Genomic DNA, 60,948 nt, shown 5'->3' with positions numbered 1-60,948 from the left:
ACTGGTGGAATTTGAGAAGAAGTTTGAAAAAGGCATTGTTCAGGAAAACCATGATTGCACAATCATGTTACAAAATGGCCGCCATTGCTGCCATGTCAAAGTTTTTACGAGGCCGAAAAAATAACAACACTATGTTGGCTCGCCTTCCTTGACATCCTCACCCATTTCCAGCTCAATGGCACCAATGGAACTGGAGAAGAAGTTTAAAATGTGTTTTTCAAGATGGCGGCCATGGCGGCCATCTTTGATTTCAGACCAATCCAAAAACTAACAACACTTGGTCGGGATCATCTCAGGAACATTTCAGGCAAGTGTCAGCCCAACAGCACTGGTGGAACTTGAGAAGACGTTTTAAATGTGTTTTTCAAGATGGCGGCTATGGCGGCCATCTTGGATTTCGGACCGACCCGAAAAATAACAACACTTGGTCGGGATCATATCAGGATCATTTCAGGCAAGTTTCAGGCAAGTTTCAGCTCAATTGCACTGGTGGAACGTTAGAAGAAGTTTAAAATGTGTTTTCAAAATGGCAGCTATGGCGGCCATCTTGGATTTCGGACCGACCCGAAAAATAACAACACATGGTCAGGACCATCTCAGGATCATTTCTGGCAAGTATCAGTTTAATCCCACTGGTGGAACTTGAGAAGAAGATTGAAATGTGAAAAGTTTACGGACGGCGCACGGCGGACGGCGGACGACGACGGACGAAGCACGATGGCTATAGGTCATACTGACCCTTCGGGTCAGATGACCTAAAAATAATTGTTTCTTTAAAAAAAAAATAGTCGTGGGACGGGTCATACTCCGGAGAGGCTATTTTTTTTTAATCTGACAATTATTTTTTGTGACGTAGGTCCGCACCTACCTCATGCGGAGTAAGCTAAGTTGTCATTTATTACTGGGGCAATGTTGATCCTGTAATTAACCAAATTATATAAAATATCTTTTTACACTTTATGGGATGTTGTATACTGTATACAAGAATCTTATATACTTTTTGTAATAATTAAGATATCGAATAAAAAAAAGCATGTGATATATCTTTCATAAGATATCTTATATAGATGCAAGTTAACTTTTAAAATTTGGTTAATTAATGGATCGAAATTGGTCCATGAATAAACAACAATTTGACCTGCCATGATCGCCATAAAACAACGTAGAATGCCGTGCTGTTTTCGTCTGAATGGTCTGGACTGGACTGGTTGGACCGGTTGGACATGAGTTGCTAGTTTAATGGAAGATTTTATATTTCTTCCAGCCGAAGGCTAAATGTATCAATGTCTGAAGGTCGGTTTAAGGTATCGTCTGAATTGTTGCATTAAAACAATGACTGGGCGAACGGGTTAGGTCCTCTTGTTAAACGGCCAACCTGTATAGATCGGGAATATTGAATTATACACCTGGTCAAGCTACCCTTACCAAATAAATATCCCGTCGCGGCATGCAGAGACTCGGCGTTACTTCCTACGGGAAGGACGCCGATGCTTTAGACAAAGTGTTTTTTCAGTTGTTATATGGAAACATTCGGATTTTTTTTTACATTCTGGGTAAAAGCTGAAGTTTAATTTGTCTTTGGTGAACTATTACTGATTTGATATTTTTGCTGATTTTATACTGAGATCGCTCTGTAAATGGTACTATACAGAGAAACTACATCGTCGGATACCCACGATCTATAATCTCAATTATCTATACAAATCTGAAAAACGTAAAAAGTTAATCAATATGAAAAAAATACAAAGTCTAACTAATATTGCTTTACTACTTTACGGTGAAAAAGTATTAATTTCAGATTCTGTAAGTATTTAAATGTTGATAATCAGATATATATTTACACCATAAATGAAAAATGATACCAGGCTGAATTTGCTGAAATAATATAAAAGAATGTAAATTAAATAATCGCATTAGAGTATTTTTTTTCAGATATTTATACTAAATCTGAAAACAAGCACAAATTAAATCAATATGGCACGTTTTTACAGAAAATATGATTCAAAAGTATCCAACGATACAATTGTTTTACAATTCAAGATTCAGTAAGTACATATGTATGCCAAGATGTTGATAATTCAAATATCAAAGCAAAATATGATGATTTGCCAAAGTGTGCTTCAGTTTTATACACTATTATACACAACGATGCAGTATGTCATTCTGATGATTTTTGTGTCTTTAATTTTTCGGTAACATTTGCCGTTAAGGCGCTACGCCATTTTGAATATTTCTATTGTTCTTTTTTGTATCAAGACCATTCACATTTTAAGTTTCTTCTCAAATTCAACCAGTGCGATTTAGCACAGACTTTGACAACATGACTATGAGATTGTACTGACCAAGTTTTGATTTCATGGGGTCGGTTCAAAATCCAATATGGCCGCCATGACGTCATGTATTGAAAAGTTTGAAATGCCCATAATTCAAAAAGTATTCATTTTACAGAGGTCATGTATTGTTATGTTATTTGTAGATAATGCCTGGCTCTATCTTTTACTTACCAAAAGTTTTAAGGTCAGAGGTCAAATAAAAGAGTTCGCTATGGGGTCAAATTAGTCTATTTTTAGAAAATCTTCATTTTTCAATCTTTTTCCAAATAATTTCTCAGTATGATACAGCATGTTATTCTGATGATTTTGATGTTTTTAGTGTTTCGGTAACATTTGCCATTAACGCGGTACGCCATTTTGAATTAATCTGGCATCTGAGATATAACGTTTCAACAAGTATCTTTTTGTTTTATTTGTATCAATTTATACAAACGGATTGGGCAAAGGCTTTCAAACTTATATGAAGCCACAGGCGCGAGTCGAATTTTATTTTTTGGTGATGGGTCTGAGGGCCGCCAAGGCATTTTTAAGGCTTTACAAACTTTTTCCTCCTCCGAAAAGGGGGGGGGGGGGGGGGGGGACCCAAGCATCCCCAGCACCCTAAGGAACCCCCCCCCCCCCCCTCCCGGATCCGCTAGTGTGTGTAGACTTTCTCTAGTTCGTCTTATATAAAGACATGGGGATTTGATATAGATGACATACGATACTATTGCTTAGGATTGCTTGGAAGTTCTAGTTATCGAATTCTTGTATACATTATTATCTCGATCTTCATGGGAGAAATACGAAAGTTTGGTGATTACATGCAAATCGATGATATAGTTATATTGAATAAGTTGACGATTGGCGGGAATCAAATTCGAATTCAAAATTTAACCCCCTTCCATATCGGAAGTCAAATTAAATGTTCTCACCTAAAGCAGAGACTTATATATAACATGTAATATATAAGTCTTTGCCTTATTAAGCCATTCAAAGTTCGGGTGACCCGAGTTTCCTCTGATCAACCACGTGATCTATCCGTAGCACCAGGCACTAGACATTCGATAGACAGGTGGTTAACCGCTCCATTGATCCATCACTTCAACGGTTAATCTGACATGAACAAACACAATCACAAATGTTATATTAGCTGTGATAAAATAACCATTCAAATCTGATGTTGTGAAACGGTTGTGTAATTATACGTACGGTTCCGAGGATAGTTATCCTCCGGAAGGCCTCGTACCTTTACATTGCACATGTTAAACCCTGCACCTATCAGTTACATGTAGACCTCAGAGCAAGACAGACTATATTATTGTCATTGCTGTTCTGTCTGATAACTCACCCTTTTCGTATCACAACACTCGATTTCACAACAGTAACATTGATTCTTTCTCAACATATTTTGGGGATACGTATCCTTAAAAAAAAAATCAGTATCTTTGCGACATTATACCGGAAGTTAATTGTACGCTTTTCGGTAGCTGTTTTGCTAAACACGTGTTGAAAGTGTATAACGTTTAATACATTTCTGAACACTTTTGACATAATTAACTATGGGAAGGAAAAGGGACCTGACCAATGTGGTTAAGTCAGGGCCTGGGAAAAAAACAAAGAAGCAGAAACCACCACAGGTTCCAAATTCTGTAAAGAATGAAGATGCTGGTAAGTTCAAAACAGACGTAAATGTGTGGGAATCAGGATACCAAGCACATACACTGCACATTTGAAGCATATACGCAAAACAGTCTTGTTGTGTATAATTTACTGTAAAGTATATATAGCTCATGTGTAATCTAGTGTAATATCTGTGTGTCAAAAAAATTGGACATGCCCTACAACAGTCAACCTACTAGCCCGAGTTTTCTCTGGCCCTGTCACCATGTCTGGTGTAGGGCCAGAGCGCACTACTATATGAAAACGTGGAATTATCCGACACCGTTTGGTGTCGCTAAGAATCTGGTGTAAATACAATAAAATCGGGAGTGACATAACACCTACCTTACATATATTAGCAATAACAGGCTATTTTTTTAAATTATAGGAAACATTTCATGTTATACATTGTTGGAAAGGTCTTTACAAATAGAGTTAAATGGTGAAAAAATGAAGACTCTACCTTCAAAATTGACAGAGTTATGGCACTTTGAAATGTAGGAAAAACAACTTGATTCTGCCATCAAAGGATACTTTCCTATTTCTTCAAAAAATAAGGCAACTATCTTCAGGAAGATGTGTTTATTGTTATATTTCAAGTCAATATAATTGTAACGAGAAATATCTTTAAACAAGAGGCCCAAAGGGCCTTCACGGTCACCTGAGATTTGAAATATTTCGGCCAACTAAATTGACCCTTTTTGGCCCCACCCATCAGTCCTAATGGGGTCAGTCTATGAAGAGTATTTGATTCTAATATATAGTAGATAAGAAGATTTTTGAAATTTCAGTCAATTTGACCCTTTTTGGCCCCGCCCACCAGCCCCTGAGGGTCAACTAGGGCCAACATGTACATAACATCAAACTGTAATCCCATGATGATAATTTGAACCAAGTTAGAATGAATTCCAATACAAATCCAACAAATAATAGTCAAAAATGTGATTTCCCTATATAAACTATAGTAAAGTTTACCCCCTTCCCAGGGGCAAACGTGAGACCCCAGGGTCATGAAATTCACAATTTTGGTAAAGCACCTTAAGACCCTTCCATCTATGAAGAGTATTTGATTCTACCATATCTGAGAGTAGAGAAGAAGATTTTTGAAGTTTTAGTCAATTTGACCCTTTTTGGCCCCACCCCTCAGGCCCCTGGGGGCTGGGGACCATATAATTCACAATTTTGGTTGACCTTCAGCCATAGAAACTTTCTGCCAAATTTCATTGAATTTTGTTAAGTGGTTTTGGAGAAGAAGTCGAAAATGTAAAAAGTTTACGGACGCACGACGGACGACGACGGACAAAAGGCGATTAGAATAGATCACTTGAGACTTCGTCTCAGGTGACTTAAAAAGATAAACGACATAGTTTTAATGCTGGTGGTTTTCATGTAAAACTGATGGTGAAATAAATTTACGAACTAAAGTGTTTTAGCACGAATAACTAAATCATATCAGTTTGAATCATTTTTGGTAATAATAAGACTGCATTTGAATAAGGAATATAATTTATAATATCTATAATTTATAATTATGAAAATGGAAATATATTTGATTATTGATTTCTTTGTGAAAAAAATGAGTCAAGTGCAATCTGAATCTACATTTAAATTAAAGAACATACTTTTATATTATTACCGTCCATTAAAACTAGTGATCTCCACTCAAATTGACGACTTTTTCGTGTAAAAACGCTTGATTAATAGGCCTACTGTACGTTATTATATTCCATAAGTAGTAAACTACGACTACTAGATTAGAGTTATCCCCCTTCGAAAATCATGGCGCATTACATTTCAGTGTGGAATACTCATCTTCTTTGACCCTGCGCACGGTTGCGCTTCATTCTAAAGTTTTGACAGTTATGTTTTCTGAAAGAAAAGTGCCCTAGGTTTCATAATATCACTGTCAAGGGGGTGTCACAAATGGTAAGTAAGGAAATATTAACGATTTTATCGGTACCTCGTCACTCCGCTCCAGTTTCTGTTGCCAAACTATTTTCTTTTCTGGTTTACCACATGTTTCGATATTGCTTTGCATTCCTATTAGTCAAAACACACAATTGATTTCGATTCACACGTGTCTTTATATATATTTTAGGCGTCTTTTGCTGTCACATCGCTACCAAAATGGCAGCGATGACGCCATTTTTACGCTGAGGGAGGCTATGAATAAAGGCGTTTTTGCTGAAGAAAACATCGATAAACGTAATAATCATATGAAAGACAAGTAGAACATACTTCATTGTGATTACTGTGTAGTGAAAATAGAAAGACCAGACAATTATAGCTGGTAAACATGGAATTCAACATTGACCTATTTAACACGGGGCAGAATGGGAAAGTGCCGTAACTTGCGTATGCCTGTCATTGCTACATATATGGATAAATGAGATATTTATTTACCCCAGAACACCCATTTAGTCCCATCTAGGTGTTTTATTCCGTCCGTATAGACCCTCGCTTTACTCTAGTCAAAATTTCGTACTTGACTCGATGCCATATTCCTAATTACCCTAATCAGTACGCGATGGAGCGAAAACGAAAAAATACAACATTTATTTGTATATATATTTTACCCCTTATAATTTATAAGTAATGAATTTTTGAATTTAATATAACAGGTTTTGGGGAATAATAAGCTTAGTTATCTAAATTTAAACTATGCAAGAAGAAAAACACAATAAATCATATGTGGTCTTTTCAGACCATTGCGTTCCGATTCGGGTGGTTAGTCGTACTGTCACTTACAAAATGACGGGTCAACAGTACAAAATTTTGACTAGCATAAAGCGATGGTCTATACAGACGGAATAAAACACCTAGATGGGACTAAATGGGTGTCATTTATCCATATATGTAAGGTAGGTGTTATGTCACTCCCGATTTTTAGGTCATCTGACCCGAAGGGTCAGGATGACCTATAGTCATCATGCTTCGTCCGTCGTCCATAGCCGCCATCTTGAAAAACACATTTTAAACTTCTTCTCAAGTTCCACCAGTGCTATTGAGCTGAAACTTGCCTGAAATGATCCTGATATGATCCCGACCAAGTGTTGTTATTTTTCGGGTCGGTCCAAAATCCAAGATGGCCGCCATAGCCGCCATCTTGAAAAACACATTTTAAACTTCTTCTCAAGTTCCACCAGTGCTGTTGGGCTGAAACTTGCCAGAAATGATCCTGAGATTATCCCGACCAAGTGTTGTTATTTTTCGGGTCGGTCCAAAATTCAAGATGGCCGCCATAGCCGCCATCTTGAAAAACATATTTTAAACTTCTTCTCAAGTTCCACAATTGCTATTGAGCTGAAACTTGCCTGAAATGATCCTGATATGATCGTGACCAAGTGTTGTTATTTTTCGGGTTGGTCCGAAATCCAAGATGGCCGCCATAGGCGCCATCTTGAAAAGCACATTTTAAACTTTTCTCAAGTTCCAGCAGTGCTATTGAGCTGAAACTTGCCTGAAATGATCCTGATATGATCGTGACCAAGTGTTGTTATTTTTCGGGTTGGTCCGAAATCCAAGATGGCCGCCATAGGCGCCATCTTGAAAAGCACATTTTAAACTTTTCTCAAGTTCCAGAAGTGCTGTTGGGCTGAAACTTGCCTGAAATTTTCCTGAGATGATCCCGACCAAGTGTTGTTATTTTTTAGATTGGTCTGAAATGCAAGATGGCCGCCATATCCGCCATCTTAAAAAACACATTTTAAACTTCTTCTCCAGTTCCACTGGTGCCATTGAGCTCGAAATTGGTGAGGATGTTAAGGAAGGAGTGCCAACAAAGTGTTGTTATTTTTTCGGCCTTGTAAAAACTTTGGCATGGCAGTAATGGCGGCCATTTTGTAACATGATTGCGCAATCATGGTTTTCCTGAACAACACCTATTTCAAACTTCTTCTCAAATTCCACCGGTGGGATTCAGCTCTAGCTAACTTACCAGAAATGATCCTTAGATGGTCCAGACCAAGTGTTATTATTAATTGGGTCGGTCAGATATCCAAGATGGCCACCATGGCCAACAGTGCCACTATATACTTGCTACAGAGAATGCATACTACAATAATATAAGGGTTTTAATTTAGAGTCAGATGACCGTTAAGGCCCCTGGGCCTCTTGTATTGTATTTACACCAGATTCTTAGCGACACCAAACGGTGTCGGATAATTCCACGTTTTCATATAGTAGTGCGCTCTGGCCCTACACCAGATATGGTGACAGGGCCAGAGAAAACTCGGGCTATCAACCTACCAGAGATAATCATATAACGTTACATACCTCCACTTGCCCAGATCGATCCTAAGGCTTATATATAGCCGAAAGATTGTGGTCTACTCACCAGTGGTATGGTCTACAGAAACTAAGCAACACTGCAAGTATTAGTAATTAGTTACATATGTAATATGAGAGGGAAAATGCACGGCCAGACTGGGGTTCGAACCCAGGACCTCTAAACACTAGCGGGATGCTCTACCAATTGAGCTACCTGGTCACAGACGATCAACCCAGTCCAGTTCTGCTACACATGCATTAACAGCCCAAACATTTAGTATATGAACAGTTTTATAATCTGTGATGAAAGTGAAAATGTACTATCCTTAGTACATATGTAAAAGTGGAGAGTATAGGTCACCTTACTAAGCTCAGACAAGCGATTGGATGCTTGTCTTTGAGTTTGAAGGTTGCTATAGTTCGAATCTCAGCACGGGCAGGGTATTTTTCATGACTCCTTCCTATTCAGATTTGGTGCTGTTGACCACTCCAAGTGAAAGCTATAGGAGATTGAGATGCTTCCTTGGAGCTGTAGAAGCTTGGTTGTAGTTAGCTTTTGGGGCCAAGATTTTGTGAAGGAGGGGTTGTAATTATGTGGAGAGTGTACTGTATAGGTCACCTTACTAGGTCAGACTAGTTGGAATTTTCAGTTAGCCAAGTGGTAGAATGTTTGCCTGCACATGCAGGGTTATTCATATTTTTCACTACTCCTTCCTATTACATATACATGTATATGTGATGTCCTTTATTTTCAGACGATTCAGAAAAGAAGTTGTCAAGCAGGCAGAAACAGCGGTATGTAATAATTTGTATCACAAATAAGTTTTGATGGGCAATAAAGTGTAATAATTTCAGGGGTGTAGTATTTCATTTTTCCATATTCTATAATTTTTTTCATGCATTGATCAATTTAAACAATGATAAAGGACCCAGATATGAATTGTTAATTTATTTATCAATATTTTTCACTTCTGATCATTTGCTGGTCATTTTTGTCCGAGATGTGTAATTATTCAACAAAAGCATGTTATTTGTGTTTAATGTATAACTTTGTATTTTGCTATGTTTTGTTGTCAGTTCCTGATTGAAAATTAATTTGAAATGTTTCACAGTGTAAAGAAGAGATTACAGAAACAGCAGGAAAAGATAGAAATAAAGGAAAAGAAAAAAGAAGAAAAATTGCAACAGAAAATAAAAAAGGAAAGCCAGAAGCCTGGAAAGTTTGCAAGGGCTCCAGTTGTCAAGAAGAAAAGGAAGATGGAAGAAAGCGAAAGTGAAAGTGAAGAAGAAAGTGACGATAACGAGGAAGATGATGAAGGTAAAAATTTGTTGTTTTAAAAATGATCAGTTCTTAAATATCTTGTAAATTAACTAGAAAATTAAAGTTTCTGGAAATCACAGTTTTTTTCTAGATCTCGCAGCATCAATAAATGAGGAACAAAGACATGGAATATAAAAATAGCAGATTATCAAAAATTAAGCAGATGTATTTAGGTTTTAGTCATATTTTAAAATAATTCATGTAGATAAAATAAATATTGCCTGTCTATAAGAGTTGATTAGCATTGATACATTCTCCTGGATACCAGGGGGTATGCAGGACTTCCCACTATGTAAGGCAGTAAAATAAGGAAGTGATGGGACAAAACAAGTGGGGATGGTTAATTTGGAGTTTTATTGAAGTTAAAAATGTCAACTGAAGTTTTGTTACTCACAACTTCAATGGGACATTTAAAAAATGAATAAATGATAAAAAACCCCAAACAAAAGTAAAACAAAATAGACAGAAATCTTGATCATGGCTGTTCTAGGAAAACATACATGGGACAGGGGGAAGGCGCTTTGAAATAAGCAGACCCACCTATAGAAGTGATTTAAAATTTTGATGGCCCTCCCACATATTCACTTTTTTTTAACAGTACCCACGTAAAGAAGCAACTTTAATGTAAAAAATGGTACAAACACATCACATACACCCAATAACAGAATCAATTTATTTCAAACCCCACTAACCCATAGCTTTGATTTCAATTTGAACCCACCTCACCACATGTAATTTATGAAAGTGCCTTCCTCCCATCCCATATATGTTTTCCTGGAACAGCCCTCAGTTACAAATACATGTATGTGTTTATCTTTTATGGAAATTTTACAGAAGATAGTGACGAGGAGGAGACAAAGCCTGTCAAAGGATACTCGGATGATAATAAAACCTGGTTGAAGCCGTCATCTAAGCGAGCATTAATGGATTCAGATGAGGTATATCATTCTATTGATTACAGATAGTTTTACTTCCAAAATCTGTAGGATTTACTCAGTATATCCTGAAAGTTGTCATAGTGCACAGTTGCCTAATATTTTGATGATTAGCATGATATACAGATTTAGGCCCAGATATTCAGATTAATATTTTCACTGAAGTTTTGTAATAGCTACCTTACAGGGCTTTTTATCCCTGGTTTGGGACTGGGCCTTTTGTCTCATTTTGGGAAGAAAATGAGTGAATATGAAAAAGTTTTTACAGGAGTGAAATTAATTGTTTTGGAATTTGGCTTAAATTGCAATTCAGAATAGGACCCATTAATGGCACCAAAAAGTCCTGCTTATAAAGATAAACTGGTGAAAATGTTGTTATGATATTTACAATATGAAGCAAATTATTTAAGCATTGAAATTTGTTTGCAAACTGTATGAATCCGCTATGCGGATTCTTACAGAAGTTTGCAAACAAAATTTGTTTCATACCCCGATGAAACTAAAAAAAAAATTGACATCAACGCTTATAATTAATTTTTGAAAATGATTTTCTAATTTAAAACATTGTTTTATGTACAATTATACTGGTTTTAAATGGGATTCTTTTTCTCAAATCAATACGCAACATCAATTGTCGTATTGTGACGTGCACATTTTTCGCGCCATTCTCGGAATTTCTTTCATAGAAGAATGAAAAGAATTTTTCGACCAATCACATTTGAGTATTTACCATGAAAACAAAGAAAAATTAATTATGTAATTTTAACATCAATTTAGAGCTCAATTGATTTGGAGTAAAGTTTGTTCAACCCAATACCATAGGGTCATAAATATAATACTGAGAGTTATGATCTTGATATTGACTAAATGTTTTAACTGTATGCTATTAAATAAAATCTTTTGAAAACTTTGTCATTTGTGATATCTTGTCACCCCAGTCTGCTGGAGGTGACAGCAGGTGACACCAATAGTTACTGTTGTAGCTTTAAACCATTTGTCACTTTTGTCTACTTTCCATACGTTTCTGCTACAATAGTAGCTAGGAACATCTATTGAAACACCAGTAATCACAGAATCCACGGTTGGTATCAAACTTCTTTCTGTTTGACAGTCAGAAGAAGCAGATGAAGATGAAGATGAAAGTGATGGAGTAGCTGGAGATGACTTTGATGATGTAGGATTATCAGATGATGATGAGAGCGAAGATGATAGTGAGGAAAGTGGGGATGAAGATGTAAGTGGAATCAATGTTTCATGTTTGGCAATATCTTACATTTCAGACCTCAGGAGAAAAAATAATGTTTTTTTTAATTAAATTCAATTAAGATTTAATTAAATTCAATTAGAATTCCTAATATTTCAATTTAGGTTATAAATGATTATCTGTGCATACAGTAAACCTTTGTTAAGTCAGATAGCAAATTTAATAGAAATTGTTAAATCTGTTTGAATCATTCATATCTATTCTACAGAAAGTAAATGCAGTTGGAACAAATTTGAGTGTATTATGATGATTTTACACTGACCGGTAATCATTATGAAACATGTTGCATTAATGTTTTTTTTTGTATCATTAAATTTCTCACTTCCTTGACATGTTCGAATGAACCAAAATGTTGATAAAATTGGAATAAATGGAATTGTTAATATCACTAGATAGAAATTCATTGTTCGGGTGAAGACTATCTGATTGAACTAACTGCCAATTCAAATGGACAAGAAATTTTGTATGGAATTATGACAGCTGACTAATATATGTTTTTCAGAAATGGCTAACACAATGCAAACATACAGGATAGTTATTTTTATCAGTATGCATGCATTTTTACCCACATCATGATCAGTTGATAGAAGAGTAAGATTGTTGTGCCATGAATGCCATATACTAATAAAAACCTGAGTTTTGATGTTTGCCGTAGCTAATGGCAATTTTATTCTTATATCATATATGTATTATCTTTTCAGTTATTACCTGTAGAAAAGAAAGCAAAAAAGCTGGAAAAGAAAAGAGAAAAAAATAAGTAAGGACATTAGCATTACAAAACTAAATTGGCGATATCTCCATGAAATTTCCCAGACATTTCGCATCCAAAGATGACACCAACATCATGTAAAATCAACATTCATTTACTAAATTGAAAATCACCATTATTACCAACAAAAGGCACTCGCATCTGTTTAATGTAATCTAAGTTTTTCTTGATAACGGATAAAAATAAGTTTTCAGAGTTAGTAATACTTAAAGCAACCATCGCAACTAATTTTGCGGAAGTAGGATGTGAGATTTAGTTACACTTAAACAACTTAATATGTGTCTTTGTTTATCTCAGAAAACTTGCAGAAGCTGAACTCCAGACCAACATCACAGACATGGAAACGTTCACATTACCAAGCGGTCAAGAGGTGGAAAAAGAAGATATCCTTTGATTATTAAAGCACAATATGGCCATTAAGATTTGATGTTGGTTAACACATATTTTCAAAACTATATTACTCTCTGAATACAGAATTCTGGATCCTTTCTGGACAAGTTTAGAGTTCAGGTCATGATTCAATTTTTTATAATTTACAAATGGAAGTAGTTTGCCATCATTGTTTACTCGTACTGGTATAAACACCCACATATTTCTATCATTGGGAATTCCTATGTGTTTAGTGTGTCGATGGACTATACAGAATTTATATAGGTATAAAATCAGAGGATTCATTATGAAAGTATAAAGGGATAGAAATCGAGAAGTGGTTTTTGATCTGATTGACCCCAGGAAACTCAAATTTGTTTGATCTGTCTAGATTAAGCGCAGTCGTAGTCTACATGAATAATGAATATTAGTATGAAATTTTCATGAAAATTTGGAAAATATTGTGATATTTTTATGAAAATTTATGAAAATTAACAATTTTTTTTGTTTTTTTTTTGTTTTTGAAAATTTGGAAAATGTTCGTGATGTTCAGGAAGGTAAGACACTTTATGGCAGTTGGAAGAAGCCTGTTAAAGCAGGCTGTAAAATGAAGTAAAACCAAAAGGAGTTCCTCATGGTAATTTTATGCTGTAATACTTTTGAATTTGACCTTGACCCCTGAGTACCTGCCCAGGCACCAGATATTACCATGGTGCAACAGAGGATCAAGGAAGTGATTCATGTCCTTGCAGAATTCAAAGATCGCCGTGAGCCTGGAAGGTAGAGTGAAAAAAACCGGAACTTGTATCTCGTAGTAAAAAGTCAATTTATTACATGTATTTACTATGAAATTGCTGACTAAATGATTTATTGTTATTTCTTTAAAATTTGATTTATCAAAATCTGATTTTGAACAGTGGTTGATCTTTTAAAGTACAATGTATATCACTTAACTTGTGAACTTTATGATTACAGGTCCCGCCAGGAATATGTACGACAGCTGAGGTCTGACTTCTGTACCTACTATAGTTATAACGATTATCTTATGGACAAGATTATGACACTGTTTCCTCTAGAGGTTAGTAACACCAAACAGCCTACATCATTTGTTAGTAACATCAGTCACCATTTTTGTTCCAGAAGACAAAAACATTCATCAAATACTTGTTAATCCTAACAATATAATTCAGATTGTGATTTCAGATTTTGATGGCCCTGGGGGGGGGGGTATAGTATTACCCATGTCCGTCCCATCCTGTCCCGATGTAACTAGCTAATATCAGGAACTGCTGAAGTGATCCCCTCCAAACTGTGTTTTGGGGTGTCGAGTGTGGCGATGGGGGCATTTATGTCTTACAGGCATTTTCTAGTTTTAAGTTATTGAATTTCCTTACATAGTAAAGTTTCTCAAACTCAGTAACATGAAATATCTACCCCACAGAAGGTCTAATGGTTCGAACAACAGAAACAACCAAAAAAATTAGTAATTTGATTTAAACTGTACTATATAATAAGCTGCGTTTTCTCCAGCACCCACTTAGTATAAAATATCGTTATTTCTGGAGTCCTCTCATGGGGTATATCAGGGCTTTTTCTCACTGGTTTGGGATGGGGCCTTTTTGTCTCATTTTGGGAAGAAAATTGGTGAATTGGGAAAGAGTTTTTCTGGAGTAAACTGCAAATTTTGGGAATTTGGCTTTAAAATGAAATAATTCCAATTGGGAATGAGGCCCATTAACGGCCCCAAAAAGCCCTCAGAAAAAGCTGAATAGCCCTAATACAAATTATTGTTACACTTGAAAATATCATTTTAAAGTATGTATTAAGTATGGTTTAGGGACAATGTTACAAAATATCGGTAATAAATTATATCATTCATATTAGCAAACTGGGATCTAATTTTCGCACACGTCCAACAATAAATCAATGTGAGATTTGTTCAATGACTTCAATTGACCTGTTCACTTTACCTTTCAGATTCAAGAGTTTCTGGAGGCCAATGAAGTGCCAAGGCCTGTGACTATCAGGACAAACACTCTAAAGACTCGCAGGCGAGATCTTGCACAGGTGATGGGGATCTCAGTGATATTAAAGAATATTTAATTTTAGTTTTGTAGTATAAAGTTTTCATGCCAATGTGGGGAAATTGGAATTTTTGGAACATTGAAGTTTGATTTATCCTCAAATTTGTTGTTCATCAATGAATTGTAATATTTATCTAACAATATGCCCTTGTCTGATGATAAGCCCACCAATGCAAGTCTATTGCAGTTTAGTAAATATGCCAAAATATACTCTCCATGTTTTTTTTCTTTTATCAGATCTGTACCAATTCTACCCAATAGATATGACACCATATAATGGAACAGAATTGAATCTCAAATGAGTTTCAAACTTTCCATGACGGCAGTTTTCTCCACAAAATATATGCTTCAAACATTAAAATGAATTATTTTGCTGTTAAAATATGTAATGGATGTAAATGAAGATTCCCTGTCTCATTTTTAACAAAGCTGCAAATATATGCAAAATGAATGAAGCATCACATGACAGTTCTGCTGTCTTGGAATCAAGTGGTACGATTCAGAAAATGTACCATGGGAAACCTGTTCTGCTGGTATGGCATGTTCCGTTACAGATTCCTGCCAGTACAACTGGTACGAACACAATAAAGGAAGGCATGGTCTTTATTGTCCTGTAATAAACCAACTACCTAATTTGAATGGATGTTTTGTACATGTTAGCCTCCTGGTCTTTTGCAGAATACATGCAGTGACAATAAATGTATTGTTTTTGAATTACAGGCTTTAATCAATAGGGGAGTTAACCTTGATCCCATTGGGAAATGGTCCAAAGTTGGATTGATTGTATTTGACGCACAAGTGCCTCTAGGTAAGAAATCCTGTATAGTAAAATGTAGAAGAAGCATATTTTCATAACAGGTTTGTTAATATATACCTCCCCGACAACAAGGCAACTAGCATTGATCTTATTGTAACGGTTATCATTCTAGATTTCAGGATTTTAATCGGAAATTATTTTTCCAGATTATATTAAACATCTCATGATCTAAGAAATGGATTTATAACCATCCTTTTACTTGGCGAAAAATTGCTTCCAATTAAAAATCTATTAAAAGAAAAAAAAACAGGATGGAGATTTTATTTTGCGTTCATCTGATCTCATTTAAACACCATGAACGGAACATAGTATGTACCCTATACAAATGAGTAAGAAAAGAAAAGGTTTTCAGTATTAAGTACATATATGCTACTTATCAGTAACACAGAATTCTGTAACAATACCCATGATATATGATCTTCTGTGTTTAGGAGCAACCCCAGAATACCTTGCCGGACATTACATCCTCCAGGGAGGATCCAGTTTCCTGCCTGTCATGGCCCTAGCTCCTCAGGAGAATGAGAGGATACTGGATATGGCCTCGGCCCCAGGTGGAAAGACAACCTACATTGGTAAATATGCATATCCCACAGAAGTGGGTGGGAGGGGGGAGGTCCTGTTTGAAAATATTAAACCTTGGAGTCATCTCGTTGAGTAGATATTTGCATGGAATAGCACTAATTGAGTCAGTGATAAAATATTCTACATAAGGGACATCAGGAAACGCAGACAATCCTGATCGCTCATTGGACAAATTAAAGAGTTCTCTTTAAACGCACATAAATATTACACTGAAGTTATTGAATAATCTTATTGATCTAAAGTGAAAACAGTCTATGACAATGATGTAGAAAGACTGAAATGAAACCATAGTAGATTGGTTCAGTTTACATGTAGACTGGATGGTTCAGAATCATTGTGATAATTGTTCTATAAGTATGAAATACAAAAATGTATATGTTATAATATTGGCATTCAATGTCTAATAATCCCCTGATCACAAGCCAAGGTTTCTGAAAAAAAGTTAGATTTTTTTTAGTAATTGTTGGGTAAGTTACTAAACAGCCATGATGTTTGTTAATGATTTTATTTAAAATTATTTTACAGCTGCCTTGATGAAGAATACCGGAACATTATTTGCCAATGATGCTAATGCAGACCGGGCGAAGGCCATCGTAGGCAATATCCACAGAATGGGCATCACCAACACCATTGTGTGTCATCATGATGGACGTGTGTTCCCGAAGGTATCAGTCTTAATAGTCAGTGGTGACAGTAGTCGATAGTAATGTGTTGTTATTGGTAACGGATATATATAAACATCCATGGTAATAAGTTTGTAATAAGCAATGGTAACCATAAGTATTAGAACAGTATAAGGTATTTGCAAAGACTCTATTTTCCACTCTATTTTCGGTTAGAATATTTTTCAAAATATTTATCAAAAAAGTGGTATTTTATTTATTTGAGCTGTTCTTTGTAATTTAACTTCATTCTGGATACAAGGTAAGAAGTATGCAGGATTCAAATACAAAAAGTTGGAGTGAAAATGAGGGAGGCTCCTCATAATACTCAAAATAGGAAAGCATGCATATTGAATGATAACGATCAGGGGTCATGTTGGCGAAGTAGTTAAGGTGTCCTGACACAGGCAGTTGCCTGGTACTGACTGTAGGTCGATGGTTTTTCTCTGGGTACTCCGGCTTTCCTCTACCTCCAAACCTGGCACGTCCTTAAATGGCCCTGGCTGTTAAAAAGTAGTTTAACAAAATAAACCAAAATGAGAAGTTTTTATTGGTGCTGGCTATTATGTCCCAGCCCCATGTTTCCACATGTAAAGACTTAATTTTCTGTTAGATAAGGTCCAATGAAATACATTTAAACGTCGCACATCTAAACTGATCAGTGGACAAGTTATCTAATAAATAGTATGTGGTTATAGGGATGTTCAGATGTTTGATTTCATAAAAACATCTTAAGTTGTTATGTGGGGAAAACAACCAGTGGCTTGGTATGTAATGTTCTGATATTATACACCATTATACAGCACATCCAACCCCTATAATACATATATCCTCGAAAGTTCAAATCGTTCACTAGTAACAGAACTATCAAATGTCTGATAATGAAGTATAAATATGATGATATGAATTTTCAAAGATATATATTATAGGACACATGTACATCCTTTCCATGAAGAAAATGCATAAACTGTCATTGTCACTTAAAAGCTTTGAAAAAAAGTGTTTTCTTTTTCTTTGGACCATTGAAAAGCTTTAAACTTCTCACTGGATTATGCGACCAATATGTAATCAATACTGATGGTTTGTTGTAGATTATGAAGGGGTTTGACCGAGTTCTACTGGACGCACCTTGTAGTGGAACAGGTGTTATCTCCAAGGATGTAGAAGTCAAGATGAACAAGGTAATCTGCAACTGCAGAAAGAACACAGCTTTTTCTTTTTTAATTTATTTTATACAGACATGAAAATATAACTCATAATTACTAGCATGTAAGAATACTAAGAATCTGAAAAAATTAATATTTTATAGAACTCTGTTTAGTAGTAATAATTTGAATTTTATTCAGTATTAATTTCATCTAGAAATATTTGATTTGTGTGCATAATTTGAAAAATATTCTGACATTTCATTACGCAATTACATTATATTAAAAAATATTTCTTAACGAGGTACTAATACAACAGTTGATTACTGCTTATTGGAGTAGATACTCGCCTATAATCGTGATATATTCCCATCCCAGGATGAGAAGGATATCCTACGCTGTGCTCATCTACAGAAAGAACTGCTGTTATCGGCCATTGACTGTTGTGATGCTAATTCAAAGACCGGAGGATACCTGGTCTACTCCACCTGTTCTGTACTGGTATGTAGGCTGTTATATCAGATTATCATACTTTTACCGGTATGTTAAATACAGAAAATATGGCTGTCATACTTTATCCCAAGCTTTTAATTTTTAGCCAGAAAAGTATGAACTAATTATACCAGTCAAGATACCAATGCAAGTTGTGTTGGAGAGAGAAATTATTTTAAGTACCATGTACTTGTTTTCCATCCTGTATTTAAATTGATTTGCTGAATATATCATTACTCTAACTTAATATTGATAAGTTAAAGTATAATGTAAATTGGTTTGACAATTGTGAGAAATCAAATAATTCTAACAATTTTCAGGATTTATTTTATATCAGTTTTGTTCCCAAAACAAATTAAGATTTCAGAAATGTAGATTCAATTAATGTCCAAAGTCCAGGAAAGCATATAAAGAAAATCAATCAATATTTTTGATTAATTGAATTGTCTTACAGACAGAAGAGAATGAGGCGGTTATCGACTACGCATTGAAAAAACGGAATGTGAAGCTTGTCCCAACAGGCCTGGACTTTGGCCGAGAAGGATTTGTAAAGTATGTTCTTTTTAATTTTCTTAAATGTTTTAAACTTCAGGAATTATTTTTTATTTAAAAAATTTGATTTTTTTAGAGAGCTTGCATGCATTACACAATTTGGATTTTAATCATGATATTTTGGATTTAAAAAATTTACATTCAAGATCTTTTTCCTCAATATATATAGCTTGCCTTCGGGGACCATCACTTTTTGTCTAGGGCCCTCCTGACCTAAGGGTTATTCCAATAAAATATCTTCCCAATAGGATGACTCCAGGTTTATCAAACAGGGACCACCCATAGCAGTGATTTAATTCAAACCGTTCCCTATAAAGACACATATTCTCCAGCACACACCATACATAGAATGTCTTTATTTCTGGACTCCTCTTGTCGGATATATGTATTTTAATGGAATAAATTATCTGCAGACATTTCAAATCTATCTGTTAATATCAACTTTTGTTACTATTTCTGGGATACTACAATGCAAAACGATCATGTTAAAAACTTGGTATGCATGACTTCCTTGCCAATACTTGTGCATGCTCAGGTGAATTTGGATTGGAAGCAACAGGTATCTGGTAGCCATATTAGATTTTGCATGTAAAGGTTGGTCAGTGCTGTTTGGGACTAGACCATGATGGCCACAGTCGTTGATTCTGTGATGTATTACTAAAACGACTGGATTCTTCATCGTTGAGAGTAACCTTCTTCGTTGAGAGTTACTTTTCCTTGAGAATTCTTTTTCTCACTAGTAACCAAGCTTAACGGAAAATCAAGTGAAGTTGTGGATCATTTGATGTTCTTGTTTACACATTTTAATAACTCATGCTAGACAACTGTGTCTGGGATATCCAAATAACATACATCAGATGGCTAACAAGATCAGAGAAAAATCATTTACCCCTATGGGAGTGAAACAACATCAACCTGACAGGATATGATTCTTATGTCACCAAACACTCGACAAGCTTCATGTTTGACAGCCTAACAATCCCCATCTCACGTCAAAGCGGGTAGATAATTTTCTTTATCTACTATATCCTACAGTATACCTGTAAGAGTTGTATATGGTATAATCACCGTCTGTATCTATCTGTCGACAGTTTGCAGCAGCATCGCTTCCATCCCAATATGAAGCTAACAAGAAGATTCTACCCCCACACACACAACATGGATGGATTCTTTGTGGCAAAACTCAAGAAATTTTCAAATAAAATCCCAGGTACAGGTAAGTCATGTGAGTTAGCAGACAAATAATTTTTTTATTTCTGAAGAATTCAAATTAGGCTTTAGACATTTTACATTTATTGGTCACACTATATTCAGGAGAAACAGGTTCCTCTGACAGATATGATAGAAGATATGATGAATTTAGTAAGATATTTAGTATCAAAGCACAGTAAAACACTGTAATAGTGATAAACATGGGACCGCGGTGGCCGAGTGGTTAAGGTGTCCCGACACTTTATCACTAGCCCTCCACCTCTGGGTCGCGAGTTTGAAACCCAAGTCGGGCAGTTGTCTGGTACTGACCGTAGGTTGGTGGTTTTTCTCCGGGTTCTCCGGCTTTCCTCCACCTCCAAAACCTGGCACATCCTTAAATGACCCTGGCTGTTAATAGGACGTTAAACAAAACCAAACAAAAGTGATAAACATAATGATAATAATCATATTGAAGGTGAGTAGGAAAACAAATCTCACCACTATTATTCATGTATTTGTTATTCCTGTCATGAATTGTTACACGAAAACATCCGTAGGACATTTAAACTGATGAAAACAAGTATTGCTGATTATCAAGTTAATACTTATAATACATGTACTGCGAATCACTCCTGGTCCACAAAATAAACAAAAATACAAGATTTTCTATACTTTGGAATGCATTATTTTGGCCTTCCTTTACTTGGCTCATTATCCAAGACAACCCTTGTCAGAATCAGAGGTCAGACTTTGGTATTGATGAAATTTTGTCTTCATTCTTACAGGTGCTGCTACAGCTGATGGTGAAGCTGAAGGTGAAAGTTCAAAAGTCATTGATGATAGTTCAAAGAATACGAAACAAAGTGAAAATGTGAAAAACAATTCAGATAGTGACAGTGATGATGAGGAAGAGAAAAGGAAAACGAGTAAAAAGGACAAGTCCAAAAATAAATGGTTAGCAAAAAAGTCAAACAAAAAGCAGTTTAAACCAGGAAAATTCAAGAAATTCAAATCAGTTGGAAAGTAAACAGGTGAAATTTACAACATCACTGGAGTTCGGAATGTCAAGCGTAATGTGTCATGCTGGCAAATGGAACTAATGGGGACAATTCTGCTGTAAAATGTTACATGGAGAGAGATTTCAATTCAAATCTTTTTACCTGTGTCGTTGAAATGTTAATCATAACTTACAGAGCTGGACCAGACATCAATGAAATGGATAATCATTTATTATAGTTGATACATATACATTTAAGAACATTTTTATTGATTATCAAATATGTGCATTTCAAATCCAATGTTGAAATATTTAAGAAATAAAAAAAAAATAAAAAGGTTTTTGTTTATTCTGTTTGATATATGTAACATATATTATGGGTTAATGCAGATACCTCTGCAGAAGATTTTGTACATTCATTTGAAGAATAAAATGAGATTCTTGTAATTGAGTGAAAAGATCACCAACACAACGAAACTCTTTAATATAATATAGGCAGTATTTTTCCATCAAAACTGTTTATTGTTGATTTTTAAAGTGATGGTTCAAGAGTGTATTTACTGTACTTCCTGCTCCTGATTTTTCAGACCATCCAATTTTCACTTGACACGATGTATTGGAAGGGGCCCGTGATTATTTACATTCCTTACTATTACAGAGCTAGCCAGGCAGCTATACTCCTACAACTCCTCTAGATATGGCTTACAGATTTAGACTACTTGAACGTGGAACGTCCATAATTAATTCAATGTGTATAAAAAGATCTCTGGCTCCAAGAACCTAAATAGGAGCAATTTAAAAGATGAAAGCAAAGTGAACAGGCCTCAATAGATACATAGTACCAGTTTGGTGTGAATATTGGAACTAAATCAGCTGAGGGATTTACAAGATATCTTGCACAAAAGCATTATAATATGGAGGGACAGAATCTGCACAGATCGAACACAGGAGATAGCAACAATATATATGGGATAATATTATCAACAAGAAACAAGAGGCCCATGGGCCTTGACGGTCACCAATTTTGGTTGACCTTTAGCCATAGCTTCTTGCCAAATTTGATTCAATTTGGTTCAGCGGTTTTGGAGAAGTCGAAAAGGTAAATTGTTTATGGACATACTACGGACAAAAGGTGATTAGAATAGATCACTTGAGATTTTATCTCGGGTGACCTGAAAATATATAAGAGCACATGTTTATTTTTATTCTTATCCCATATATATCGCTGCTAGCCCCTGTGCACTAAGCGACAATTACTATATACATTGTACTCCTCTTTACTAAGTGGGGGAAACAATTACTTACTGAAGGCATATTTCTAGCTCAATGTGGTGGGGGAAAAAAAAAATTAAAGGTAAATTTTAACCCAATTTTCCACCTCGCACTCGGAGCTACTTTACATTTACCTGAATTCCATGTTTTCATGTATAATGTATAACGTTATCTAGTTAAGGTAATTCCTGTTAGCGTCAAAGAATAATTAAAACACAAATCAACATGTAATATTTTATTTTCAACATTACATTGTATAAATCCTCCGAACACCTGAACATGTAAATCACAAATTTACTCTTTGGCAAAGGTACTTTTAGATCATACAGATTTCACAGCAACGTACAACACATATTCCTATAAATCATGCATATCGATGAGTGGATTGAACCAAGATCTCCCATAGCTATTTCTGATATAAGTTTCCAGGGGAATATTATAATATTACATGACTTTTACTGAATGTTACATTTTTGGTTCAGAATGTTCATCATGTGATCTAACTAGGTTCAGGTACTGAGAATCCCTTCTAGCTGAACAGTAGGGTCGAACTAAGTACCTTCTAGCTGAACAGTAGTGTCGAACAAAGTACCTTCTATCTGAACAGTAGTGTCGAACTAAGTACCTTCTATCTGAACAGTAGTGACGAACTAAGTACCTTCTATCTGAACAGTAGGGTCGAACTAAGTACCTTCTAGCTGAACAGTAGTGTCGAACTAAGTACCTTCTATCTGAACAGTAGTGTCGAACTAAGTACCTTCTATCTGAACAGTAGTGTCAGACTAAGTACCTTCTAGCTGAACAGTAGTGTTGAACTAAGTACCTTCTAGCTGAACAGTAGTGTCAGACTAAGTACCTTCTAGCTGAACAGTAGTGTCAGACTAAGTACCTTCTATCTGAACAGTAGTGTCAGAATAAGTACCTTCTATCTGAACAGTAGTGTCAGACTAAGTACCTTCTATCTGAACAGTAGTGTCGAACTAAGTACCTTCTAGCTGAACAGTAGTGTCAGACTAAGTACCTTCTATCTGAACAGTAGTGTCGAACTAAGTACCTTCTAGCTGAACAGTAGGGTCGAACTAAGTACCTTCTATCTGAACAGTAGTGACGAACTAAGTACCTTCTATCTGAACAGTCGTGTCGAACTAAGTACCTTCTATCTGAACAGTAGTGACGAACTAAGTACCTTCTAGCTGTACAGTAGTGTCGAACTAAGTACCTTCTATCTGAACAGTAGTGACGAACTAAGTACCTTCTATCTGAACAGTAGGGTCGAACTAAGTACCTTCTATCTGAACAGTAGTGTCGAACTAAGTACCTTCTATCTGAACAGTAGTGTTGAACTAAGTACCTTCTATCTGAACAGTAGTGTCAAACTAAGTACCTTCTATCTGAACAGTAGTGTCGCACTAAGTACCTTCTATCTGAACAGTAGTGTCGAACTAAGTACCTTCTATCTGAACAGTAGTGTCAGACTAAGTACCTTCTATCTGAACAGTAGTGTCGAACTAAGTACCTTCTATCTGAACAGTAGTGTCAGACTAAGTACCTTCTACTGACAGTAGTGTCGAACTAAGTACCTTCTATCTGAACAGTAGTGTCTAACTAAGTACCTTCTAGCTGAACAGTAGTGTCGGACTAAGTACCTTCTATCTGAACAGTAGTGTCGACCTAAGTACCTTCTATCTGAACAGTAGTGACGAACTAAGTACCTTCTATCTGAACAGTAGTGTTGAACTAAGTACCTTCTATCTGAACAGTAGTGTCGCACTAAGTACCTTCTATCTGAACAGTAGTGTCGAACTAAGTACCTTCTATCTGAACAGTAGTGTCAGACTAAGTACCTTCTATCTGAACAGTAGTGTTGAACTAAGTACCTTCTAGCTGAACAGTAGTGTCGACCTAAGTACCTTCTATCTGAACAGTAGTGTCGAACTAAGTACCTTCTATCTGAACAGTAGGGTCGAACTAAGTACCTTCTATCTGAACAGTAGTGTCAGACTAAGTACCTTCTAGCTGAACAGTAGTGTCGACCTAAGTACCTTCTATCTGAACAGTAGGGTCGAACTAAGTACCTTCTATCTGAACAGTAGTGTCGAACTAAGTACCTTCTATCTGAACAGTAGTGTTGAACTAAGTACCTTCTATCTGAACAGTAGTGTCTAACTAAGTACCTTCCATCTTCGCTAGCCAAGGCTTCTGATTACGTTACACTCCAGGAACCCGTAATCAGAAGCCTTGGCTAGCGAAGATGAGTACCTTCTAGCTGAACAGTAGTGTCGAACTAAGTACCTTCTATCTGAACAGTAGTGCTGAACTAAGTACCTTCTAGCTGAACAGTAGTGTCAGACTAAGTACCTTCTATCTGAACAGTAGTATCAGAATTAATTGGAGAAAAACAATGAAAAATGTCCAGTCTGTGCTGGGGCTCAGACTAGTGGCCTCTTGCTCTCGAAGTGTTCATATTACCCGGGCTCAGGTGTTCAGAAGGTGATTAGGCTAATTCAAGTAATTGCGGTCTAAGAACAATTTTCATATCCTGATAAAATCATTTCTAGCAAAACTATTTTGACAAAACTTTCTGAAATTATAACACTCTTCAGACCCTTCCTACCAGTATTTTAAGGAATACACATACTCAGGTTTTGAAATAAAGCAGAAATGAGATTTTTCCTTATCAATTGATTAAGATAATCACCTTTTGAACAACTGGGCCCAGAAGGCAAAATGGAAATTCATGCTAGCCTGAATGTATTCTCTACAACTACTTCCTTCCTGCTACATAGTGATTCTAAGTATATCAAAGTGCGACATACAGACATACCAGTAGAGATTCATATCAACATGTTTTGATGATCTAAAACTGGAAAAACATTACAAGTTAAAGTAGACAGTCATGTTTGGCTTGAATTACTTATTACTCTTTAATTCCTCAATGTTGACAGATTTACAAACTTCACCCAAAACACTTCCAATACAAATAATGACAGTGAAAAAATTTTGATTAAGATAAAAACACACATGACACAGCGACTTTTCATTGACAGTTAACAAAACATTGATTTTTTTAAACTTAACTTTAATTGCACTTTCTTATATTATTCATACAACAACTATACTTTTAATATACAACTCAGTTGTACTGCATTCATTTCTGACATCTTTGGTACCAGAAAACTCAAATGTGAAGAAGATAAAAATCTGAATAAAGATTTAATAATTCATTTTTAAGATAGAGAAATAAGTTCTGGGATATTCAACTATTGATATTCCGGACAAACATTGAAACATATGCATCTGTTCATATCACATTTTGCCAACAAAATGGGAACCTGAGTTTGCTTCAGGGCTATTCCAGGAAAATGTGTATCCCATAAGAGGACTCCAGAAATCAGTAAACTCTATGTGTGACAGCTGAAGGATTAAATGTATCTTACTATATGATACCAATTCATTAAATCTCTCTCATTTTGGTGGTTCTTGTTTGATAAACAAGGAGTCCTCTTGCTGGAAAGATTTTTTTTTTGCTGGAATAGCCCTTGGTTATATTAATTCTAAATGAAAAAACAAATGCTGATACTTTTCAAATACACTTCGACGGCCAGGAGCATTCCTGTCGGATTTTAAAGACAATCGTAGCCGCGGGCAGTAATGCTGATAAGAACCAATATTGCACACACTTTGAAAGTCAATACATTATATATCTGCTAAGTGCCTTATATCAAGGAAACTGATTTTTCAGAGATCAATATCAATTTAAAACAAAGAAAGTAACAGTCCTCTGCCTGCAGATTTTGATTTTTGAAAATGAACAAAGGGAAATAACTCTTACACTTTTGGGCAAAATACCAAACTTCACCAACTAGGACAAGTTATTGACAAAACCATGCGTTGAGGGACTGAATGGTATGTGCGAATACACTCTGCCAATCGGAGTACTGCTCTGAGTGGGAGAACGATATTTTATGATATAATAATGTAAATGAATTTATGAAATCTCATTTCCACGTTCATAATTATTTCCTGTCCATTTATAAATGCCCAGTATCATAGATTTGTAATCTTTTAAAAATATATGCTGTCCAAGTCGATCCTGAATGGATCAAGTGTCCAGTGGTCCCCAGATGCAGTTGTAGGTAAGTGGTCAGTCTGACTGGCATACTCAGCAGTGTCCAGCAATTCACTTATAAGAGTTGTGTCAGAAACAAACAGCAGTCATCAATTTCGTAAAACCTGTGAAATAAAAATGTTAATAGCAATGAATAATTGTATTGATTAATGTCAAATGAAACATGACAATGTATAAATAATGAGACAAAGTATTATAAGGCAATCTTGCTATATAGAATCTCTCCAAGGTTTCTTATTAACCAAACTTGACACCTTTCTTGACATTAACCAATCATTACTGATAAGTAGGCTGATCCACAATGATGCATTCCTATTATGTTAAACACCTCCTTTCGTTTTTTTATGGTAGTTGTACTATATCATACATGCCAAACTTTAAGGAGACCAATAAGGGAGATTGATGATTATTTTAAGGGAGTTTTGCCTAAAATAAGCAAGATTTGTGCGCGACATGAATATCAACATTTTTACTCAATTTTAAAGCAATAAACTATTTTTGAAAGTGATAAAGAATATTTATATTTATTTCGGATATTAATCATATCGTATATGCAAACAACAAAAAAGTTGAATAAGGTAAAACTGCAATAGTATACATTTAGATTCTGATGATAAGAAATTATTTTTTGATTTTTTTTTTTATGTAGCCAAATCTCGCGAGAAAAACTACTGAATTGTAAACAAATATGGCGTCTGCAAAAATACCGGAGGGAATTACAAAATACAGGAATTTGGGCTCTCCTCCCGGGAGGAAATAAATGACTTGAAAATAAGGGAGATTTTGTCTCACGCCGGGAGGTATGGCATGTATGCTATATTTATACAGTGAGTATCTTAATATCAAATGGAACACCTTGTCATTAGTTAAGGCTAAAAGGGAGCATGTGGGGAGCATTCAGGCCTAAAGAGATATCTAGCTTTTCAAATTTTTCAACTCCAGGTGACTGAGGTCAAAGATCAAAACATATTTAGGTCACCATGGCCTACTTTTAGTATTTTCTAACCTGCTATTTCCAAAATAGACATGAATAACAAATGTTGGTAACTCTAGGTAAAATAGCATAGGATAAATCCACAGAGAAAATGAAAGACTGTAGTCCATTTGTAATAGGTCAAAGGTCAAGGTCACAGTGACCCAATTTTGGTAAAAGTCACAAAGCTATGCACTTGTATACAAACATTTGGTTATTCCAAGTGGAAAAGTATAGGCTATATTGGACTCTCAACCTCCCCACCCATTCGTCAGATAAAATTGTGTTACCTTGCGTGCAAACTCTGGTAATGTGAAAGCTCCTCTGTGCACTTCAGCATTGTAATATCTCAGCTTCAATCGTATGTGCTCTTCTTCTGTAAATTTTCTCAGTGGTTCAGAAAATGATGTGTCCTTTTAACAGAAATATACCGTTTACATGAGCATAGTTTTGTTTGGCTGTCATGGAAACAAAACATACCTGTACCTCTAATACCTTAAAATCAAAGCATCTTTTACAATTTGTTGCATCAACAGAAAAGTTAAGTTAAGACGTTTCAAATGAAGAACCATGTGTAATTTTGATTACAAGCATTGTGGGGAGAACACAAGAAAGATAATTCAGTGAAAAGTGATATAAATTAATGTATAATATAAAGTTTTGTGTAAACAGATGTATGGAGCTATAAAGCATTGAATTTACTATCAAAATTAAATGTAAATTGAAGCACACATTCCTGATACAAGTTTTTAATCTAATTAATTTTCTGCTCTTGAGTTCCTTATATTATTTCACACATTTTGCTATAAGTTGGGATTTTTTTTTTTTTTGAAGGAGAAACTTTTACGATTTTCCCTTCCCTAATTCGACCTTCTCTTATATCACACATAGGGTGTCCTTCGGGGAGACCCTAGAGGAGTGCAAGAACATGTTCTAGGTAAAACTTGCCCAAAGAACATGACAGAGAACATAAAGATAATTCACTCTATGTGTGGACAGCCACATTTGTTCTTCTTAATCCCGCTAAATGTATGGTGTGAAAACTTGTTCCAGATCAATGTACTTCGTGTTTAGGTAAAATTTTTACCACAAGAACGATGTTCCTGTGTGATAATGATCTCGTCCAAAGATGTGATGTATGCCTGTGATCAGGCTGAAATCCTCAGAAATCCACTACAGATCCTGTAAGTTTGAAAGGTCAAATAAATCAGGCTGACCAGTGACCTACTTACTGACCAGTGACCTACTTACTGACCAGTGACCTACTTACTGACCAGTGATATACTTACTGGGTTAAGACTACAGAGAATGAAGCCGATCTGGCCACTCGGATAAGTAGGGATGGTTGTGTAGGCATAGTCCACTACTGGATAAAGGTTACGACAGAAATCCTGCATAGACTTGATGAGTTCAAGATGTAGCCACAGACACTCTCCTAAATAAGACACAAGTTTAAGAATCTTAAAGACATGAAACCAACAATTTTGTGAAGTAAGGAGTGTGATAATACTACTAAAGGTTGGTATTTGTGTATTCCTTCAATTTAAGACAGAGAAGATACATAACATTTTCATGTCAAATAATATCAACACATAATATCATATACTAGTACACAATAGTGATTAAAACAATGGTTATATGTTTCAATACAATATTATTTTTTCTAACAAAACTATTTCTTACACTTTTACTTACAAATGATTGAACACTCAAATAAAATAAAAAAAAAAAATGAAAAAAGTGCAAAAATCTACCCTTTTCAAGAAATCATCAAGTAGTATGTCCCCTATATTTACCACAATTAAATAGTGTACCTTTAACATATCAGATATATAACCCAACCAGTCCTATAGTGAGAGTAAACATTTGTTTTGAATGGTTAAGTATAACGATAGCTGGAGTCGCATGTACCAACATTTGTGTTCCCAACTCACCTTGACAACATAATATTCCTGTTGGGTTCAATGCTTTCTTCATCAATTCGTAGTATGACTTTTCAAATAAACTAGAAGCAGGACCTAAAAGATAATTGAGATGACATTTAAGATGTTTTATGGTATATTTTCATAATTTTAATATACATATTACCTATTACTTTTTTTGTACCTGTTTCTTTCATGGTTCGTTGGTCTTGAAACACCAAACAAGAGGCTCATTGGCCTTATTGGTCATTTGAGTTATGAAATATTTCAGTCAATTTGACCTTTTTTGGCCCCATCCATCAGCGCCTGTGGCTCTGTCAGGGTCAAAATGTGATTGCCATCAAACTCATCCCAAACTGCTAGTTCTAACTATGTTAGAATAATTCCAATAGAAATTCAACAAATGATAGTTAACAAGGATGGATAGTATTGCAACAGCAATACAAAGTCCCCTGCCTGAGCTAGAAGTGCACCTATTCATTTTTGAAAAATGGATTTTCGAGAAAAAGAATGTGGGATGCACAACTACATGTCATACTGATCATGTATACCAAGTTTCGTTAAAATCGGAGTAGTACTTTAGGAGGAGTTGTCCGGACAAGCCTCAACCAATGAGAAGCCGGCGGCCATTTTGAAAAATGAATTTTCTAGAAAAAAATGTGGGATGCAAAACTACATGTTATACTGATCATGTATACCAAGTTTTATTAAAATCGGAGTAGTACTTCAGGAGGAGTTGTCCGGACAACTGTTGCTTGACAGACAGACAGACGGACGGACGGACAAACGGATGGAGGGTAAACCTAAAGTCCCCCCGTTTTTCAAACAGCAGGGGACTAAAAATGCGATTTCTCTAAATTACCTTGTTTAGTTTATCCATCCACAGGGACAAATTTGAAATCCCAGGGTCATGAAATTCACAATTTTGGCAAAGCACCTTAACTATGAGTAGTAATTTAAGATTTGTGAAATTTCATCCAATTTGACCCACATTTTGCCCTGCCCCCTTCGGACTGAGGTCCATATATTTCACACTTTTGGTTGACTTTTGGTCATAGTTTCTATCAAATTTCACTGAAATTGGTGCAGGCGTTTCTGAGAAGTCGAAAACATAAATTGTTGACAGATGCACGAAAACTGACAAAAGGTGATTTGAACAGTTCAAAACGGGGAAAATTTTGTAGATATGCTGAAAGGCAACTAGCTATGTTTTAATAAATTCTTTCAATGCATTCTGATTTCAATTTACCAGTGATATTGTCTATTTATCAACTTTTGATGTCAGCTGTAAATCTTGAAAATTTCAATGTTATAGTCAAACCATGATCAATCTAAAAAAATCATGTATCAATTAGTCAAAGTCAGAGGTTAAATGACTAATTATCAATTAAATTGATTTATTGGAAACAGCATTAATGCCTGTCACTATATTTTAACCTTGAAGCAGCTTTCAACAGTTAGTTTACTGCAGGGTAATTTTTAAATGGCTGGAGTACCATCAGACACAGATAATCTGATATACGGAGGAATCTTGTTATCTCAAAGTCATAGGGTTCAAGGAAAAACTTCCGAGATATTATGTCTTACGTATTTGAGGTACCTGTGACCAAGTCTATTTTAGGCAAATTCTTAACCATCAAAACTGAATGTTTACTTCAGGTTAAGCAGAGTTCAAAATAACATGGTTTGACAGTGCATGATTTGGTATACCGAGGACAAAAAAACTTGATGAGAAAGTTCATCGGAGGTACAACCATTGTATAACAGTCATGCACAGGAACACTGCCACACATCCAGACTACTCGTAGAACAGGTATGTATGTTGTATGGTTATGCAAATCTTCAAATACGTAAAAAAACGCACAACATGAGGAAAACTTACGTGGGGTACAGGCAAGAGTTCGTGAAATTTTGGATAGAGTCTATTCTCCTGTACACATTCATTTGTTTGTTGGGTTTATTTAAGCAATGAACAGCGGTTTTAATGTTGTTATTCTCGATATGGCAGCAAGATGTATGATGGGCAAATGTAGCATGGGAACCCCAACAGGTTCCCATGCTACATTTTCCCATCATACATCTTGCTGCCATATCGACTATAACAACATTAAAACCACTGTTTAATACTTATATTTACATTGTCTCACCATTTCCGTCAACTTTGAAAAAAAAACTGAACCAACAACAAAACAAAAAAATCCCGCCTTTTTTAATGTCACATGACCCACTGGGTGTTATAGCCTGAGGCACTGGGTGTTATAAAAGCGTATGGTGGCAACTGCCTCTTAGCATTGTGTCAATGGGGAAATGCGGAGCAAATGTAAATAGGTTTATTGTGAACAGCCAGCATCATTTTGAAGCATGGTCTCCTTGCAGTAGCTGGTGGCTACCACAATGAACATTTCATTGTTTTGGTTTGTTTCTTGGCTTTATGCTCTGTCAACAGCCAGGGACATTTTGATACAGGGACTCATTGTTATTGTAGAAGCTAGTGGCTACCTCACTGAACAACATATAGGAAGCTTGTTGAATGCCATATAGAGCAATTAGTGTAAAGTGTCTTGCCCAAGGACACAACCATGACTGCACAGACCAGTCCGTTTTCAGCTTTCCAAGAACCAGGCACCTCAGATCTTGACCTGCGGTCACATAGGCTGAAACTCTGACTGAGCTGTCACAGCCCCCATTATACAAACAGTAAAAGAAACAGTTATCCTATAAAATTACAGTTCTTAAGCATTGTTACTGAAAATTTCAATCCCCCCCCCCCCCCCAAAAAAAAAAGAAAAGAAAAAAATTACAAGACAGCAAAGAAACACTGTACCTATTGGGTCTGATGAGTCAGTGATAATGACATCAAACTCGCCCTGGTGCTTCTTCATGTACTCAAATCCATCTCCTATATGCAGCTTCAACTTTGGACTATCAAACCCACAAGCCATCTTTGGTAGAAATTTTTTGGAGACATCTATAACTTTCTGGAACAAAAACAAAACGCTGGACTACAAAGTTATCTTTATGCATGCCTACTACAATTTTAGAATATGGAAAAAGATATATAAAATTTGGGAATGAATTAACAATTAATAAATAGGTAAAAATGAATTTCAACTGTTTTTTAAGTGGCTTACCTCATCAATTTCACACATCTCGACTGAAACAACCTCTGGATGTTTGACAACTTCTCGAAGTACTCCACCATCACCCCCTCCAATAATTAGCACCTTGAATAGCATGATTGTACAAAATACTGTCAATTCTTCAAATCAGTATAAAACAATAGGCCTAGAGATTGTTCTTTATTGTGCATGTGCAAGGATTATTTTGGGTTACCAAATTGATGGGTCATTTTCAAGAAAAAGAACTATCTGTAATATAATCTATGGGCCATTTATAGAAATTTAAAGGATTTTTCTGAATCATGTGGGTCATTCAGGAAAAGTGTGGGCCAATGGCCCCATGGCCACCTCCAAAATGATCCCTGCATGTGAAGTTTCAGACATACAGTTCAAATCATTATAAAACAATAGGCAGTGCAAGTTAAGTTTCAGACATACATTTAAAAACTTTGAAACAAACACCATGATAGCATCATACATAATGGTTAGAGCAATATGTGTAGCTTTATAACTCTGTATTCTTGGTGTTAAGAATGTTTAATGTTCCTTTTTAGCTAGCTAGCATTTATTTCTGTAGTTCAAACTTAATCTATTTTAAATCTTCTACATTTGATCTTTACACTACCAATATACCAACTGTGAATGTTACAAAAGAAGAATGTTCATGTGTATACAGTAAATTCTAATCTTAGTTTTGTCTTTTTATTTTAGTATAGAAACTAGTATTAGTATCATGATTTTTTGTTTTGTATAAACATTCATAGCTGGTTTTTGTGTATCTTTACTAGTGATGGGAATCAATTTCAGTTTCAGAATCGATAACCAGAAACTTGAAATCGAATGATTTTCAATTATGATGGGTTTTCTCAACATCTCAAGTACATATATTGCATGTCTAAGTGTTTGTTATCAATATTTTCAATACAAACAAAGCTTTTAACGGTTGTTCAGATATCTAAATCTCCTAAATCACTTGTAAACGACCAATGAATATAAGATTTACAAACACTTCAGAAATTCCAATTACATGTAAATTGATGTAATTGCCTTTTCAAATCATGATCGATGATTGGTTTTATTTTCAATTATCATTAGCCCACCACTAATTTTTATTATTCAAGTTTGGTTGACAAAGGACCTCTACAACAAACAAAATTTTTGTAGAAATACATAATGCACGTGCCAAATATACGAGTTAACTAAAAAAAGTATTTACCCTGAAACTAGTATGTTGTGATGCTAGATAGCTGAAAACCATGAAAATAAATGTACCCACAAACATGTCCTATCATCCTGTATAAGGATCTGTGAATTAGAATTCACTCACCTTCCTAGGGTTAGGATGAGAGTTTAGAGGAAGATGAGCCAGCATCTCTTGATAAGAAAATTCATCTCTCTCTGTGCACTGTATCACCCCATCAAGGACTAAAACATTTCCATATGTTTTGCTGAAACAGAAAAAAAAGATACTTATAGCTGAGTGATGCAAATTGGCAAATGCTCAAGTGGGAAATTTTGAATTACTGAAATTAATGGACGGTATAATGCTGGAATGGAACAGTGACTATATACATAGTTTTGGACAAAGCAGTACCTCATCGATCAGTATATAGAGGATATTGAATGGTTTCCCGTTGGATATAACATATATTTCATGAGTTTGACAGATTATCGATACTTTCACAAGTGCGAAGCAGGAGTGAAAAATAATATTGATATATTCTGTCATACGAGTGAAATATATGTTATATTCAACGGGAAACCATTCCATTTTCTTTTCAATGCATTTTTATGTCGAAAAAACAAAAATAAAATCAATGAAAAATTAATAGTGTCAGAAATTGCGGGAATCAGTCACATAATTTATAACGTTGTCTCTTTGTGACGTTACTCCACGTCAACTTGACGGCGCCATTTTGAAAGGACTGATTGGTGCAATTTAACCATTTCCTGCTGTTATAAAAAATCTGTGCATGAAAAGTTAACGTCAAGTGAGTATTTTGTCAAAAACTATGAATACTTAAACACAGGTAAACGTTTTTAACAATTGGGGATATCAATAAATCTTGATTGTATATATGTTGTATATATGTCTTTGACTTTGTCGTGTCAGTGTAGACATGGCTTCGCTGTCGAGAAAGCGTAAGGCTTTAACGTTGGAGACAAAATTTATGATAGTGATAGTTTTTATGTTTTAGTGCTATGCACACTGTTCAGTATTTTAGTACTCTAAGGACTGATGAATGTTTTCAGTAAAAGTCCATTTTGGACTCTTTTACGATAAAGTGAAAACATATTTTTTTCTGTAATTAAAGGAACGTTACTTTACCTGTTTGTTCACTTGTTTGTTTTAACAGTACTAGTCTTACAAATTCGCTAGTTACAGTTGGTGTAACATGTATAACAATTTTTTTATCAACTTTCATTCCTGTTCGTTTTATTTATACAGCGAACTACTTGTATAACGAATTCAATTTCAAGGTCCCTTGAAGTTCGTTATAAACGAGTTTTACTGTAGTTAGCAATTTGGCGTCAAGTCAAGTGTGAAATTTTGACCCAGCGTAAAACGAGGGTCTATACGGACAGATTGTTACACTGATCAGGGACTAAATTGGTGTTTTGCAGTAAATAAATATTTGATTTATCCATATATGTAAAGGTATGTGTTATGTCACACCCGATTTTATTGTGTTTGCACAAAATCTTAGTGTCGGAGAATTCCATGCTTTCATATAGAAGTGCGCTCTGGCCCTACACCAGACATGGTGTCAGGGCCAGAGGAAACCCGGGCTAGAAGCATTGCGTCGAGTCAAGTATGAAATTTTGACCCAGCATAAAGCGGGGGTCTATACGGATGGAATAAAACACCTAGATAGGACTAAATGAGTGTTCCGGGGTAAATAAATATCTCATTTATCCATACATGTCAGGTAGGTGTTATGTCACACCCAATTTTATTATATTTGCACCAAATTCTTAGCGGTGTCGGATAATTCCACGTTTTCATATAGTAGTGCGCTCTGGCCATACAACAGATATGTGACAGGGCCAGAGAAAACTCGGGCTAGAAGCAGTGTTGGTGCGTTATTCTGGGATGAACATATTCAAAGGAGGAGGAGGGGTGGTTTAACCTTGATTTGGTTGGGGAAAACCACCATCTTGCATATAATAGGCAAACTTGCTAAAAAATCTTACTTAAAAAAAGTCCATTTTAAACTGAAATATTCCAGTAGAGCAACATCAAGTTGACAAGTAGACAGTGTTTTCAGTAAATATCTTGTGAGCGGTAACCTAGGAATATTGCAATCGCGAGTTCGCTCTGTGGTATGTTTTCAATACTTGTCAGCATGACACACACACAACAGATGCATAAATAATGTATATTATCAAGTTCACGGCTCAAAGCATACGATCGTAATGTTACAAATATTTACTCGACGTCTATAACGTAACATGCGACCAACATTTATGTAGGTAACTTAGGTTCCTCTTCTCCTTTACATCAAATTTCCATACATGTAAATCCTTCGATGTTTAATGTATTTACTCATTAATCACTGCAAACACGTTTAATCCAAAATTTTAAGAAATCAATAATAACTAAATTATAATCACTGACACACGTGGCTAAACTGGCAGTCGGAGTTCCGTTGTATGACCTACCTTTTAAATACAAGAACATCTTGATATTTTGATTTTTCTTTGAAAAGGACCTCCTCTACTTGAAGTGACATAGCCTGGCCTGGCCATAATTCACTCATCTCACTGAACCAGCCATCCTGTAACTTGTCCATCTTCGTTAAATATCTCACCCACGTTGTCTAACAACCGGAAACAGCTGAGCCGCAATACCGGAAGTTTATAAAATTAGCACATTCGCATTACACTGAAAAGTTTAAAGATGCGTGTACCTCCTTTCTATATTCTATATTTTGCTATCATTTGAGTATTACCGAGTATGACGAATTCTTCATGATAATTCATGTACAAAGTATGTTTTGTTTAAGCCTGCAGTAAGTTCTTTTCAGAGCATGCCAATAGGTGGTGGCAGAAAACGTGTATACATATCAGATTATACACGTCTCTTGTGGTGAAAAGTAACATATCATGTCTCAGAAAACAACATATAGGGAAAGAGTTAATGAATGTTGGAGACAGCTGAAGGTATCGGTGAATATTTTGTTTAAAGAACAAACAACTTGAGGAGGTATGCTACCTCCCCGCATTAGCTGATGGCCATACCTTAAAGCCCCATACTCCCAAAGAAATATACATAGATGTTTCCATTTTGACCTCTTTACAGTTGTCATATTTAATATATACCTAATAAATTATTGCGAATCAAAAACTGGAGAAAAATGTGTAATTATGAAAGTACAGGGGAAATTGCCAAAAATAATAACTGGGTCCGACGGACCAAGTTTCTATGCAAATTTGTCCCACAATGCTATGGGCGGGTTATCAGTCAATCACAACATTAATGGCGGAACGCCGAAAGCGTGATCCTGCCAAAACGCAGACAGATTCTGCCAAAAAAGAAACCTAAACGGGACTGGAATCGGCAAAACATCAGGATTTCCTTAGGAGGAGAATAGATTCGTTGGAACTTAGCAAAAGAAGAAAAGGGAATAGACTCGATTTCCGATTTTGCCGGATGGCTATTGGATTGCTGGTTAGCTTTGTCGGTTTTCATCGAACATTGTCAACTTCACCGATCTGATTTTTATTGATGTTTTATTGTATTGATATCGCTATATTTCAAAATATAGTTCTTACAATAATATTTTGCTAATCTGTGCTGAATATCATTCCAGGAAATGCTCTTATATACACTTGGCATATGCGTGTCATAAGCTAGATTCGATAGTGTACATTTTGGTGACGGAATTGGTGAGGAAACCAATACCATACAGTAACAAATGTACAAAGGTTGGGTTCCAAAATAGCCTGAGCAGCAAATACGTTTGCTTGAATGTGCTATTAGTAGCCTCTGTAGTCCTACGTTTGCAAATAGGTATTCACTGACAATATTACGATAGATTTTTAAAAGAAAAACGAGCATAAGGGAAAATTTGTTTCCATTGAAATATTTTGGAATGAACTGAAATAAAATATGAAATATGCATACAGGGACCGACACCTACACTACTAACCCAATAAAGCGAAACTTCCATTTTCAAAATGCCCGCCATATTCCCTGGTAACCACAAACATTAAATGTTGTACAACTAGTGAACACTACACGGTAGATTTATGTTGGCTTACACATTTAACCACCTGAAATCCAATAGGGCTTCATCGTTCTAGAATATGATTGGCTATGTCAATATTGGCCTACATTGAGTTCTAATTGTCCAAGACGACCATACTTAATACCCGGAAGATAGCGAAAGCTGCATAACTTGAGGTATGTCTTAATTTTTTTTGTCTTTTGGATGCAAATGCTCACTGGTTTCTAAACAAGTGCATCATAGATAGTATAGGGCACCGGCTACGTGGACACATATCCAGATGTTTCTCTATCCAGTAGGACACTGGCAATGGTAATCCTTTATGAAATTAATGCTGTCGGAGCTGTCAAGCTGCTGGATCCTAACATTGTACTTTACACTGCGCTTTTGCCTCGAGTGGATCTGACGACATCGTCCAATGTCCCATGAGTGCCGACAGATCCATATCCCGTAGTCACCATCATCGCGGAGGTGCTCACTATAGTAGCCAGCTGCCAGTGATGTATGCGCCACACGATAATGTCCGAAGGTAACCCATGTCTAACTTTGGAAAGTCCCAATTATCCGCAGTCGCATCTAGTTTAACAAATAGTGAATTGGCCCTTCTGGTAAGATTTGGTTCATCTTTCACAAGCTGAGATTATTATAAGGTGTTGGGAACACTACGGTGCGCTTTTATTTTGTCAGCCAGCGACCTATCCTTCGCGCCTTTCGCTGGTGTTATAACATACATGAATGTATATATGGGTCATCGGTTTCAATTGAGACAGGCTGTCACTATTCACGAGTGCCTCGATGACATCAATGAAGTAGCTGAAGGCAAGTTGTGTTTTGAAAACAGACATTGCTTGAATCGTCCGTGATATGACTCCACTACCCATTTGATTTTATTATGGATTTATTGTTGAATGGCACTGGTCCTGGTTGACTTCATAGACCCCTATACTATTTTCGAGATATTTTGGGACGCCATTTCATGAATGGAATCCCTTTCGTTAAATAAGTTATGAATGGAAGTTGATAATAATCTACCAATCCAGGTCTGGAAAACCAGTATCATTTATATAGTACCTTCATTGGTTCATGTACTTCTATGACCATGTCCTCTGGTTGTAGCTAACTTGTTAGTAAGGCCTATTGTTGTTGGTAAGGCCTATTGTTGTTGGTAAGGCCTATTGTTGTTGGTAAGGCCTATTGCCACGTATTGGTGTCTTGTTAGTAAGGCCTATTGTTGTTGGTAAGGCCTATTGTTGTTGGTAAGGCCTATTGTTGTTGGTAAGACCTATTGCCACGTATTGGTGTCTTATTAGTAAGGCCTATTTTCCTGACCATCTCATTCGAGACGTGCACAGGGTATACAAATATTTATCTACCCTTGTTGTTGGTAAGGCCTATTGTTGTGGGTAAGGCCTATTGTTGTTTGTAAGACCTATTGTTGTTAGTAAGGCCTATTGTTGTTGGTAAGGCCTATTGTTGATGGTAAGGCCTATTGTTGATGGTAAGGCCTATTGTTGTTGGTAAGGCCTATTGTTGTTGGTAAGGCCTATTGTTGATGGTAAGGCCTATTGTTGATGGTAAGACCTATTGTTGTTGGTAAGGTCTATTGTTGGTGGTAAGGCCTATTGTTGTTGGTAAGACCTATTGTTGTTGGTAAGGCCTATTGTTGATGGTAAGGCCTATTGTTAATGGTAAGGCCTATCGTTGATGGTAAGGTTTATTGTTGTTGGTAAGGCCTATTGTTGTTGGTAAGGCCTATTGTTGATGGTAAGGCCTATTGTTGATGGTAAGACCTATTGTTGTTGGTAAGGCTTATTGTTGTTGGTAAGGCCTATTGTTGTTGGTAAGGCCTATTGTTGATGGTAAGGCCTATTGTTGTTGGTAAGGCCTATTGTTGTTGGTAAGGCCTATTGTTGATGGTAAGGCCTATTGTTGATGGTAAGACCTATTGTTGTTGGTAAGGCCTATTGTTGTTGGTAAGGCCTATTGTTGTTGGTAAGGCCTATTGCCATGTGTTGGTGTCTTGTTGGTAAGGTCTATTGTTGATGGTAAGGCCTATTGTTGATGGTAAGGCCTATTGTTGATGGTAAGGTCTATTGTTGTTGGTAAGGCCTATTGTTGTTGGTAAGGCCTATTGTTGTTGGTAAGGCCTATTGCCACGTGTTGGTGTCTTGTTGGTAAGGCCTATTGTTGTTGGTAAGGCCTATTGTTGTTGGTAAGACCTATTGTTGTTGGTAAGGCCTATTGTTGTTGGTAAGGCCTATTGCCACGTATTGGTGTCTTGTTAGTAAGGCCTATTGTTGTTGGTAAGACCCATTGTTGTTGGTAAGGCCTATTGTTGTTGGTAAGGCCTATTGTTGTTGGTAAGGCCTATTGTTGATGGTAAGGCCTATTGTTGTTGGTAAGGCCTATTGCCACGTGTTGGTGTCTTGTTGGTAAGGCCTATTGTTGTTAGTAAGGCCTATTGTTGTTGGTAAGGCCTATTGTTGTTGGTAAGGCCTATTGCCACGTATTGGTGTCTTGTTAGTAAGGCCTATTGTTGTTGGTAAGACCTATTGTTGTTGGTAAGACCTATTGTTGTTGGTAAGGCCTATTGCCACGTATTGGTGTCTTGTTAGTAAGGCCTATTGTTGTTGGTAAGACCTATTGTTGTTGGTAAGGCCTATTGTTGTTGGTAAGACCTATTGTTGATGGTAAGGCCTATTGTTGTTGGTAAGGCATATTGTTGTTGGAAAGGCCTGTTGTCACGTATTGGTGTCTCGATATCTTGTATTGTGATATTATTACTTACACTTCCCTGTAACAGAATTGGCGATCTTACATGACAATAATTTGGATGCAGCTAGAAAATATTTCTTAGATGGAAATAACAGATGTCAATCAGTTTTCAGTCTTTACGATTATTTCTTATGTTTAGGAAATGCTTCAATGCTTCCTATTCGTTACTAATGTAGATTTTTTCATATATACCTGTGCGGTCGATTATTGGTGAACTTGGCACTCACAAAGGGCACACACAACCTAGTTGTCTTTAATTTTATTGGTTAAACAAAACTGGTAAAATACTACAGCAAAAGTCAGCTCAGACCTCTACTGGTCAGTGTAAATCTACATTAAGAAGGGGTAATGAAAATTACCCTGCCAATGGGACCTCGAACTAGTGACCTCTCGCTGTCTTAACTAACATCCTACTACTAGGATAAAGGGAGATTCCTGCTCACTTGTCTGTATTATATACAAAAGGAGTTGGTCAATTGTGTGTGTCTTGTAGATCTCCGAGTGGACGTTAACCTAGACATGGCTTCAAAATCAATAACTGGGTATTTTAATCAAACAAAGCACTGCAAAAGATATGGTAATAGGTGAAGGAATAGTTGCTTAAATTTGACACAAGGATGATGGAAACGCTAAATTTAGACCAACCAAAATAAAACCACCCTATTTTGACAAAAAAAAAACAGCAACAAAAAATCCGCTAATTTTTACCAACGCCAAAATATCCCGATTTAGGGTAGTAGGGCGATCTTATCTCCATTTTAACTCTACTCCCTCCTTCTCACAAAGGTGTCGCCCCACAGACAGCCACAGGCCAGGTATTTAGGCTCCAGGGAAATCCCGGAATCTCATAGCTGATAGTTGGAGTTGTCAACGGAAACAAATAATCTGTAATAGGAATGAATAATGACAAATTAAACTTATGAAGTGGAATTAATACTCTCCTACTACACTTAAGCACTTCAATCTTCATGGATGTTAATACAAGTTGTCTGGAACTATCTCATGGACACACTAATCGGATACTCTGGTCTCACTTAAATGTCGTGTTACACAATTGTCAGGTAAAACTTGGACAGCGTTGGCGGGACATTTGTTGGCCATCTGATGATTGACATAGTTTGGAGTCTATACAGCGTTCGATTACAGAAGCTTATCCATGTCATATAAGCTGAATCTGACAGGAAACGTCACACGAGCTAGAGTAGCTTGTGAAGGTTTCTACATTAAAAACTGAAAACACGATTAATTGTGAGTAATGGTACAAATGGTTCTTACCGGAGGTAATGTTACCACTGCATTTTTTTGGGAATGATGTCCCATGTACATATGAAATTATCATCTAAGCATGTTTCCCAGTTTTCTCATTAAGATAACTTTCTAATTGACCAATTCACTTGAAAATAGCACAAAAGATAATATTTACAATGTGTGTTCTATCGATGCGTTATTTGGGGTTTAACTATTTTTACGTAACATTACTTCGTCAATGTATATATGTGTTCTATCGATACTTTAACTATTTTACGTAACATTACTTCGTCAATGTTTGTCGGTAAGATCTGCACGTCGTCAATTATTCTTATATTTTTGCTTTTTCTAAGAACTTAAATCTAGATAGTTTTTTAAATACACATGCCATTATTTTGTTATTTTGCGGATTTTATTCCAACATCTTCCTGACGGGTGTCGTCCATGAAGTAGAAGCGCTTACTCTTAAGGAACGCCCTGTCTTATTTTCCTTGTATTTTTTCAAGGCTCCTCGTATATATATTTCTGTTCGTATTTTGCCATCGTTTTGTCGCTTTTGAGTTAGAATCACAATTACGTTTGGATGTCCGTTTTTTCTGTTGTTTACTAAATGGTAATTAGCAAGAGACGAAAAAGACCTGCGAGACATCTGGAATAATATCAGTAATTATAGAAAGCTCTATGTTTTCAGATTTGGTTCAGAACACCATGACTATACTGTCGTAAGTGTCCGGTTTATAGGATTCTCTCCGAGATGCCAGTAGAACACAATTGTGACAGCTATACCATATTCTACACTTTATTCCTATTTCACCAGCAGTAACGAGCTCGCCCTGTGAGCTCTAGGTATACCCGGACCGTATTACCAATCTAAGTCCGTTCTAATTGGAAAATGCTACGTATTGCATGATCTAGCAGTATGGGAGGTAGTATGGATTATTTTAACATTACATACTTTTAGTGGAGGTCAGTCTCTGAAATGGGGTCAGCCGAGAGCGTGTCTCGTGATGACTTACTCGTGATCCTTCCCGCCCCGTGTCGTCATCACTATTGGCCTATTTCTGGTGTAAATGCTAATGTCGTAGGGAGATTCGTGGTAAAGATGGCGGTGTATACGTTATTTCCCAGTTGATTGAAAATGTGTTTTTGAGGTCTGTTACCGAGTTAATATGCTCAGTATGGTAATTGTGTATATGATACATGATAGGATGGCATTCCTTATCGAAATTTGATCTTGTATGTAAAAAGGCAATATCGAGGAAGATAATAGGGTTTACGGAAACAATGATATCAGAATTTTTATCATATTATGTACAAATATACATTCGATTCCTCCTTGCATCATATTGATTCTCTGTTCAAATATTCGTTCACTTTTATATCTCATGATTTCGACATCTTATCAGCATCTCGATGGTTTCAGATTCAACTTAATCAGCTGTATGGTAACACACTGGTTTAACGAAATAACACCTTGTGACGATTAGTTTATACGGATTCTTCAATAGATTCCAACGTTTGTTTTAGAATCTGGGGCCTGTTGTTTATGCAGAAATTGTAGCATTTTGGCCTGCATATATTAATATAGACATTGAAAGTTTTTGTCAAGGCTCGTCAAAATGTAACAGAAAATCACTAGGTCTTTTATTATTTCATAAATGAAGCAACTGTGGTCCAATCGATCGAACGGTTATAACCTAGATCAACCAAAAAGGGTTATGTTGTGCAGCTTTCTGGTTTAACACCCTATCAAGATATCCCTAATGTATAACCTTACCCCATGTTCAAGGTCACGGGGACAAACTATAGTTTTCAATCTAGACATTCTTGGAAGGGTCTACAGTGATTATATTGGTAGATTGTTGAGATAAAAGACTACTGTTGTAGACATGCATTGAACATCACATGGTGAAATCTTCCTAATATCAGTAATGTAAAACATCATCGTATTTGTCCTAAGAAGAAAAGTTAGATGGTAATGATCGTGTTTACTTTGAAGAAAATCTGTTCATGATGTTCAAGGTCAACTACATGCAAATACATGTAGTTTTGTTCCTCCGCCAAGCATGCTATATGAACATTGAAAAAGTCCCGCCGAATACTGTGAAGAACAATTGTTCGCTTCCCACGTACGGAAGGTAAAGTGTGCCATGGTTATATTCCTGTTATCCTAAATTCATCAACACTTTCGGGCTTTTCTTATAGGGTCAACAATTAGAGCAGCTTAACTTAGATAAATTTAGGATCTTCCTCCAGGATAATCTTGTGTTTCTACTCGATTGCGCCTGTCACACAGCTGCATAACATAGATAAACTAAGAATGGATCTTCCTTCAGCATAATCTTGTGTTTCTACTCGATTGCACATGTAGAACAGCTGCATCATTAGCCTCAAACTAATTGCAACAGAAACATTTTATGCTTGAAAACATTCAATTGAGTTATCACTAATCACATATGCAAAATCGACAAAGGGGAAATATCGAAAATCTTCGTTAGAAATATGTTGATTTATGAGGTAACAGTGTTGGTGAGTATGGGCTTCCGTAAACATTATACACCATGGAGAAGGAATGTCAACAAATGTAGACGACGCTTCTTGTTATAGTCCTTTTGACGACGGTAAGTAAAAGATGAAAAATAAGTAGTAGCATACTGATCAAACATGATTATAAAAGCAAATTAGGGTGCCTTGATGCCCATTTCATTGTTTATAAGATGTGTCAATACAAACAAGGTACTGTCAATACACGATATTTCTTAGCAAGGCTTTGGTATGTTTGGCTTATTATGATTTAGTTAAACACTACCACGGGAAATGGACAAAACATAATCATAACAAATTAGATATACTCGATTCTTAAATTGATCGAGAGATCTGCACGATGGTGTTTTGCTTGTGTTTGCAGATAAAATGTTTTATATATGCATGTCTTATATGATAGCTTTCTTTCCCATGAAAGGCAAACCGCCTGACTGAGATATGACTGTTAACAGGATACATTGAGGATGGTATTGTAAGTATAACAGAATTCCTGACTGACATTATCGTTCCCGTTACAATTTTTCAGCAGACTTTTTATGTCAATGCAGACAAAATGTGTCACTCACTTGACCATCACCTCTGTTTTCACGGGATACTTATCAGTAATAAGGATTATGCCAGATTCTTGGATGTAACTTTGATTTTGGCTTAAAAACCAATTAATTGTCACCACCCCAATTCTCATTTTGAGATGTGAGTTAATCCGGATTTGACCTACATATGACTGGTGGATTTCGTCGATAAAGCAGAATACGCTTACCTCTCCGGAACACCTGGTCTTATTCTCCGTTTTTAAGGATCTTTGTGCAAATCTATATTTTGTTCTTATTTTGCCCCCATTTTATCGATTTTGGCTTAGAAATATGGTTTGGTTATTATGTCGATATTCTCTGTGATTTTTGTCTTCGCATAATCGATTTTGAGTTAGACTTTCGGTTTTTGCATTATGTCGGTATACTGTGTTGATTTTGCTATCGTTTTATTGATTTTTAGTTAGAATTACAGTTTCGTTATTATGTCGGTATTCTCTGTTGTTTTTGTCCTCGTTTATCGATTTTCAGTTTTAGTTGGGATTACAGTTTCGTTATTATGTCGGTATTTTCTGTTTTTCCACATTTGATCCTTACTAACAAGGTGCTACTACTTAGGTACTTGATGTAAGAGACACTCGTATTCCTATTTCCAAAAATCAGAAATTTGTAGCATCCATTGACGTTTAGCTGTCTTCAAAGAGTAATTTTCCAATAAATTCTCCCTAATACCGCAGCACTTTTTCAAATGAGTTGGATGTTTGGACGCTACGACATGTCATTTATCGATGCCAGTGATATATACATATATATTGAATGGTTAAATGTCTGGCTTATAGAAGTCGATATCACAACATGTAGCATTAACCGTCCAAGATTGCTTCTATATCAAAGATATTCAAAAATTGATTCTGATATGTTTTAGATGATGTTGTATGCATTTTGTTATTACACATTGCATAGGAAATATTTCATTTGAAATAGTTCATTTTCAAAGCACGAATGGAATTATTCCAGTAAGTAAGTTATTTATCTGACTTTCTGTGTGGTGCCAGTGTCGACCACTGGATAAACAGGTATTTACGTTAAAGTACGTGAAATATTATACATTTATGTCTTATGGTGAAAGTGATTATTTATGTTTTCAAAAAAATATTGACACACAGTCAGTTATTCTTACTTTCCACCTTAGTTGAGCTGTAGAATAAATAGAGACTGTTGGTTACAAAATGAAATTACCAAGACGGACGAGGTTCGAATCCCCGATAAGATGTATTAAGGTTGAAATCACATAGCCATTTAAGTGTGTTTTCTTACGGTACTCTGAGTTCTTCCAGCATTAATAGCACGTGCCCGCATTCATACGGATTTGCGAGAGCGAGCAATTTAAATTAAATGATGTTTGTTTCACAATTAAGTAAACGCTTCAATATCAACGGTAACCGTCAAACTCTTGTCTGTTATAATGTCTTTGATACACTGTATGATGATCGGATACGATAATTGTATTCCAATACAATCATATCTATATGGCATTTTACATACAATTTGACACTGTAATGTGACGTGAAGGAATATGGATTCAATCAATTCAAATTTTATTCTATAAAAAGTATACCTGTCTTTTACTACAAGAAAAGGTCCGATGAAATAAAGAAGACCTATTATATACCATGAAAGGGATCCACCTACTGCTAGTTCACGTTTTTATGTTTTACAACAAGTAATCTATTATATACCTTAATTAAGCAGGAGTGCATCTTAATTGGTGTCATCAGGGCAACAAAGGTATTTCCCAGCGGTGATGGTCTCGGTAGTAACACACCTCACGCAGGATGTGAGCAACCATGTTAAGATGATCAAGAATCCTGATTAATTAATATACCTAGATTCTAGTAACGACAAAGATCTGTATCACTTCCGAACTTTAATACTTCCGTCAAGATGTTTATTTGTCACGAATTTCCTGGAAATATTTAGTTATTAATATCGACATCCCACGAATCTTTCTGGAAATCCCGACCAGCCTCCGCGGGCTATTTAATTAAATGTTTGTGTGAATAATAGGAATATGTCATCAAGGTACATCAGTTCTTAAGTTTAGTATGTGGGCAGTACTGAACAGATTACCGAAATATCCAATAAATAAACTTAGGAGTGGGTAAGTCACTAAATTATCACAGTCTCTCTCTAATTAATTAACATTATATATGAGTAACATTGTATGTATTCATTATACCACACACCTAAACATAGGAATGTTTACAAAGTTAGATATTTGCCTTCTTACGCTACTGACATTACGTTTATATATATATCACACAAATATACTGGGGACTGGATACAAATGTATGCAATATTTTGTCCTCAAAATCAGTATACAAATCCTGAGTTGGACAATATTTTCTTATAAACAGTATTTGTGAGGGTACTTCTGATATTTAGTTTCAATACTTCCTTCAATGACTACTTTTCATCTTCATCAAATTAAATAACCGTCGCGCATATTTGTGTGGTGTCTACATTTACCGGAGGCAGACTGGTAGATATTCATTAATACTTAGATTGTGTACCATACAAAAGTATACAATGTACAGAAACGAGATGTAAATGCCTCAATATACCGAATCATTGTGATCGATATTCCACACAATTAAATGGTTACCATTAACCTATTATCAACGTCTTTACTGAAAGGAAATCACAGCAATTTCCACACATGCTTTTTAATTTAAAGTCTCTTTTCTTCATGAATTTAAAAAAGTTTCGGACAGCATGTCGTTAATTATAACGTTTCTGAGACTGATCCTGCCTCTGATATATTTTAAACTTTTCCATACATCACAATTTGATTTCATTTCAATTAACGTTAAGGTAAACTATATCATTTTGTGAAAAAAGCTGGTTCATAACATGATTTCTTGTCAATAAGAAAATTTTTAACAATATTCTTCGCAACAATAATAAAAGTCATTTCTATTGAGTTAACATTATAGGTTAAATGGAATCTCCTCATTAGCTTATACGTATGCAAGTAATGTCAATCAAACTATGTTAAATGTAACATTTTGTTTATAGTACTGTTAATACAAGGGTCGATGTACCTCACCTATACATATACATATTTTGCAATTCTGGATTTACAACCATTAGGCTCCTAGCATCAATGACGAACGAAAATTTTATATTCATTATTCATCATAAATTGTATCTATTGATAAATTCATATTTGAATAAGCTGTCCACTTGAGAGTTCTTTGTACTGTCCTTTGGTACTAATCTTTTATACTCTCCCTGGTCCTGATCCATCCTATGTATAGTAGGATTAAACAGATATAACATTTAACAGTAAAATCCTTAGCTATATTTATATAATGACTTATCCCTATAAGTGTTCCGGGGAAAAAACAACCTTTTTTTAACATATACACCTCTTTACTGACATAAATGTGACCGACGGCCAAACATGGTATTGTTGAATAGAGTGATTTCATTGAGACTTGCGTATTTATTTTCTGTTTTAGTCTTGTTTGCTCTGTACAATTTCACGTTGTACAAAAAGCGTACAAAAATTCGCTATTTTGACATTACCCAGTTTGTCTTCCCACTTTGTGAGAAAAGTATTTGGAATGCATATCATAATAATAAGCAGATTATTTGTTACTTTAATTCACCAAACGCGTTGGTGTTGGTTTCTTATCAATTTTCAATTTACATAGACAATCTATCGTAAATTCATAAGATATTTGGCAGATAGACGTAAGCATATGCCATTAATTAGATTTGATATTGCAAAAAAAAAAATTGCTTCTACAGATTTTATTTGAAATAGAGGTATTTCAATACTTATTTAATGTTTGAATACTGAAGAAAACTATAAAAAGTTATGTTGAAAAGAGTAAATTGTGTTTACCTTTAAATGACGAAGATATACCAGGTTAATACGGACAACTTTTGTCAGTTCTACAACAGCTTTACACCAAAGATATTGCAGCTCATTTTTGTAAGGTTAGGTAAGGGCCATTTTACCGGACACTAGTCCTGACTATTATATATATATTTTTTCTACAACCGTATCATAAACAAATGAGTCATCTTATCGTGACAATTCACGGTGTTTTATGCTTGTTGTATAAATGTTTTTAATTATACTCTGGTTTCACCAACAACCCGGAACCACAAGGATGGGAGCTGACTGAGAGATCCGGGCGGACGTGTGTAACTGATATCAGTTCGTGTGTCCGCAACTAATTTAGATAACAATACATACAAAAAAAATAAATAATAATAATAAAAAAAGATACAAAAAGATAATAGGAACTTCAATATCAAAACAATAACAATGATATGAATTATAATGAAAAGACAATGCGGTTCCATAGCACTCACTATATACATTAAAACCCTATTGAAGAAAACGAACTGATACGAACTTAATATAGCCTCTTCCATACTATTTCGAAAAAAAAAACTCCATTAATTAACTAAACACCAAAGTCCTTAGACGTCACAGCAGACTACAGTTTGTGAACTGCACTACCTGGCCCGATTTCCAACAATATTCCTAACTTAAGGAAATTTCTCAACTTAATTGTCCCAGGAAAGCATAAAGCTAAGGATTTTCCTTAAGTTAATTGTCACAGGAAAGCATAAAGATAAGGAAATTCCTTAACTTTAAATTTTTCATAGGAAAGCATTAACAGAATTCAAGGATGGTTCCCTAGCAAAGATTTATTTCCCCATATTCTGTAATATATTCCTATTGGAAATTAAAAAGATAATGAATTTCCTTAAATTGAGGATTGTTGATAAGATCAGGGTCTGGTTTCGTTTCTGTTTCTGTATTTCCTACAGCATCTGTGAGATATATTGTTGTCCTTTCGAATCAAACATATATTATTAATTGTAGCTCATTTTTATGCACAGTAAGGCGTCCTTGGTGAAAAAGAAACAAGCAGCACAACCTAAAAACCAATTTGAAAATTGGACACTATTGGTGCTGAAACACATGTTTACAATTCATATGATCATCTTATGTCCTTCTAAAAATCTTTAACGATATGTTCGCAATTCTTAATCCATGATTTTCCGAATTATAGCAATTGAAGCAACAGAAGTTCGTCGGATAAGTATTACCTTCAGAATGAAAACGGTAATAATAACTAAGGTAAATAATAATTTCAGCATCGTCGTAATAAACTGGTTGATGTGAATAAAACTTTGTATCCTCAGAGTAACAACTAATCATTTTGATGCAAATTCATTCATTTATCATCAGAACAACAGTTGCCATTTAAACTTTTCACTTGTGGATATGTGATTGGGTTGGTTTATTCTGGATTTTTCATTTCAGCAAAATTTAATGATATCAAAGTTTCTCATGAGGATTAAAATGATATTTAAGTAAAAACTAGAAAAATACATGTACAAATTTGATATAATAATCTTGCCCTTTCTGTTTTCCACACAATTTTGAAAATAAGCTTATAAAAGTATATTTCAAATGGGTTATACAGCATACAATAACCAATGATCAGTAATAAATCTTCAGAAAATTAATGTTTGATGATCAGAGCCTAGGGTAGGTTGTGGTGGGGGTAGGTGAGGTAAGGTAGGGGAGATGAAGGGTGGGGGTAAACTAGTTTACAGTGTATTACTTGATACCAAGCCAGCTTAAAATACACAAATGATCTGAAGACGGAGAATAAAGTTTTATTTCATTTTAATATCAAAACATGAAGCGGCATACCTACTCTTGGCTCCAAAATTCCTTGGACTTTTTTTTACCAAAGCAATGGCTATTTTAATGTTCTATATTCGACAAACAAAGGGCGGAACTGGACTATGTCCTGTCCGACGATCAAGGGGCCTATATCGGCCACAACCAGGTGCCAGATCCTCGTCCTGATAACAGCGGACTTACGCCTCTTTAAAGCTATTAGCGTCAATTAGCCCTCTGCATTGACAGGAAGGCGATTTATGATGACATTTCAAAGGGGTTTAATACACCAAAATTAAAGGCTGGGGGTATATTTGATTTAACATATACAAATATGGGCATTGACACACAAACATTCCTATACATCACGTGATATTATTCAGTAAAACAAATAATGATGCTTTTTTATAATAAAATAGTAAGGAAATTAAAAATAATGACTCAAAATATTATTCGTTTAAGCTAATACATAAATTTTTGATAAAAATGATTTTTTTTTCGTAAATTAAAACGATAAATATCAGGGAAACAATAAACATTTTAGTTAATGACAGGTATGATATTTATGTTTAACTACATTTTTGTTTGATGTATACGTTAAATTAATGATATGGTGATGACAGTCAAAGACATTATTATGTGAAATTGAAAATTGTTAAGGATATTTCTTAGTATAGGAAATGATTCAACATAAATTAATGGAGTTAAAAATAACATTGTCATGATTTTTTTCTTACCATTTCATCATCTTTCAATCATTTCATATACAGACAAAAAATAAAGTTCAGCACTAAATGAATTAATTGTTAAATACATTCTTTTAAATATTTTAGATATATTGCTTGACAACAAATGTATACAACTTTATTTACAAAATAAAAATTCGAGTAAATATATACATTTGTACCTAATCTGTGTAAGTTCATTCATCATGAATGTACTACCAAATGTGCATGCTGTAAGTTCATAAAACACATGTATCTAAATTATGAATTATATATGCTAATTGTAATCTAACAGCATTTACTGATTTTAAATGTGTATTCTGAAATTTTTCTTGAAGTTGATGATATATATATATACATACATATGATCAATAGTAGATTGGTTTGATACTTTCTATCATGACTGGAATTTTAAGCGAATTCAACATTCTAATATTGTTTTAGTCCTTTCTTTTGCTGGATTTCAAAATGAAATAACTGAGCTATGACTAATTTGTTTAAACTTCATCCTTTAAGTTTAATGGAAAAATCTAGCATGTTAAAAACAATACGAAAGCGACAATACACAAGCGCAAAATGTACCACAGCTCGCTTAAAAGAGAGGCAATATTTCGTAGCGTCAACTTTTCTACAGCGTCAACACAGCAACATCACATAACAAAGTGCCAACACAAACGGAAAATATATAAAAAAAATCTAAAGTTAACACAACAACATCACATAACACAGTGTCAACACAACAACATCACATAACACAGTGCCAACACAAACGGAAATTATATACCTAAAGTCAACACACGAAGACAAATCACAGCAACAACGAACAAGGGGAAATACTAAAAAGTGTCAATACAAATAGAAATACAAAAAAAAATATGTATATAATATCATCAACATGCAACGGAAAAAATTACATGACTGTCAATACTCGCGGAAAAAAACTACCAAATGGTCAGCTCAAAATATCTTCCATTAGGATACATAAGTTAAATGTAAAATAGCTATGTCCTCCCCTCGGTTTGGTGTAGGAATATTTACGATATTACTATGGAAATTCAATATTAATCTGTACATTTAATTGGTTGTTTAGAATGACTAGGAACAAATTAATCAATCCGAATGGGGTAACCGCATTTAGTGTGCATAAATTAAATCAAATATTCTAGGTAATCAAATTGTCTTACACTTATGTTTGTATACCGAACTTGTTTAAAATTGAATCATGCGAATTATAAGGATCAGACATAAGACTGATATTAACAGAAGTTTCCCAGCAAGTACGGGATAAGGGGACACATTCCTGTTTACTATCACTTGATGTTACTCCTATTGAAGTATTCGTTTGTCTACTATTTCTACAATATAAAAATGATTGCATTAGATTTATTACTTGAAAATATAAATAGCATTTCACCTTGTTTATATAAATAAATGTTAATAAACATCTTATTGACCTTAGAATAAATATATACGTGTTGACAGATTCATCAACTACAGCACAAATTTGACATGGAATAAATACTATTGTTTTATGATGTTAATTTTGGGAAAAAAACATTATGACCTTTACATGCGTAAGGGTTTAAGACAATACAATTACCCTTCAGAATAGATAAACAAATCAAATCTTTCAAAACAAAATAAATACAAAAAGTCCTATTATTGCATGGTTGTTTGTGAAGGATATCGATAGGGTCATGGAATTGTTTACGCACAGGTCTGGGGATCAATACACCGGTTCTTGTATGGCAATGTTTATTACAGAGGACGTCCCCTCTGCCAAGATCGTACAGGCATGATCAGCTTAACTCAAATTGGATCAGGAAATATTTGAAGCTGTAATGATTTGATGGTTTTCATAATTATTCACAAAACTTAGATTAACAGTATTCACCGTCTCATATGGAACTTATTAGGTTCGATTGTTTTTGCGACAATGCAATTAAGTTGGAATCTAACGCAGTAGATATTTTACGTCGAACTGCTTAGCACACTAGTTTAAGTTCATATGGTAACTAAAAACAAAAAGTAACGCTTAACTAACTAATTCACCTGAAAAAGCCCCACAAGACATAACTAGCTAACTTCGCTTAAAATTCTAAATGATCGCCATAAGGACCAGAGAGGCAAAGAAACACTATAGATTTTTTAACAGTTTAGTGTTGCAAGCTAAGCTGTTTAGGAACGACTCGTTATACACTGAGGCGTTGTCAGCCAATCATAGAAGTGGGCGATAGATTTGTGGACAGTCATACGCTGTTACTTCGTCATGTATCCTGTATTTACATGTGACCTCATTAATTACCAGGGATCTTGATATAAATGGGACAGAAAAGCCGAAACTCACAGTAAAGCGCCTCTCTTCATTAAGAGCGACATAGGAAATATTTGCATATGTAGTAGTTAATATTATATATATGCATATACACTGTACATTGTGAGAGGCTGCATATTTTCTTCTCAATTTGGTGAATAATATTGAAAAACTACACAATATTATTTGATTCCGAAATGGGAGTCTGGACATTGTTCGTTGTAGCAGTTGTATTCACCGATGTCGTCATTGGTCAAAACACGAACGAGAGCGGCGGGCAGACACGAATGGTGACAGGAGGTAAGTGTGTTTTACTTGTCAAAACTGTTTTGCGATGTCTTGCATAATTCAACCACGATGATTAAATGCATTTGTATGACAAATGACATGTTATGATAATTGTGCATCAAATGGTTTAAGAAGACAGGTAATTATCTCCAGCATTAAAAAAGGATGTGTGGCTATAAATCAATAAAGAAAGGAGATGGGGGTAATGTTTTCATATTGTTTATTGGCAAATATAGCCTTGATGTTAAGCGTAAGCAAAAAGAACGGAAATCATATGAACACAGTAATTATTTAAGAAAATATTTAAAGTACAAATTTAAATTAATATCAGCGATGTTTGTCCGCGAAAGGCCAATTTGCATTAATTACAATTATACGATGTGCATCATTTGGCTTCATATGAGAATAATGGTTTCTTTCACAAACTTGGGGTAACAGGAGATTTCTACCCGTAGAGGAAGATTCTTAAGTTGAGAACATGCAAAGAGCACTTTTAGTTTGTCTTAACACTAGGGTAAGATAAGAAAACCTCACACCGGTAAAATTGTGGATACCCCTGACCAAGGAAAAAGAAATCATTATCACACCTGTCTTATGTATCAAATACAGAGTGAGACACAATGTATATGTCGCAGGAAAACGTACAGATATCTTATCAGTTACTTTAAAAAAGTTACACCTTTTGAATAAGACATAAAATAGAAAACTCAGATGAGACAGATTCAAGTGTTATTCCCATTAATTTCTTCCACACAAAGTTGATTTAGTGGTTGCTATTCATTTCATTATGTTCAAACTGCTTTTCAACCGTGGAGTTAGAGAACTTAGTGGAGCAAGCAAATATGTCAGACAAAGTTTCATAACACGGTATTGATTAGGAGGTTCATAATTCAGTGACTGTCCACACGAAGTATTACATACTAGATAGGGGCGATTAGATTAGCAGTACATAATTACAACATTAATATGTTCACGTGACAGAACTCCTTTGTGACAAGACTGGAACTGGTAGGCAGAATTCATTATGATATTGGTCATTGGCGTCCGTCAATGTTGCAGGTTCATGCTCATTGTTTTCTGACGAGTTTCCGGCTCCGAATCTCATTGTTACTCACCACTAATCCAGTTGTTCAAGTATTAACAATACACAACAGTCAAGGTCGTAAAGAAATGGTATCAAGGTCCAGTTGAATGCGTCAATTACGGAAATGTCACACTAATTATCAATTTAAAAGTACAAAAAGGTCAAATTAAACTGATAACCGGCCAAACCAGAATTACACAGGGAGATTCGGCCCAAAAAAACAAGTTAATGAATAAGGAAAGGAGGTCATATATGGGAAATTAGCATTTACCTAAGAGTTAATGTCGTTTAAATATATAGTTTCTATTATTTACAAAAGAAACATTAACAAATATTTCAATTAAATGCAATTTCAGGAAACATATATACACATAATTCATTTTTATGTACGAAAGGAAAGTAAGAATGATAATTATATACTAGCCCTTAATGAAAATAAACGCATGCATTTAATATCTTCTTGCGACACAAATTTATAGGGTAATTATATACGATAACCTGTCCTCCTCGCTATTCACGGGTCATTAATGAATAACCAGCGTCGTTAAAAGACATGTGACGTATACCTTTGACTGGCCAGGCTATACATCACACCTGCGTGGACAGGAACGGCGACGGTCTGATGGTCATATTGCGAGCTATATAGAGATCGGCATCCATTTGTCTATTGACGGGCGTTTTTATACACACCATATATGGTTATAGGTGTCTTCGCCTCGTGTGGCCAATTTGAGTACCTATTTTATAATGGAGCATGTACTGTTAGGTAATTTATTGATATTTTGCGTTCGATGTAAAATAAAATCATGATCCATGTCAAAAAGTACATGTATCCTTAGACAAAACACAGCACAGAGTTCGATCTCATTCTGCGATAAGATGTTTGATTTTTTCAACATTTTCCGCAGGTAATAACATCACAAACGAGGAATAGCACAGTTAAAAGCGACCATTATAAATGAGTCAAAATGCACAGGAAACTAATAAGTTGTTATTTATACACATACTTGTCAATCATCTGTTTGATTTAATGATTAGTTCCTCTCATAAATAGGTATAAAAATACACATTTGTATGTGTTTTAAACTTTTAATGTAACATTATCGATATCCTACTAGCAGGTGTCTGGCCACAAGACCACAACAGACGGTATGTTTCAATCTGTCACACCACAAACTAACGCATGCATATCTCATCGTATTAACGAATTTATATCTTTGCATTATCTTCCATTGAATTTATGTAAACAATACGTTAACCATGTTGTGTAGTACATCAGAGAATAAGATAAGGACCGTTAGTCATTCATAGAATTAATATCTGATCGTCCAGCACTTGATTATTAATTCACCTGTATTGTTAGTTAATAGAGCCATTGTGTTACACATATCATGTTATGTGACGAGAGGTATTCGTGTTCGGGATTCAGTTTTATCTTATTAAAACTGTATTAAGTAGCTATATACTATTACAATTCCTTGCGAAATCAAATGTTATGTTTATTCATGCCTGCACCACAAGAAGTCTTTTACTAGTATCAGCCATCAGTACCTATATAATGGGTTTGATGTTATACGGTCCGGTGTTAATCAGCTGTTGTAGTGATTTGTTGTTTGTATAGAGATAACAATACTTACAATATTCTGATACGAACAATACCCAATGTATATATCAAACTACATGTAATTTAAAACTGCAAAGAAATATTTACACAAAAATGCTATCAAGTCCTTCGAATTATTCAAAATTTTGCACTGAAGTGTCTTCAGGAATTGATGTTCATAACTAAAACGGGATCGAAAATGAATATGTGATGTAATTTATCGATGTATATTTGAATAAAATAAAATGTTAAGTTTCTTCAGGAATTGATCTTTATAACTAACGAGATCGAAAATCAGTATGACGCTATTGAATTTCTAAAATTGTTCACTACCATGAAAATTAAATGCTAAACCGAGTGTATTGTCAAATGAAATCGTCAAAATGTTGTTCACCTAGGGGAAATATCATTGGTATTTCAAAACCCTTGATCAGGCTGAGAGAAAATATATAAGCTACGAGAACAGTTATCACAATTAACTCGCCCCAGAGAGAATACCTGGGGCGTTTGTAAACTATAGTCTAGCAATCACTCTGTCTGGAATAGAATGGTAAATTACTAGACGAATCGTCGTCAGCTATAAGATAAATAATCACAATTAAGTCACTGTAGCTTCCAAATTTGAGTTGCTTGCTTTCATCATTACCTCAGAACTTATTTTATCATGACAAAACAATTCCAGTTATTGAAAAACATAAATTTCCAGTTTGCATGTTTTTCGGCTTTTTTACTGATAAGGAAAACATTAAATAAGATAGATATCATTTTTCACAAAATATCTGCCTCGGGCATTCATCTGTGTTAACTTAAAGGCCATTTACAATCGATGTGTACAAACCTTGCTCAATGATCTGGCCAAGTGATCCAGTAAAAGTAATCAAATGCTGAAGACAAGCCGACGACAATGGGCGTCCGTTTGTTTGGCTAAAGATAGCTGCATTTCTATACACAATCGTTTTTGTAATGGACGTTTCTCGATTGATTCACGACAGTCTGCTAGTGATATCCGCATGCGAACTCTCCAAAACTAGTATGCATTTGAAATTACGTCATCGCTAATCATGTAAGATGTCTGCTGTAAAATTAGATTTCGGTAAAATTGAAAACATTCTGAAAATTATTGCTTTATAGAAAGAACGGAAATTCAAAATCCCGTAGGACATATTTAAGCCATATTCCCAGATCTATGAAAGTATTGTTATCCTATAGGATGTATTTTTGATTTTTTACTATGATGCGACCTAATCTTATCCAGCAAATCCGAAATATTTGTTCATGGAAATCCATTGACCTCGTTAATAGTGATGTAAAATCACGCAGGTATCAGGACCCGTTTGTTCTAAAGGTGATTAAGCTAATGGTACTTTTACATCAATTTTAAAATCCTGATGAAATGATTTCTGGACAGGGCGATGCTGTACTGGGATCGCAATAGCAAATTAACTGTATGGCTTACATGCCAATGGTCTAGGTTATTAATTGGGCTTCTAAGATTAGAATAGTTCTGAGTAGTCAAATATGGTTTAATAGATTATCAGCCAGGTTTAAAGGGCTAGTAATATATATGTCGGTGATATCTCATAATCAATAAATGAGTGTGAAATATGAAAAAACATGCACGGAGATTAAGACAGATGTTCCTGAAGAGTAAGCGTCTTCTGCTTCATCGAATACCCACCATGTAAATATAGGCAAAATGTCAGGATCTAAGAGGACACCAAGTGAATAGGAAAGTCATTAATAGATATAGCATTTGTATTTACCTAAAATAATCCTCGTCCTACTTTCTGATACGTTAAGGCGTCTGAATCAATAAAAAAATAATGCCTTAATTTGACAAAAAGCCCAGTTAATCCGATTAGCCAAAACAACTGTGGTATACTGTGCTTCTGAGCAATTATACTTCAGACAGAATATCATTTAATTGATCCTGCCACAATACGGTCAAACCAATGTTAACGAGTAATCTTAAATAAAACAATGTTGTTGAATTACAGTAAAGTCAGCTAACATGGTACTTTTTCCAATGGTATGCGTCTCCAGGATACACTGCGGGGATCAGTATTTGTCAACATTGTTAAAACAATTATCCCTGGCACAAATTAGGGGACAGATGGTCCGGGGTTATTAAACTCTATTCATGGGAGTATGAAGAGGGATACGTTGGCATTAAAATCCACGTCTGTTTACTCCATAGCATAACGACATTGACCCTACATGGCTAAATTTCCTTCGAATGAGAAACACAGAGGACAAAAAAGCATTGGGTGCATGTTTGATAGTGTTGGCACAACCACTTCATTTTGAAATGTTCGTAAATTATTTGCTTACGAACCCCATTTATACACTAAATATCCAATAGTTTAATTTATATCCGATGTTTAGTTTAATTCAACAGTCCTAGAATTCATCAAGCAGTCAATATGTTCTTGGTTATTGATTCTAACATTGACATGTTTCGTTGGTCAGTAAACTGTCATCTTTGTCCTTTTACTATGAAAATAATTCGGTAATACTTTTCCATTCCTTCCAGCAAATATAAAGTTAAAAAAAAAAAAAAAAAATATGGGTGATATCTACGTTCTTAAATATTTTTAGTTTTTTATGTGTGTGTGTTCTTACATGCATTATTAGGTTGTAATTACATTTATGACACTTCCGTCACATTTTATTGTGACGTTTACTAAGGCGTATATACAGTGATGAATAGTTTGGATTGGTTAACACGTTGACCTGTATTCATTGGTCGACATGTACTATTGGCTGGTATATTTTGGTCAGCATGTCCGTTAATTGAATAATCCATGCGTTTATTCATTGGTCGACATGTAATTCAGACTGATGGCTATTGGTCAACACATTGTCCAGTCATGTGTGAATTACTAAATATATTGCCCAAGCCTGTGTTCATTGGTCAATATGTTGCCATGGCGTTTATTGATTGGTCAATATATTGTCTTTGTGCATATTACTAGTTAATACGATGTTTTAATATAGATAAATTGGTCAATATGTTATCCGTACATGCACCAGTTCAGATGTTGTCATTGGTCAATACATTGTCTTTATGTCTATTGATTGGCTAACATACTATCGTTGTGTATATCAATTAGGTAATGATTATGATGTCCTAGTATGTAAAAAATATTCAATGTATTGCATTCAGTTGTCGTTATATTTACTAAATCATGATTAATTCATGTTGAACTTTATGTTGAATTTGTCACTGAAAATTCCTACAGAAATCATAATAAAGAGCACATTTGTCGAATAATTGTTTCGTCAGCAATTGTGTTTTAAATTGTTATGCTATCAGACTATGAATATTCCACGGTGAAATATTATTTTGATTGACGGATATATTGGTTTATGTTGACAAGTAGTTAATTTATATCAACAAACGCAACATCTTGAAATATTCAATTATGATAATATCAACGTCTGCCTAAAGGTTTGGTTCTCATTAAAATGTATTTGGCAGGATTATATTTCAATGGGTTTGTGTTGGGAAGCATGCGTTTCTTTTCCTGATTTGCAAAATTATCATTTATCAAATCATCACGTGACATGGGTTACACATATCGATACTTCTATCATAAAGCATGCCGTCACGTCATTTAGGTAACAAATATCGATATATATCCTGAATAGTCCGACGTAATGTGTATTTATGAGCGTTATATAAAATCAACACGGTCACGTGATATTTATTACACGTGTTTGTATCAACATCCTCAGTCAAACCAGTTGAGCTGGACTGTTGCTATATTGATAAAGTGCCTCAGTTATCAGTTATAAAAAATGCACCTGTAAACAGGTGTTGGAAGTCAGTGAAATATCGACCAGAATTATGCTTATTTCCTATTACATATCGAATATCTCGTGAAACACAGACGACAGTAAACATGATGGTCTTTAAGTAGCGGACATGGTAGACCTCTCTCTTTGTTTTGTTGTTTAGCATTTGTAAGAGTAGAGTTATTTGTTGTAAAAGTCGTGTGATGCGATGTTAATAATCCATGGCCGACATTTATGAATTGTTTTCTGAC

At 35.2% G+C, this 60,948-nt stretch overlaps 3 protein-coding genes across 16 annotated transcripts in view; 2 read left to right on the top strand and 1 right to left on the bottom strand.

The window, feature by feature from the left end:
* The first annotated feature begins 3,687 nt into the window (after positions 1–3,687).
* On the top strand, positions 3,688–21,764 carry LOC117345176 (25S rRNA (cytosine-C(5))-methyltransferase nop2-like). The gene is made up of 18 exons (XM_033908180.1): positions 3,688–3,983; positions 8,999–9,038; positions 9,356–9,561; positions 10,399–10,502; positions 11,611–11,733; positions 12,465–12,520; positions 12,830–12,915; positions 13,588–13,681; positions 13,877–13,979; positions 14,879–14,968; positions 15,706–15,793; positions 16,234–16,374; positions 16,910–17,049; positions 18,138–18,227; positions 18,570–18,692; positions 19,138–19,235; positions 20,327–20,451; positions 21,212–21,764. Exons 1-18 carry the CDS (start codon positions 3,875–3,877, stop codon positions 21,451–21,453), a joined length of 2,058 nt encoding a protein of 685 aa, XP_033764071.1. The 5' UTR covers positions 3,688–3,874; the 3' UTR covers positions 21,454–21,764.
* A 1,151-nt stretch (positions 21,765–22,915) lies between these two features.
* On the bottom strand, positions 22,916–36,677 carry LOC117344961 (spermidine synthase-like). 14 transcript variants are annotated; one of them, XM_033907854.1, is made up of 11 exons: positions 36,502–36,677; positions 34,166–34,286; positions 32,851–32,943; positions 32,544–32,697; positions 29,732–29,815; positions 29,087–29,232; positions 28,088–28,210; positions 24,955–26,928; positions 24,276–24,869; positions 23,255–24,244; positions 22,916–23,221 (listed from the first exon to the last, which is right to left on the bottom strand). In XM_033907854.1, the coding sequence occupies exons 1-8, from the start codon at positions 36,630–36,632 to the stop codon at positions 26,914–26,916; spliced, it is 867 nt and encodes a 288-aa protein (XP_033763745.1). In that variant the 5' UTR covers positions 36,633–36,677; the 3' UTR covers positions 22,916–23,221; positions 23,255–24,244; positions 24,276–24,869; positions 24,955–26,913. The 14 variants fall into 14 exon arrangements, with proteins under 14 accessions (XP_033763745.1, XP_033763744.1, XP_033763747.1 ...); XM_033907853.1 differs by having other exon boundaries at positions 22,916–23,254; positions 23,288–24,244; XM_033907856.1 differs by having other exon boundaries at positions 23,288–24,244.
* Positions 36,678–53,954: 17,277 nt separating this feature from the next.
* Positions 53,955–60,948, top strand: part of LOC117314794 — a gene marked incomplete at its 3' end in the record, with an annotated part of 16,142 nt that continues 9,148 nt past the window's right edge. Inside the window, 1 exon segment of the mRNA XM_033868898.1 lies at positions 53,955–54,224. Within this exon segment, the coding sequence (XP_033724789.1) occupies positions 54,122–54,224 (103 nt within the window).

This window comes from Pecten maximus, chromosome 16, assembly GCF_902652985.1.
Source record: "Pecten maximus chromosome 16, xPecMax1.1, whole genome shotgun sequence".
Lineage (NCBI taxonomy): Eukaryota > Metazoa > Mollusca > Bivalvia > Pectinida > Pectinidae > Pecten > Pecten maximus.
This window is presented reverse-complemented; position numbering and strand designations above follow the sequence as displayed.

Excerpts from the sequence above, each read along its gene's own strand:
- LOC117345176 (XM_033908180.1), top strand. The coding sequence starts at position 3,875 with ATGGGAAGGAAAAGGGACCTGACCAATGTGGTTAAGTCAGGGCCTGGG. Across the intron at positions 15,794-16,233 it reads TGACGCACAAGTGCCTCTAG|GAGCAACCCCAGAATACCTT; the intron begins GTAAGAAATCCT and ends TTCTGTGTTTAG. Across the intron at positions 20,452-21,211 it reads AAATAAAATCCCAGGTACAG|GTGCTGCTACAGCTGATGGT; the intron begins GTAAGTCATGTG and ends TCATTCTTACAG.
- LOC117344961 (XM_033907852.1), bottom strand. The coding sequence starts at position 36,632 with ATGGACAAGTTACAGGATGGCTGGTTCAGTGAGATGAGTGAATTATGG. Across the intron at positions 34,287-36,501 it reads GATGTTCTTGTATTTAAAAG|CAAAACATATGGAAATGTTT; the intron begins GTAGGTCATACA and ends TTTCTGTTTCAG. Across the intron at positions 32,944-34,165 it reads CTCATCCTAACCCTAGGAAG|GTGCTAATTATTGGAGGGGG; the intron begins GTGAGTGAATTC and ends ATGCTATTCAAG.